This window comes from Plecotus auritus, assembly GCF_963455305.1.
Source record: "Plecotus auritus genome assembly, chromosome: 7".
Classification (NCBI taxonomy): domain Eukaryota; kingdom Metazoa; phylum Chordata; class Mammalia; order Chiroptera; family Vespertilionidae; genus Plecotus; species Plecotus auritus.
Genome location: NC_137774.1, coordinates 174,727,488 through 174,783,598, shown reverse-complemented (window position 1 = coordinate 174,783,598; position 56,111 = coordinate 174,727,488). Strand labels below are relative to the sequence as shown.

General features: G+C 53.6%; 1 protein-coding gene across 1 annotated transcript; it reads right to left on the bottom strand.

Moving 5' to 3' along the window:
• Positions 1-631: 631 nt before the first annotated feature.
• Positions 632-53,774, bottom strand: MTMR12 (myotubularin related protein 12). The gene is made up of 16 exons (XM_080682470.1): positions 53,519-53,774; positions 36,593-36,653; positions 32,570-32,712; positions 31,619-31,691; positions 30,509-30,639; positions 28,791-28,884; positions 24,545-24,674; positions 19,979-20,054; positions 13,654-13,760; positions 12,633-12,757; positions 11,685-11,763; positions 10,655-10,725; positions 8,560-8,732; positions 5,886-6,053; positions 4,976-5,137; positions 632-3,368 (listed from the first exon to the last, which is right to left on the bottom strand). Exons 1-16 carry the CDS (start codon positions 53,696-53,698, stop codon positions 2,799-2,801), a joined length of 2,343 nt encoding a protein of 780 aa, XP_080538596.1. The 5' UTR covers positions 53,699-53,774; the 3' UTR covers positions 632-2,798.
• Between the last annotated feature and the right edge of the window lie 2,337 nt (positions 53,775-56,111).

Sequence of the window (56,111 nt, the reverse complement as noted above, 5' to 3'; positions counted from 1 at the left end):
AGTTACTCCCACGTGGGAAACCGCCCAAGAGCCCGCTCATCAGCAGGCCCCAGCCCCTCCCGGGAATTCAATAAAACAACAGACGTGAAGGCGCGCGAGGATGTGGCGGCAGCCGGGGCGTCCCGGTCTGGCTTTGTGACCTAAGGAGAGGGGACTTCCTCTGGTCCTGATGAAGGGAAAGGGTGCAGGTAGGAAAGGCCAGAGGAATGGACCTTCTCCCCACACACAGGTGCCAGGCCTCTGTCCAGCGGTGGTAACAAGGCCTCCTGCGCCCGCGGCTGGGCAGCGCCTGCTCGGGTACCCCCTCGGGAAGGAAGCCCGAGGCCTCCCCCTGACGGTGTCCCTCACCCAGAGCCCTTCCAGCAGAAAACACAACCCGCATCCTAAGCAGCCCCAAAGCAGAGGCCGGTATTTCACTGCGAGATTTAAAACGGTTCCCTCGCCTCTCCAACAGCCTCCTCCCTGCTTGTTTTCCGTCACAGTATCTTGTCACCACGTGAAATTTAAATATTTGGTTACTGATTTTCCACCACCTCCAACCACACACACACACACACACACACACACACACACACACGCAGAATGTGTGAAAGGAACTGTCCCATGTTTTACCAACCACACTGAGCATGTATTGCTGGTAAACTGTGCTTTAATTTCTGCAATCAGACAGGGCGCAGTGAGATACAAGTAAACTCTCATTGTACGTTCAAAAAATAAAACGCACATTTATACAGATGTGGCCCAGAAGTTTTACGTGTAATTAAAGCTAATTTACGTTCAGTGTGAAACCTGGAGGTATAAACGAACGCGGGGTACATACACGGCGAGTTAACGTCCACTCCAACCGTGCACAGCGCAGCATTTAAAGCGAACGGTCTCCTTTCAGTCTGAACTGCTAAGCATGACCCACATTTCAACTGTGAATAAAAACGTCACAACATATAAACCCACTGAGAATTCTGTACACAAATACAAGTTTATAGAAATCTGATGTCAAATATAAATACATAAATTGTCATGACCTTCCATGTTATAACAGCTTATTTTTCTACTGAATTCTTTTAAAGTCATAGAAAAATATTTCAATGCACATTCAACTGCTATGACAAGGGCCATGACCTTGTGCCTTTAAACCATACTTTGTGAAGTGGAAAGCATCGCACCGGGCGTTTCTGGAATGAAAATTGCGAAGATCCTAAGATCTGAAGAGGCCACGGTATAAATATTCACGGTAAAATAAGGGTAACAAAAACAGCTCCGTCGTGTACTCGGGAGGCTGCCGGGGCAGAGAGGTGGAGGTTAGTGCTCGGGCGCGAAGGCCCAGAGCGTGGGAAGGTGGCCAGTGAACGAGGGCACTGGTGAAAGCTCCTGCAAGCCTGCACCGACCTCACTGGGGGGACTCTTCGGGCAACCGGGGCTGGCCGTGCGCTTGCCCCCCGATGCAGGGGGCCCGCCCTCCTCCCAGCCTCGGTCGTCTTAACAGACCAGCCTGGCTCCCGTGTCAACACGAGTGGGGAGCGCGCCAAGCAGTCACTGGTCCGGACAGAAGACGATTCCGTGCGCCCCGAGAAACTCCACACTTCTCACTGCCCGGGACCAACGGAGCTGTTTCTGAACCTGCACTACACTGGGGTCTGCCCCGGACAGCAAACGTCCTTCGAAGGCAAACATTCCAGCTGAAACACCCCAACCTCAGACGTTTCCCTCCCTCCCTTCCGTGGTTTAACGGGGTTCCGCTGAGAATGAAACTCTGGTCCCTGCGAAGGGTACTCTCCTGCACTGAAAATCCAGGCCGTTTAGACAGCAGGTGCGAGGAGGTTTCTCTATGGCTTTTTAAATCGCTGAGGCACCATCGGATAGCCATCACTTCTGATGTCTGTGCTTAATTCCTCCCGGGGAAAGCCACGGCCAGAGGGGATCCTCATCAGTCTGTCCGGGGACAGGGAAGGTGGGGAAGCCATCTGAGGGCTCCCCGTCACTAACGCTCTGAGGCCTGGGCATGCCGCCAGAAAAAGGCCAAGCACCCCCCGCACGTGCTGAGCCTCCAGAACGGAAGCGCCTCTGGGCAGACTACAGAGTCCCCCAGTGTCACCACCAGCTTTAGCAGCTCGGCCCCGGGACCACGTGCACCGCAGACGGGCAGCATGGAGGGACGGGGCGAGTGGCCGGAGCAGGCAGACCTGGAGGCATCAGCACGTGGAAAAGGGTGGCGTGGTTGGCGGGCCCAGCACCCCCACACAAAGTGACAGTCCCTGCAGGAGGGGGACGGCCTGCCACGCAGGATGGTGACCCGGGAGGGCTTGCTTCCGCTTCCCACGGGCAAGCGATGCAGGGAGGAATGATGCGGGGCATGTTTACGTGAGTGCCGTACATCGCAATGCCTCTACCTGAATCCTCCCAGTTGCCACTCGCATCACACGAAGCTGAACCTGCCCCAGACTGAGGTGCGTTAGGGAAACTGGACAAGTCATCTCGGCACCGAAAGGACCTGCACAAAGAACCGACCCAAGAACATCTGAGCAAAGCCCTTCTTAGTAGTAAACCAGCTACGGCCGATTCCGTATAATACTTCTGCGTCGGGAACAGTGACTAATACTAGGGAGACGGTTTTAATCGCATCGTCTCCCAGGACCGTGAGGAGAGAGCCAGCTCTCCTCCGGAGGCCCGGTTCCCCGGGGAGCTCTGGGCCACGGGCCCTCCTCCCGGATGGCTTCCGGGTGACACAGTCCAGATCAGCGTGTGGCCGTGCGGCCTCCTGTCCGTCCTGGGCTTCCTCTCCCGCCGCCGCCGACCGCAGGTCACACTTCGCCGAGGTCCACAAACTCATCTTCTCGCTTGGCCAGATCGTCCTCGTCCCCCAGGGCTTTCCAGCCGCTGGTGGGCAGCGCGGGCTTGGAGGAGTGCCGCTGCAGCAAGGCAAAGGGGAACAGCGAGGACAGGCGCCCCGAGCTGCGCGGCAGGGCCGGGGCCTCCGCCCGCAGGGCCCGCTGCTGGTGGTCCCTCTCGCTGACTTTCTCTTGTAAGCTCCGCACCTCCTCCAGCAGGCCCAGGAGTCTGCTGGTCATGGCCACGGTGCCACCGCCCAGGATTTGGGCTTCTGGGATCCAGCGCAGGTAGCGCTGGGCCCAGACCCTGATCTCGGGGCCCTCGATGTGAGGCAGCAGCAGGCCGTGGTAGTCGGCGGGCCTGCTGTGCCAGCTGTCATAGAACTCTCGGAAGTTGTCTTGCAGCTCGTCCGAGTAATTAATCAGTTTGCTAATTCTCTTGCCCAGAAGATTTTTAATTAAATGATCTGTTTCTTCCCTGAAAAATCCTCTTTTGGGAGATGACTTAGGTTGGGTAAGCGGCAAAGAGAGCTGTCGCTGATGCTGAGAAAACACAAATAAAGTCTGGTTAGCCCGACCGCACAGGGACCGCTGTCCCCACCCCAGAAAGGGGCCCAATCCTGGGCTAACGAGTCACGAGCCCTCACAACTGCCATGTGCGTGCCGACCCCTGAAAATGCTCTGAGGGCGGCTTCGCGGCTACCTGTTCCCCCGTCGGAGCCGGGCCGAAGGCAGCTGTGACGCCGAGGGAAGCCGCCCCCGCCCCACGGTCACAGGGCCGCCACGGGCACTCGGCACCTCGGAAGGGCAGGTGTCCCCTACGCCGGCTGAAGATCTGGGGAACCAGCGTTTCCTCTGACCCCCGTGAGGAAGCAGCGCCAACCACCTGAGGCCCCACCCTCGATGGAATAACTGTGGCTTCCAGGCGGCCAGTGGGAGCTTACGCTCAAGTCAGAAAGATTCTTCTGGCCCTGACCGGTGTGGCTCAGTGGATAGAGCGTCAGCCTGCGGACTGAAAGGTCCCAGGTTCGATTCCGGTCAAGGGCATGTACCTTGGTTGCGGGCACATCCCCAGGAGGGGGTGTGCAGGAGGCAGCTGATCGATGTTTCTCTCTCATCAATGTTTCTAACTCTCTCACCCTCTCCCTTCCTCTCTGTAAAAAATCAGTAAGATATATTTTTTTTTAAAAAGATTCTTCCGGACGAGTCAGGTGGGGGCCGAAGACATGTGAGGACCTGACTGACTGGCAGATGCTCTGCTCCGACAAGTGGCGGGAGGAGGAAAGGTGAGAGCGTTCACCTGTTTTCCTCCCGTCCTTCTCCCTGCAGCCCAGCAGGTGCTTGTTGGGGGGCTGAGACAGCGCTGGGAGAACAGGGCGTGTCTGACTTTACCAGTTAGGAACTCCGTTCTCTCGGGGACACGCCAGTTACATGGCATCGCCTGGCTCTGGCTCCTGGCCGGGACTGCTCCCCGCAGACCCCACAAAGGGGAGGGCAGTCAGGCCAATCCCCAGTCCCTGCTCGTCCCGTCTTCCCCGCCCCTAAAGGCGGGAGCCTGGCTGCTCCGTGTGGGCGGTGGCTCCATCCTCCAGTGGCCTGGGCCCAGGTGAGCCAGGCCAGGGCTCACAGAGGGACCAGCTGCCAACAACCCCAGCTGCTGCTGGGCCCCTGGAGGGGCCCCAGGCCCAGGCCTCAGCCCAGGGTGGCTGTCCCCTCACTGCTACCCTCTCTCCTGCCCGTGAGCCCAGAACTCCGAGCTCTGCACAGCATGGCCAGAGATTAGCTTCCGCTTGTGCGCTGCGCCCCCTGGTGGCGACACGCACACTTCTGGTGACAGCAGAGTTAGGGTCACAAACCTGCCCAGGCCAGGGGTAAGGGACCTCAGCGATGGCAGGGCCTAACCCTTATTTGGTTGGTTTGTCTGTCTCTTTGTTTATTTAATATATTTTTACTGATTTCGGAGAGGAAGAGGAAGGGAGAGAGAGATAGAAACAGCAGTGAGGAGAGAATCATTGAAGGCTGCCTCCTGCACGCCCCCTGCAGGGGATCCAGCCCCCTGCTCCCAGCTCTGCTGACAGTCCCAGCCCCAGCGTAACATCTGTCCCTCCACACACGCGCGGCGGGTGCAGGGCCGGGCACGGGGGCCTTACTTTGAGATGCGTTCCTTTCCGCTGGCCTTTGTCTGGTTTGGGTTTTTCCACGTACAGCGGGTTTTGGAGCAAGGTCTGGGCTCTGGATCCAAACTGTACAGACCAGTCCCACACAGTGAGCAGGTGCAGAGGCGTGCTGTGCGCATCCTGGCCTTCCCTGCCCTGCGAAACAAGCACAGGTCAGGCGGCTCCGGGCGGGGCGGACCCAGACGGCGGCCCGGAAAGGCTCCTGCGAGACCAGCACCCACGCGCCTCGCTTCTCGGGCTCCTGCCCCAGGCTGTGGGTGGGGCAGGGACGAGGGCACGTGCCAGTCGCTGTCCTGGCACTCTCACAGCCACCTGTGAAGTCCCTGCTATTTTTGCAATTTTCCCTTCGAGGGAACGGAGGCTCAGAGAACGAAGGGCCTGTCTGAGGTCACGAAGCCGGTGCGGCGGGGCTGTTTCCCACCTCACCGTGGGGTCTGGCAAAACCCTCGTGGCGGGCCAGCTCGAGGGAACGCCGAGGCCGCAGAGGCTGTCAGAGCCACACCCCCGGCAGCACGGCCTCAGGACGCGAGGGCAGCACAAGGTCTCCGTTCCCCGGAGGAGCGCCCCGCATCGGGGAGGGGAGAGAAGGCCTCGGTCCGGCCGTGTCCCGAAGGACGGCGTTTCCTTTGGCCCATCCCCCAGCTCCAGCGTGTGTTCCCGCTCCGTCCTTGACGGGGGCGAGCGACCGCTCCCCTCTGTGCCTCCCCTCGGGGACCACCGGGACACAGCTCCCAGGTGCCGGGGGCTCCATGCCAATCCCCAGGAGGCCCTCAGAGCAGGCTCGCACACTGCCGTGTGAAGTCCGTTTCATTTTTATCACCGACCTTCCTGCAGTCTCCTCGGAGACAGTTCCTTCCGCACGCGGTTCCTGAGAGGGACTCACCATGTTCGTTGCCTTCTGATGAGGCGAATTGAAGAAGAAGGTGCTGAAGATGGGTATGTACAGGCTGTCGGACAAGACGGTCAGGTACGTCTCCGTGAACTCGAATGCCGGGGGATGCTGGTGCACCAGCTGCCAGACACAGTCTAAGAAAAGCAGGAACACGGGAACCTACGTGCAAACAAGACACGGTTACTGAGCGGCACGAAGGGGCCAGTGCCAGCCGGCCGAGCTCAGGGGGCAGCCCGCCCGACGGCTGCGGAGAAACCGCTCTGAGCACCGGTCTCCAGGCAACAGGGGGCTCCGTGCCATCCGAGCGGTGGGCGCTCAGCTCAGTCGCAGGCCCCGACGGGCTCGCCCCCGGCAGTGCCCGGTGTGGCCTGCGGAGACGCACTATGTGGAACCGCACGTCGCTCAGCACTAGCGGAGGAGCGTGTGCCGTCATCCTGGGACAGGAAGCACTGACTGTGAGCCCTGATTAAGAGAAACGTTACTTCCCCTGAAAGCATCCCGTTCTTCTTCTTAGTCTTAGGTTTTACTTAAAAAACTATCCTTAGTTATCTTGAATTTTGTTAATACCCCCTTCTCCACCCCCACAATGAGAACCCAGAAGACAGAGAACAGGGGAGAAGGTAGATGCAGCAAGAAGAGTTTCTAATATTTTTCACAATTATTTTTTTAATATATTTTATCGATATTTTACAGAGAGGAAGGGAGAGGGATAGAGAGCTAGAAACATCGATGAGAGAGAAACATCGATCAGCTGCCTCCTGCACACCTCCCACTGGGGATGTGCCCGCAACCAAAGTACATGCCCTTGACCGGAATTGAACCCGGGACCCTTCAGTCCACAGGCCGACGCTCTATCCACTGAGCCAGACCAGTTTGGGCACAATTATATTTTTTTAACTGACGGCCTCCTTTATTAGCAACTGAGAGCCAGCCCACTATTAGCAGATGGTAGTGTCCAAGGGCCTCGTCACCCACCCACGCTCATCCTGAGCCTCAGTGCCCTGCAGGTGGGCAAGACGGGCCCCTGACAGCCTCTCCCTCCCAGGGGCTGGCCCAAGTCTCTCACACAGCGCACGGGAGACCTGAGCGTGGAACCACTCAGGTCACGGGAGACGTGAGCGTGGAACCGCTCAGCTCACGGGAGACGTGAGCGTGGAACCACTCAGCTCACGGGAGACGTGAGCGTGGAACCGCTCAGCTCACGGGAGACGTGAGCGTGGACTCGCTCAGCTCACGGGAGACGTGAGCGTGGAACCGCTCAGCACACGGGACACGCGAGCGTGGAACCGCTCAGCTCACGGGAGACGTGAGCGTGGAACCGCTCAGCTCACGGGAGACGTGAGCGTGGACTCGCTCAGCTCATGGGAGACGTGAGTGTGAAACCGCATAGCTCACAGGAGACGTGAGTATGGAATCGCTAAGCTCACGGGAGACATGAGTGTGGACTCACTAAGCTCACAAGAGACATGAATGTGGAATCCAACATCTGAATTGAAGTCCAGTGCTGTGCCATTTATATCACAAACAGACCACCCAGTTTTCCTTCAAAACTTGAATACGTCCACGTTGAGATGCTGAGGAACCATTATATTGCACTTCTATTTTACACCTCATTTTATGCTCCTGACATTAAACAGGTGCAGACTACCTGAGCTCGCGTGCGCTCAGGGACCCGGGTCAGAAAGCAAGGGGACTTCGCCAAGGGCTGCGTGAGCGGACCAGAATTCTCTGGGGCTTTCTCTCCAGTGGGCACGGTGCCTGTCGGTCCTCTTTTCTCAGACATGCACACTCTCCCCCACAGTCTCAGCTCTCTTGCGCATCCTATTATTTGAGTCCCATAAGCTTTCAAACTAACTTCCCAGGACGGCAAGCTCCACTCCAAGAACGAAGAGTGATTTCCATTCAGCTCAGTGACTCAGCCCAGGCCTGAAGGAAAGGAGCTCCAGGCCCAGTGAGGGGCCCGGGCCCCCGGGAACACGCCGCACGCAGACACGCTTGTTCTCTGGCGTGAGACAAACCACGAGGCATGCTACTAGCACAGGGTAGCTCTGCAGGCGATTTAATTCAAAAAAGGACCCGTTTCCGTGTTTCCTTCCATAGTCGTTAATCTTACCGCCACGGAGCCTGTACCGCTGCAGCGAGACAAGCAGAACCAAACTCTAATGCTGACCCCCTGCACTGCCCTGCGCTCGGAGCAATTCACAGGGCCAGAGGCAGAGGCCAAGTGTCACTCACGCACCACCAGGGCCCTGGCAGCAGGTGGCGCCAGCGTCACCCTCTGCTTTACTCTGGACAGTTTGTGTGCAAGGAAAATGGATCCTGTCATGTGTTTTCTGTAGGAAGCTGACACCCTGAGGATCCATCATTCTGCAGAAATGACAGGAGTCTCTCTTATGAGCCGACTTTTATTAAGTCTTACAAACCAGTATTCCTCCCACGGTGAAATACCTATCCTTGGTGTACACCCTTCAGAAGAGAGTGTGCTGAGCACCCTCGCTAACATTAGCATCGCTTTCCCCTGGGAAGGGCTTCAATGCTGTTTAAACCTTCACAGTCACCCCACGGCGGGCCACGCACACCTTCCTGCTGAGCGGCCCAGCGCACATCCGCACGCAGCAGCCCCGCCCCGAAGACAGGACTGAGGGACCGCCACCAGGGCACTCACCTCCTCCTTGTCACTCTGCCGCAGGTGGTTGCAGCGATCCAGGAAGCAGTGGCCGCCCGCGACCCACTCCTTCTGGACGAGGCTCTGGAAGCCGGCCCTGGTTCTGCAGTGCGGGTCCATCATCACTTGCACCAGGGAGGAGAGGAGGCAGCAGAGGTCGGAAGCGTTCTCCTCTAGGAGCCAGGGAGGGGGGAGACAGCGTTAAAGGCTCCGAGCACTCACACTCGCATGCAAGAGCAGGTCCCCCACGCCCAGGCCTGCTATGGCCAGCCCCGCTCGAATGCCCTCAGAACAAGGGCAACAGAAAAAGGCAATGCTCCGAGTGCCAGAGGGGGCTTCCGGCCAGCAGGGCCCCGCACACATGGCACTGAGCACGCTGTGCTCGCTGAAGGGGTGAACGCAGCGCTGCAGACCCTGAAGCACGTGGGCATCCCGTGTGCCGCTGGGAGGTTGTCCACACACGCGATGGTGACCCGCCGGGCTCTACAGACCAAGCTCACCACCCGGGGCTGCGTGTCCACTCACTGCTCCCAGGAGCTGCTCTCGGGCCCTCCTCAGAACTCCTTCCCGGCCCCCGGCCCTCCGCCCTCTGCTCGGAGAAAGTGAGTCGTTCTGGACTGCGCCCAGCGCTCCACGCTTGTGTGTCTAAGGCAGCCGTGGGCAAACTACGGCCCGTGGGCCGGATCCGGCCCGTTCGGCTGTTCTATCCGGCCCGCGGAGCCGAAAGAGCGGAGGGTTCTCTTGCTCTGCCCTCCGCTCCTTTACTTTGAATTTATATCAGTTCACACAAACACTCCATCCATGCTTTTGTTCCGGCCCTCCGGTCCAGTTTAAGAACCCATTGTGGCCCTCGAGTCAAAAAGTTTGCCCACCCCTGGTCTAAGGGGTGGAGGGCCTGCGCTCCCTGCCTGGCCCAGACAGCTCCCCGTGGCCGAGAGCCCGGCCCAGCCCTGGAGGGCACTGCACGAAGCTCACTCCATGACAACTCCACACGAACACCTGCTTACACTCAGGGCCCACAGCCAGTAAACACACCTGCATCTGTGCGCCTGTCTCGGAGTGTTCTAAATACTGAAAGTCAGGGTCTAACACCCGGGCTCTCCTCTCCATAGAAGAGAAGTGCAATCCCAGCTGCTATTTTAAAATGTCCCAGAGGGTGAGGGCGCTGGCCTTAGGGGTCAGAGACCGTAAGAAGGCACTGAGAGCAGGGAGAGCACCTCAGACCCGCCTTCGCCCCACCTCCTAGCACCGCCAGGACTGTTCTGTCGCCGTTGGCTAGGTCTTTTCCGGTAGCATGCTTAGGCCAACGCTCCCAGGTGGCTGTAAGCTCCTGGGAGGCAGAAGCAGGGAGCTCTGCACACGCTAAGTGCTCAGTAAAGGTATGAGGATCTAGGCCAGCGAGCCAGCAGCAGGTGGGGTAGAAGCCACGGGCAGACCCTTCTCCCAATCTGCCCTAGAAGCTAAAGCTCGGCCACCACGCAGCGTGGCAGAGAGATGGTAAGGGCCTGAGGGCAGGAAAGCACCAGGCGACCTACGTAATGTGAAATGTAGGGGCCATGAGAACCTACAGTATCCTCAGCAGCAGACGGTGCGTGGCTCGGACCTCGCCGGTCCCAGCGTGCGGCGCTCACACCTGCTCTCACACAGGGGAATGCCCATGCCTGTCCTACACCGGCAGGGTAAGCCCTGAGGAAGAGGAAATCACGCACCACCAAGTTCCTGTGGCAACTGCCCAGGGTTGTTGGACAGAAGCATAAAGACAATAATTAAACCATCCGTGGGTCTCTTTTTATCAAAGGGACTATCCAAAGATTGTGACTTTACCCAAGGTGAGTTAATATAAAACAAAACCCCAAACATCAGAAAGCGAGCTCTGGGAAAGACACGGAACAATTCCTTGTTGGGCCGCGAACGGCTCTGCCAAGTTCCGCGTGAAGGCGTGTTTGTCGGAGCTGAACACGGGAAGCCAACGCACGGGACTGCCGGGCCGGGCGGGAGAGCGGGCAGATGCCCGCGCTGGGTCGTTCCTTCCCGTCGCACCGGCTGTGCCCACAGAACCGAGCCTCAGGAAGGAACGCGGAGACCAGGCTCATACCTACAAGAAGGACGTTCGTGTTCTGTGCGTCCAGGCACTCTATGACCTCGATCGCCTTCTTCAGGCAGCGTCTGCATGGGAGAGACAAGGAAAGAGGCGTTCGTTCCGGGCTTGGTATCGAACAGTAAGAGGTTTAGGACAGTCCACGCTGATCTTCGGTTTTCTGTCTTCCTCACTTTTGCTAAAACCCTCCAAAAGAAACAGACACTGCAAGACACTCGCTTGCCTGTTAGAAACTTAAACTTTTCAGAAGGGAATCTCAAGACTGATGTAAAAATGCTCCCAGGTGATTTTAAACTAGAAATCCTCAGTGAGAACTCGGACAGAGGCTGCCGAGGGTCCCGGGAGACCGGCCAGGCCCCCCCCCCCCCGGGTGCTGCTTCATTCCAGGTCCCCGCCCGGGTCAGCGTGCGGAAAGCTCCACCACGCCCAGGGTCCTGCGTCTCTCCAGATGCACTATTCCCTTTGCCTTTACTCATCCCCAGGCTCTGCCCAGCGGCACCGCCCCACCCGACCCTTCACCTGCTTGCGGACACTCACCCTCCGCTGCCCCACAGAAAGAAAGGCCTTGCTGACCCTTAGCGCTGCTTGCAAGAACCTAGTCCAATTCTGAGACAGCAGCAAGCGCCTCGAAACATCTCTGTTAGGGAGCGTGGGAAGGGAGGCTCCGCCCACAATGCGCGTGGCCCGCGGAGAAAGGCGGCTCTTACCTCCCGCTAACCCCAGGATCAGAGCCAAGGTGTTCAGTCCACAGTCAGCACCCCTCCCCTGCCCCACCCCGCTTCCCCCCGGCAGATTCTGGCTGCCTCGCCCCTGTCGCTTCTCTCAAGGCCTAGTCCACAGTCGAGAGTACGTCTCCTGGGGAGCAGGCAGCATGTCTGTACCTTCTGATCCAATGTGCACAGATACAGTAAATAACCAATGTAAAACGTTTAACTGTGAAATATAAAACACGTAAACCATCTGTCAATTTGCTTTACGACAGTTAGAGAACTATAAAAGTCACGGGCAAAACAATGGCTTCAAATACCTGATTATGTCGAGCCAGCTGCTACTTTCCAACAAGGAAAACCATTTGATATCTGTGTCCCAGAACTCAGCGCTGTTATCTGGGGGGAGAGCAGAGAAGTCAGGGGGCTCGCTCCCGCGCCTGCCACAGAACCTACGCTGCTCGCGGCGCCCAGGCACGGGCCTCCGTTTCCTAACAGGTGCTTCCAGGCTTCAGCTGGGACGGCTCCGAGCCATGAGGCCCTGGAGCGTGTGGCAGTCAACCCAGGTGCCAGTGCTGAAGGAGAAGGTGCCCACCATACGCAGAGCCACGCCCGCCTGGAGCGCAGGAAGGGGAGCGGCTTGCCCTGGTGGACACGGTTGATGCCTTGGGAGGTGTCCTCCCACCTCACCCTCACCTACGACCGAGGGAAGTACCGCAGGCTGCTGCTCCTAGAACAGCCGTGGGCAAACTACGGCCCGCGGGCCGGATCCGGCTGTTCTATCCGGTTCTCTTGCTCTCCCCTCCGCTCCTTTACTTTGAATTTATATTAGTTCACACAAACACTCCATCCATGCTTTTGTTCCGGCCCTCTGGTCCAGTTTAAGAACCCATTGTGGCCCTCGAGTCAAAAAGTTTGCCCACCCCTGTCCTAGAAGCAGGAACATCCTGGTGCCATGAGGGCCCAAGGGGGAGGCCCAGCCTCCACTGGAACCTAAACGCACCCATACACTCACCTTGCACACCACGACCCCGTGCCCAGCCCCCCTGACTCAGAGCCCCGCATTCCACAGGCGTCTACTACTTCAAAGCTGCACATTCAAATCAAAGGCTGATGCCCTGCAGGCCCCGGACGGGCAAACTCTAGTGGAGACTCGCAGCCCTGCATCGGCGAGGGACAGGGCCCAGGGACAAGGCAGCACCTCCCACCTGACCCGCTGGGGGTCTTCTTCCTCCGTGACACAACCCCTTTCCCAGCATGCCTCTCACCTATCAGAAACAGCTGTTTAAACTTCGAGTACGCCGTCTGGATGTCCGGCAGGGACAGGAAGTTGCTTGACAGGTCTTCGGTTTTGACAATTTCATAGGGTGGCCTGTGGATGACCCTGTAAACTCTAGGTATCAAAAGAAATGTGTGATCAGAAAGGCAGACGTGGACTAGAAGGGGCTCATTTGTCCTGAGCACTGACGGCGGCCGAGACCTGTGTGAGAGCTTTGCGGGTGCCCTCTCATGTGACCCTCACCGCGAGCGAGGCAGGCACCGAGGCCCGGCAGTGCCAGGCCGTGCGCGTAGAAACAAGGTGCATGCGGGCAGCTCCTGGCCTGGGATTGTGCCGTTTAGACACTGATCGAGCCACGGTTTGCACTAAGGCCATTTCACTCCCAAGTCCATGGCTTTTCTGCGTCGTTTTTCAGCTTTATTGAGGTGTAACTGACACAGAGCACTGTCTGAGGAGAACCGAACCTGACCTACATCTACTATGAAATGACTACAGGGTAACTTAACGTCCAGTGTCTCAAAAACGTCTTTTTTCTTTCCATTTTGTTTTGTATTGGCTCCAGGTGGACAGCTTAGTGGTTAGACAAGCATACACTCTACATAATGTTCCTCCTGATATTTCCAATATTCACCTGGAACCATATAGATATACTGCACTATTATTGATTCTATTCCCTCTGCTTTACCTATGTCAACGTGACTATCCTGTAACTATCCATTTGTGCTTCTTAATCCATGTACTTTGGGTTTTAACTTTTCATTTTGAAAATTTCAAACATGCAGCACAGTGACGTGCGGTGTGACCTCAACTGGACAGCTGTGAAGAGCAGACACCCTGCCACTGCCCCCTAGTGCTCAGCGTGCGTCATTACAAACGGCCACTCGGGTCGCACCCGGCAGCGCCACGCTATGGGAGGAAAACAGACATGGAGACACGGCTAGGAACTGTCCCTTGCCTCTCGGAGAACAAGAACAGAGCTGAGCAATAACGAAACGCTGAGCAGCACTGACCCGTCCAAGAAGCTCTTGTGGGTTTGCAGAATGCCGTCGTCCTGTTCCTTGGGCAGCGCTGACATTTTCAAAAGGGCACATCCATTGTGGCAGGACCAACACCATATCTGCAGAGGCAAGTGAGGGTTTTCTAAAACAATACACACGACCAACAGGGAACAGGTAAAGTGAGCCTTTAAATTCCGTCAGAACAATTTGTAAGTTCAATACGAAATGGCTGGATATACTCAACTTTGCTAAGTTAAGGAAGAGCTACAACGAAAAAGACTGACTGGCTTAGAAAACAAGACAGGTCCGATGGACACGCACAGACCTGCTTGTGGTCTGACACACACCTTCTGACCGGGCCTTCGCGCTGGGAGCCAGAGGATGACGGCACCATCGCTGTGATCCCTGCGGCAGGGGCTCCCGCTGGAGTGAGCTGGCATGCCAGGACGTCACCTGAATCAGCGCACTCAACCCTCCCTCTGGGGCAGGTAGGACTCCACAGGAGTCAGCTCAACCCTCGCTCTGGGGCAGGTAGGACTCCACAGGAGTCAGCTCAACCCTCACTCTGGGGCAGGTAGGACTCCACAGGAGTCAGCTCAACCCTCGCACGGGGGCAGCTATGATTATCATCACCGTTAACAAGGAGAAACTGAGGCTGGCAGACCAAGGAACGTCCCCAAGTTACATGGACGGCCACAGCAGCCTGACCGCGAGGGGTGTGCTGTGGCAGGAAGGGGCAGCTGCTGTCGCAGAGAAAGCTCACACTAGAGAGAAGGGCAAGTTGGCCACTTAACACACATGGATACGAGACCGGCCTGTGCAAGACACTGACTGAGGTGCGAGAGGGTGCACGGGGCTGAGACACTGGCTGCCAGCACGCAGCTCACCCTCTGAAGGGGCAGGAGTTCACCAACGTAAGGTGGAATGCGGCCAGCCCAGGAGAGAACGCCAGGACCAACGAAGGGAGGGAGGGAAGCGAGGGAGAAGTCCTGGGAGCGCCCGGGACAGTCTCCGTGCTGTTCTGGACACGCGGCCTTTTCCTTGGCGGGGCGGTGTGCGGTTCTGCAGGAGCCAGAGCAGATGAGCCGTGCGCGGGGCTCTGATCGGCCAGGAGGCCTGGGGGGAGGCTCTGGCCGGCTGGGGCCACTGAGTCCAGGTGTGGGCTTTGTGCCTGGCACACGGCCTGGCTCAGGGTTCGAAGTGGCAAAGCCACCCTCTGCTCTGCTGCCCGGCACGGGCCCAGGCTCACAGGCGGGCCTAGAGGGTTTCAGCGGCCACTCCTCTGCGACACTCTGGCATGACCGGTGACAGGTTCTAAGGAACCGAGTGCTTTTCGCCCTTTTCATCTCCTTTCCTGCAGCAGAAAGGCTGGCTCCCGGCGAGGCAGCCATCACTCGTTTTCTGCTGGGGCCCAACCACACTCCAGCTCAGCTGAGGCGCAAGGACGCAATTCCCTGACTCCTCGGCTTGAAACAGTAAATGAAAACAAGCATATTCCTGGGCAGAGAGCGACTTCTCAGGAATTTAGCAGAAAAGCACGCCCTCCCCATTGTAATGTGTACCATTCCTGTCTGGGAAAGGGCTACAGGGCTCTTGGTGTGAATGACTTGTTAATCCCATTCACCTAAAAAGAGGAAGGGGAAATTCTTATTTCATACATCTTACAGGGTCTCTCTTAACAGGGCCAAACCAGTGTTTTAGAGGCACAGCGGAGGCCAGAAAGCAGGGTAATAAGGAAAGGAACATTAGGGAGGTCAGAGGACCAACACAGCACAGTGTTCCAAAGCCAAGACAGGAGTTTAAAAGGGAGACGTACGCAGTGCCAACGCTGTAGAGAGGGCGTGGGGCCCGGGGCGCGGGCTCGGTGCCTTCCAGGGGTGAGTGGCAGTGCGGGCAGCAGGGAGGCAGCAGAGAGTGAGCTCAGACTCACCCTCTGCCGGCAGCCGTGGAAGGAGAGTCGGACAGGAGCCTGGCTCTGCAGGAAGAGCCGCTGCGGGTGGGGAGGGCCGAGGAGGCCTCACTGAGAGTAGGCACCGCGGGAGGGTTACGGGGAACGGGAAGACTGGGGAACGGGTTCCAGCCAAGCAGGGGCGGGAGACCCAGAGCCCAGGCAGAGGCCTGGGTTCGAGAGAAAGGAAACGAGCACAGAGAAGCCGGAGTGGGAGAGGAGGAAGCTGAGGGAGGTCTGGTGATTGCTGTCCAAGACCCCACTGAAGGAGGGCAGCGTCTCCGAGGGCAGCGAGTTCAGGATGCATCAGACACTCAGGAGGAAACACGCTGAGCGCAGCCCAGGCAAGAGTGCAGGCACCGGAAGGAGCTAACCAACAGCCCAGGCAAGAGTGCAGGCACCGGAAGGAGCTAACCAACAGCCCAGGCAAGAGTGCCGGCACCAGAAGGAGCTAACCAACAGTCCAGACGGCCGGGCAGGACGAGGACCCATCTGAGGTAAGGCGAGTTCTCACGTATCCCATGAGTGTGCTGTGCTGTTTGCTGTGAACGCTCTACAGCCCACAGCAAAAAATGGAAATACTCTGGTTGGAGGCCAAAGACTCCAGAATGACGGCAAGAGAATGACTGAAATACAAACCATGGAGGCCTCCCTGAGAGGAAGTGAAGGCAGGGAAGACGACGGGGAAAGTCAGGGTGAACCAGCAGGACGGGATAGTGGTGATGGCTATAGAGATTGTGAATATACTCAGTGTCACCATGGTAAAGTTTCTGTTGGTGTACTGAGTGCTCTGTGTCCCCCGATTACATGTGTAAATGCCATCTGGGTCATATTTTTCCGCTGTCCATCCGCGCTCTCAGGACTGGCGACCTGATACAGCGAATACGCCTTCCAATTTCTATCTCAGTTGTGCTGCCGACCCCTCGCTCAGGTTTTAGCACGTTCTCTGCTGCTCGGACCCAGAACAACCAGCCCAGCCCAGGTTTTAGCACATTCTCTGCTGCTCGGACCCAGAACGCCCAGCCCAGGTTTTAGCACGTTCTCTGCTGCTCGGACCCAGAACACCCAGCCCAGGTTTTAGCACGTTCTCTGCTGCTCGGACCCAGAACACCCAGCCCAGCCCAGGTTTTAGCACGTTCTCTGCTGCTCGGACCCAGAACACCCAGCCCAGGTTTTAGCACGTTCTCTGCTGCTCGGACCCAGAACACCCAGCCCAGGTTTTAGCACGTTCTCTGCTGCTCGGACCCAGAACACCCAGCCCCGGACAACGCGGCGGGGAAGCAGCTGCCCCCGTGCGCAAGCGACTCCTGTTTCTTCCCACAGAGCACACCCTCTGCTCCTGGCTGCGTCTGGGAGAGGCTGATGGTGAGGACCCTCATCTCATCCCTCTAATAAGAGTGATTCACAAACTGCGGTCTACAGATCCAAGCTGAGCCCGAGACCCGTCAGGCGCTCCGAAGCGCCCTGTCCTTCCCACCGTGTGGCACTGGCACTGCTGGCGAGTGAAGCTGCCGGTGCCTCGGCACCAGTGGAGGCCTGGCCCCCAAGGCCCTGCCCCCTAAGCTCTTCACTGCCCCGTGCTCGCAGAGAACACTCTCGGTTTCCCCGGACAGTGTCCTTGATGAGGGACTGAGGTCATTAATATGTGATGGAATACGAGCCAAGCACCACAGCACAATGTCTGTCGCAAGAAAAAGTGCTTATGCAACTGAGCTGAGAACCCAGCGAGCTGCTTTTTCCGAGGAATTGAAAGAATGGCTGATTGACAAACTATGGGTGTTCAGACTTTGGCAACGGGCGGACAGCCATTCTTTTAAAACGAAATAGAGTTTACCCCTTCAAGGAAAATAACTGACAACTGGTCGCCAATGGTTAAAAATGGAACTTTCAAGTAAAAATTAGGATTCTGGAAAAACCAGTCTCCGCCTTTTTAGCGGGGCAGCTTCCAATAGTTAAAGATTTTGCTGATGAAATGAGGTGGTATTAACGAGTGTGGTTTGTACAATCTCTAAGAAAACGTCACTCTCTGGACAATCTCTATGACCCAGTGAACCAACATTTCCCAGGTTCACAAGACTCACTCAAAGTACAAGACAGACCAACGGGTTCTAATTTAGAGAATGAAAAGTTTGATTATGTTTTCGTCAGATTCCTTATTGCAATTAACCTTTGTGAAACTCCCACTGATCATTCTTTGGTGTACCAGCAAAGAACAATGTTCTCAATTATGAGGAAAGGCTACTGAATATGCCTCCCTCTTCCAAATACAGATGTGTTAGGCTGGATTTTCCTTCATGTCCTTCAACCACAGCCTAACATACACAGCAGACTAAATGAAAGGAGCATACGGAAGAATACGGCTGTCTTCTATTTTCTTCTTCTTTTTCTAATATGTTTTCATTGGTTTCAGACAGAGGAAGGGAGACGGATCTCCCTATTGGAGACCCAGCCCCAACCTGGGCATGTGCCCTGACTGGGAATCAAACCTTTACCTCCTGGTTCGTAGGTCGATGCTCAACTGCTGAGCCACGCTGGCCAGGCTTCTATTTTCAAAAATGTAAAAGTGCTTTTTTAAATTTTGGACAATATAGCTATTTTTTCATAGAAATGTGTTATTTCCATTAGCAGATAATGAGTTTATTACTAACATAACAATGTTATTGTGGTTTTTAAAAATATATTTTTATTGATTTCAGAGAGAGAGGGAGAGGGAGAGGGAGAGGGAGAGGGAGAGGGAGAGGGAGAGGGAGAGGGAGAGGGAGAGGGAGAGGGAGAGGGAGAGGGAGAGGGAGAGGGAGAGGGAGAGGGAGAGGGAGAGGGAGAGGGAGAGGGAGAGAAACATCGATAGGAGAGAGAAACATTAATCGGTTGCCTCCTGCATGCCCCCTACTGGGGATCGAGCCCGCAACCCGGTCATGTGCCCCTTGACTGGAATCGAATCCAGGACCCTTCAGTCTATCCAATGAGCCATACCAGCCAGGACAACAATGTTTTAATGTTTCAGTTTTATATTTTTAAAAATATGTTATTGATTTTAGAAAGAGAGGAAAGGAGAGGGAGAGAGAGAGAAGCATCAATGTGAGAGAGAAGCATCGACTGGTTGCCTCCCAGATGCACATCAAACAGGATCAAAACTGCAACCTGGGTGTGTTCCCTCTTTAATATGGCAAATATCAGTACACACAACCACAGAAACCAAGACTTGTTTGAGATCCTCAATAATTTTTAAGAGTGTAGTAAGTCCCAAGACCAGGAAGTTCGAGAACTGCTGCTCTAAATTGAAGGTTGCAAACTGGTGGGACATGAACCAACTTGGGCCCAAAGACATGTTTTGTGAACCTTCGAGTCAGACGCACACATTTAGAAATCGGGAAAACGCACACGGAAGTCCCTGTCTGTGCCTTCTCCTGAGGAGTCGGAGCACTGGCAACGCCAGGCCCGTAGTCCTCCAGCGCAGACCTGCTGGCCCACTGTCAGGGCCACGCTCATGATGCCCGGCCTGCACGTGCCTCTGGGCGGGGCACCCCCGCGTCCACACCCACCTCCTACACAGGAGGGAGTGGCCTTTCTGGTGAACCAGCCATGCACACAGCAGAGCGCTTATCTGCAATTCTCACTCCTCACTAAATTCCCGCAGGCGTGGCAACTCCCAACCGCCCATTAGAAACTAGAGTAACTGCCAGAGTCTTGCTTTCTTTGATCAGTGAGACATTAAATATGGCTCCCAGCCCAGTGGTTCTGTGAAAACTCAGTGAGCTCTTTACGCGGTCTCTGGGGAAAAGACGGCCACGCCCAGTCAGGAGGAGTGGTGGGAGCCCAGTAGGATCTCAGACGCTACCGCCCTTAGAGTGGTCGGCTCCGCCTCAAGTTATTTAGGGTCACATCAGGCCGTCTTTCATAGCGCTTCATTTATAGCCCTCTAAGACAGGGGTGGGCAAACTTTTTGACTCGAGGGCCACAGTGGGTTCTTAAACTGGACCGGAGGGCCGGAACAAAAGCATGGATGGAGTGTTTGTGTGAACTAATATAAATTCAAAGTAAAGGAGCGGAGGGGAGAGCAAGAGAACCCTCCGCTCTTTCGGCTCCGCGGGCCGGATAGAACAGCCGAATGGGCCGGATCCGGCCCGCGGGCCGTCGTTTGCCCACGGCTGCTCTAAGAGCTTCCGAAGACATCTGCTGAGCACGCCGGGCATCTGTGAGGACTGTAGAACCCCGTCCCGGGGAGCCTCAAGCCTAAGACTCTCCCCTGGGGAGTCGCTAAGCTATTTTTGGATCCCTCTTGGACTGAAGACAAACTATTAAGTACTAAAGCCAAAGGCTTCAGTAGAACCATTTGCCAAGACGGACCGCTGAGCAACCCACGGCTGTCAGGGTTCCAGATGCACTTACTGGGATGCCGTGGCCCTGGAAGCGTGACACACTCTCTTCAGGAAGAGGGGCGGGGACAACAAAGTACGCTGGCAACCTGGAGGAGAGAGACGGCATCAGTTTTAGTACCGGAGCTAAGTCACTAAATCGGAAAGCTCGACGTTAGTGAACACAGGGAGCTCAGCTGAGTGGCAGGAAATGGGTCCTATTTCCCTGTGAAGGACCAGCGCAGATGAACTCTCTCCAGTCAGATCAGGCAGGAACCTAAGTTCAAAGCCGAGCTCTGCCCGAGTCTGTGTCACCGCAGGTAAATGACCCACCTTCTGGGCCTGAGTCTGTCACCGCAGGTAAATGACCCACCTTCTGGGCCTGAGTCTGTGTCACCGCAGGTAAATGACCCACCTTCTGGGCCTGAGTCTGTCACCCCAGGTAAATGACCCACCTCTGGGCCTGAGTCTGTCACTGCAGGTAAATGACCCACCTTCTGGGCCTGAGTCTGTCACCGCAGGTAAATGACCCACCTTCTGGGCCTGAGTCTGTGTCACCCCAGGTAAATGACCCACCTTCTGGGCCTGAGTCTGTGTCACCGCAGGTAAATGACCCACCTTCTGGGCCTGAGTCTGTCACCGCAGGTAAATGACCCACCTTCTGGGCCTGAGTCTGTCACCGCAGATAAATGACCCACCTTCTGGGCCTGAGTCTGTCACCGCAGGTAAATGACCCACCTCTGGGCCTGAGTCTGTCACCGCAGGTAAATGACCCACCTTCTGGGCCTGAGTCTGTCACCGCAGGTAAATGACCCACCTTCTGGGCCTGAGTCTGTGTCACCCCAGGTAAATGACCCACCTTCTGGGCCTGAGTCTGTGTCACCGCAGGTAAATGACCCACCTTCTGGGCCTGAGTCTGTCACCGCAGATAAATGACCCACCTTCTGGGCCTGAGTCTGTCACCGCAGGTAAATGACCCACCTCTGGGCCTGAGTCTGTCACCGCAGGTAAATGACCCACCTTCTGGGCCTGAGTCTGTGTCACCGCAGGTAAATGACCCACCTTCTGGGCCTGAGTCTGTCACCGCAGGTAAAAGACCTACCTCTGGGCCTGAGTCTGTCACCGCAGGTAAATGACCCACCTTCTGGGCCATTTCTCACCCACAGAATGAGGGACTGGAATCTGTGATCTCTACAAGTGCACAAATGCCAGAACTGGGGAGTGATCTTTGTCATCGCATTCTGACAATATAAGCAATTATGTTGCTTTCAGTCAGCTTAACATGAAACCAGCAATGACGATGACTACTGCCCGTTTCACCAAGGGCCCTCACAACACCTAAGTGCCTCCTTTATGCCAGACTCTGTTCCAATTACCTCACATGAATTATTTACTTCATCTTCCCAACAGCACGATGAGGCATGTACTACGGTTATTTCCACTTGGCGGATAAAGAAACAGACAGCACGGCTAAGGCCTTCCAGGCTACACAGCAGTGAGCATCCGTGGAGCTAGGACCCGACCTCCAGCACTATGACTCCAGTTTCCACGGGAGAAAGTCTACAACTAACACGCCTGCTAGGAAGGGACGTGGGAAAGAGGGTTCAGAGGGGCAGAGCACAGAGCTCCGCGGGCTCCAGGCCTCCCATCAGCAGGAGCAGCTTCTTCTAAGGAGGCTGCCCTCGGGCTATGACCCCCAGGCTACGACCCACGGGCTATGACCCACGGGCTACGACCCTCGGGCTACGACCCTCGGGCTACGACCCTCTGGCTATGACCCTCGGGCTACGACCCACGGGCTATGACCCACGGGCTATGACCCAGGCTATGACCCTCGGGCTATGACCCAGGCTATGACCCACGGGTTATGACCCACAGGCTATGACCCAGGCTACGACCCACGGGCTACGACCCACGGGCTACGACCCACGGGCTATGACCCAGGGGCTATGACCCACGGGCTATGACCCAGGCTACGACCCACGGGCTACGACCCACGGGCTACGACCCACGGGCTACGACCCAGGGGCTACGACCCACGGGCTATGACCCACGGGCTACGACCCACGGGCTACGACCCACGGGCTATGACCCACGGGCTATGACCCACGGGCTATGACCCTCGGGCTATGACCCACGGGCTATGACCCACGGGCTATGACCCTCGGGCTATGACCCACAGGCTATGACCCACGGGCTATGACCCTCGGGCTATGACCCACGGGCTATGACCCTCGGGCTATGACCCACGGGCTATGACCCACGGGCTATGACCCACGGGCTACGACCCACGGGCTATGACCCACGGGCTACGACCCACGGGCTATGACCCACGGGCTATGACCCACGGGCTACGACCCTCGGGCTATGGCCCTGGAGCTGGAAGCTCTTTCACTCAGAGCTTGAGAGGAAGCCTGGGGGGTGGGCAGGCAGGCGGGCAGCGGGGAGGGACCCAGGGCGACACCCCAGAGCAGCAATGTTGCCCTGGGCCGTCTGTTCACAGGCCCTGCTCTAGTGTCCTACAGGGCCAAGGCCTGCCGACACCTTCCCGGGAGCGGGGACAACAAAGCATCGATTGGTTGCCTCCCATATGCACATCATTCCTTGAGGGGAAGCAGCAGACTGTGGCGCTGGAACAGCCAGCTCTGACCTGGGGCAAGGTGACGAGAACAGTCTCTCACTCTTCTCCAGACTGACAGGAGTCCCTCTCCCTACCGGGGGCCTTCATTAACGTACTCCCTCTGTCTCCTACTTCCGCAGCCCCCCTTCAAGCCAGGCCCTGCACGTGGCTCCGAGGGCATGCGGGGTGGGGCAGAGGCAGGCTACGTGGTTCTCTCGCGGAGATCTTCCCGCACTGCCACTCCTTCTCACTGAAGGAAGCCTTTACCGCTTCTCTGCATTTACTGACTGGCGGCATCACCGCTCCGCACTTTAAGGCCATGTTTGAGGAGAAGGAGGGTCACTGTGACACCACGACAGTCAGCTGAGAACCAGGTGGCTGTGAGGGGCAGGAGCGTCTGCAGCACGGGCACGGGGGACAGGGGCGGCATGAGTCACATCCTGGGTGGGACGCGATCGAACAGCGTGAGGCTCCTTCATGCTGCTCAGAACAGCACCCGACTTCACCCTTATGAATTGTTTATTTCTGGAATTTTCCATGTAATATTTTGGCCTGCCGTTGACCACAGGTAACTAAAACCATGGAAAGCAGAACTGTGGGTGAGGGGGGACTGCTGTACCAATTTTATGCAACTGTCAGCAGAGTGCTGGGCGTTACGTTCCAAAGTGATAAGATTTGAGTTTCTACAAGAGAATTATGCAGCGTCATCCTTTAAATGTAGGTCAGAGCACATCCTGCCTCTGCTCAGCCGCCTCCTCACTGAACTACCGATCCCTCTGAAAGCCTCCCAGGCAGTCACCTCCAGCCGCTCCCTCCTCCCGACCCCATCTCCCACCACTCTGGCCCTTGCTCACTCCGCTCCAGCCCCGCCCTCGCTGTTCCTCACACAGCCGGACCAGAGTCTACCGCAGGCCTTGGTCCTGCCGACCCTAGCTCCCTGCCCACCTCCAGCGCTCCCCCACCCCGCCCTCATCTCCCTTTCCCCTCGCACGCACTGCCTTTCAGCACACTACAGATGCCATGCACTCCGTCACCTCTCCGCCCACTGCAGTGACAGCTCCCGAGAGGGGGATCTTCAGACTGCTCCCTGCCGTATCTTCAGTGACCAGGACACTGCCTGGCACGGAGTAGGCACCAACGGTTTTTATTGAATGAATAAGCAAATTGAAATGTTTGATAAGAGGAAAGCAAATACACAATATAAATTTAGAGATGCCTCTAAAAAATTTACACTTCGATTACAGATACAATAATGGGGGGAAAGACACAAATTTGCGTTTGAATGTTTTGAGGGACCCTTCAAGGGTATTAGTGTGGAGAAAGGGGAACCTTTCGATGGGAACGTAAAATGGAGTAGTTGCTCTGGGAAACAGAGTGGCAGTTCCTCAAAAAGGTAAACTTAGCGTCGCCACCTGGCCTAGCAATTCCACTCCCAGGGATTTACCCAAGAGAAATGGAAATACACATCCACACAAAACCTTGGACTCAAATGTTCACCGCAGCGTTACTCATAATAGCCAAAGAGTGAAAATAACCCAAATGCCCATCCACTAATGAATGGGTAAGTAAAACGTGGTTTACACATCCATTCCATGAAACACTATTCAGCAATAAAAAAGTATGACGTTCTAATACATGCTACCACATGGATGAGCCGTAATAACATTATGCCAAGTGAAAGAAGCCAGGCATAAAGACCACATGTGACATGATTCCATCATATGGAATGTCCAGAGCAGGCAAGTGTATAGGGACAGCGAGCAGATGAGTGGCTGCCCGGGGCTGGAGGTGATGTGAGGATGTGGGGAGAGACGCCTAATGAGGATGAAGTTTCTTGGGGCCGGGAAAACTGACTGGAGTCAGGGATGCACAACTTGTGGATATCTGTGAGAACACTGTCTGTTTCGAACAGGGGACTGTGTGGCATGTGAACTCGATCTCAAGAAGCTGTTCCTCAAAAGCACGGCGCTGAATGCTTACCTCTCACAGACTCTGTACCCTTCGTTGACACTCACTGCTTTGTACTTCGTGTTGCCTTTGGTCCGCTCCAGTTCCCAGCACCAGTCCTCCAGTGCGTCAAACATCACAGTGTGGTTTTGGGGAGTGGTGGCTAACAAAGTAAATTTGAAAGACAATACACCCTTAGCATGAAGCACTAGTATGTTAATGATGTGACAGTGAATCCTCCGGCCCCCATTTCCTCTGCTACGCCCATTATTATCCAAGCAGAATGATGCACCGCTTAGTCCTAACCTTGTCCCTCCTTTCTGTCATTATTCCAAAATGATGACTGAGGCTCTTTATTTTTTAATCCTCAACTGAGGATATGCTTAGGGAGATGAAGGGAGAGAAAGGGGGGAGAGGGGGAGAGAAAGGGAGAGAGAGAGAGAGAGAGAGAGAGAGAGAGAGAGAGAGAGAGAGAAACACTGACGTGAGAAACACAGATTGGTTGCCTCCCACACTTGCGCCCCAACTGAGGATCAAACCTGCAACCCAGGCATGTGCTCTGACCGGAAATCGAACTGGCAACCCTTCAGTGCATGGGTCAATCAACTGAGCCATTCCAGCCGGGTGAGGCTCTCCGTCTTTTTATTCTGTAACAAAGGACTTGTTCTCACCCCTTCCCTTGCAAAAGTCATTACAGCTCCTTTTTCAGTCATCTGACCGTGAGATAATTTATATGACGTAAAAAGATCCTGAGAGGCACTAAGAGACGGGCGTAGCACGAATGCTAAAACAGTGTCTTTAGCCCTACCAATAGGTGCACAGGATGCAAACTCATCTGACAGCATGCCGGATTCCTGAGTGTAAATCCTCCTTCCCTTTGAAGACACCTCGCTCCTGAAGGCCACAAACACCTCAGAGCCATGGCGGGCCTGCCAGCAACGGCTGCGTCCCGGGGACGACACCTCTGCCCCTGCCTGCCCTGCCCTGCCCTGCGACCACCTGCGGGAAGGGCACACCCAGGGGCACCCCGTCTGTAGCTCAGCCCCGTGTCCCTGGCCCCGCCCCCGCCCAGGCCACAGCACTGCTGGCTGGGGTGAAGTGCACTACAATAGTTTGGGGTATTTACACAAATCGGTTAGTTTAAGCCTTTACACATCGAAAAAAACAGGCATTCTGGGGAAAATAAAGTGTCTGCTAAAACTCCCGCCTGCTCTTTTAATAAAACCAGATCATTGTGCAAAGGATGGTAACAAGAAAATGATTTTAAAAACACAGTAGTTAAGTATATAGCACTTGTATGTGCTAGGTAGGCACTGTCCTGAGCATACTACATGAATGAACTAAATCCTAATAACCCTACAAGTTAGGTGGTATTATTTCCTCCAGTTTACAGATGCAGCACAGAAAGGTCAAGTAACTTGCCCAAGGTCACAGAGCTAGGCAATGGCAGAACTGGAACTGAAACCTAGGCAAATAGTAAAAAAAAGTCCATAAAATAATAAATGCAAAAAAATTTCCCCATGGACATAAATAATAACACTCCAATTCAAGCATAACAGATTGTTTTCTCCGCAATATAGCCAGGTCCTCCCCCAAAATGCCGCCATAGGAATCTAGGAGTGCCTTTCAGCCAAGCACACTGATGAATTATTCAGCCTGAGAATAGCTAACCGTGTTCAGATTGCAAGGCAGCCAGCTCGCCCCACCCCTACTCAGTGAAAAGGCTAACTGGTCAAGTCACAATTATCTGTTATAATCTTTACTTATCAAAAATGTGGGGTTAGAAGGAGGAGAAAAGAAGCTGGAATTAAAATAGAATAAAAGATGCTTCGTACCCTGGGCCTCTGCACAAGTCACCACAAGGTAACGAAACTGCCAGGGGCTTCAGCACACAGCTGGCATATGCTCGCCAGCTGAGAAAATGTCCTGCGCCAGGTCCAGACCAAGAGTCAGGTATAAGGAAGAAGCAAAACTCCTAAAAACAGAGGAGGATTTTGCACGTGTAAACCCAATACAGGTTTATTTAAATTATAGTAATCAACAATACCTTATATTGCAACAAGCAGTTGTAAGCCAGCACCTAATCAGCACTTGTACATACATCTAAAGGGAAAAGATGGCCCCAGCTGGTTGGCTCAGTGGATAGAGCGTCAGCCTGAGGACTGAAGGGTCCTGCGCTCAATTTCTCGTCAGGGCACATGTCCACGTTGCGGGCTCCATCCCCAGTAGGGGGCGCGCATGAGGCAGCCGTTCAATGATTCTCCCTCATCACTGATGTTTCTCTCGCTCTCTCCCTTCCTCTCTAAAATCAATTTTAAAAATATTTTTAAAAAATGAGAAGATGAACTTATTGAATGAAGAAACAAACGTTATGTTCAGGCTAACAGTCATGCTAACTACATTTTATGTCAACGCAGTTCTCTGAACATAATCCGTCCTGTGTGATGTGCAGTTATACTCTCACGAACCCTCATTTAATCCCCGTCCCCTGCGTCGCACATTTAATAATTTATAATCTGCACAACACTTCAAAGGAAGCTTTAACACTACTGGTTTTTAAAATGAGAAAACAGAGGCCCCAGGCCCCACAGCTACTACGCAGCTGAGCAAGGATGTGAACTCGAGTGGGACAGACCCCGAAAGTCATACCTTTTCTACTACCTCACCAGTTCCCTAAACGCCACCTGCTCTCTCAGCTATCTCTAGCTCTGCTGTCCCCTCTGTGGACCAGACATTCCACGTCCTCCCTGGCAGCTCAGGCACAGCCTGCGCCCTCTGGCAGCCTCCCCTCCGCCCTCCCCAGGTGGTCAGGCGTCCTCCTGCTCCTCAGCCCCTTCCAACAGAGGCCACACCCTCAGCTGCTTCCGACGCGATGCTCTTGGGGGCAGGAGCTTAGTCCTGTTCACCCCCAGAGCCCCATGCCTGCCCCTCAGCAAGCATTGCACAAGTGCTGGCTGAACGAGCAGCAGGTGACAAGCACTCTGCATTCCAGAAAGCCTGATACGGGCGTTAAACTAACATGCCACTTCCCTGACGAGAAGCACACAGCCCGGAGACCACCAAACATGGATTTCCTGTTAGGAGCAATGGGCAGAGCAAGGGGACAGACGGAGGGAGAGCCCTAGAGCAGGAAGACAGACATCTGTGGAAACACTACAACGCGAGGCCTTATTAATAGCTAATTCAGATGACCAAACTTTCTTAGTTAAACGACCGCTCTCTTTTCCAGTGAGCTGAGTGGAAAATATTTGGAATCTTACGTTTTCTAACCAAGCTAGTTTTCTGATGTGTTCTTTTAATGTTGGCTGCAAACCTTCTGAGTACTTCACCTATATTCCCTAACTTAATCTTCCAAACATCTCAGGGAGGTAGATACTATTACTATCTCCATTTTACAGATGAAGAAACTGAGACACAGAAAATGAAAGTACTTTGCTCAGGATCACACAGCTAGCAACTGGTGGACCTGGGATTCAAACCCAGGCATTCTGGCACCTATGTCGATACTGCCTCTCAAGCTATTCCATGACCTTCTGGTTGTCGCCTGAGGTGTCCTTTTATGTAAAGCTGTCCACTCCCCCCCAGTATCTGCTATCAAGCATGTTCCGGTTGTTTAAAAACTTCTTAGCTCTGGCTAGTGTGGCTCAGGTGGTGTGCCTACCAGACAGTCCCACATCAAACAAAAGGTGGTGGGTTCGGTTCCCGGCCACAGTGTGTACCCAGGTTGCACGTTCAATCCCTGGCTGGGGCACTTTTAGGAGGCAACCAATCAATGTTTCTTTCTCTTTCTCTCTCCCTTCCTCCCTAAAGTCAATAAAGACATATCCTCAGATAAGGATTAAAAATATAAATATTAAAAAAAACTTTCTAGAATGCAAGGCATCCTCTAGAGTCTTATGAAATGAAACCAAGTATATTAAAGTGGAAAAAAGAATCCAGGGACAAACAGGACAATTTTAAACTTGTCTCAATTTTCTTTCTCTATAGTCTCACATCCCCAGTTATAATACATTGATTTTATCTTTCATAAGAAACAATCAAACCAATAATCCCTCACAAAAAGACAACAAACCTAAAAGATGAGTTAAAGCAACAAAGATCACAGGAAAAGAAACAGAAACTTTTTTTATTTAAAGAATCCTGCAAGTGTCATCCCAGCAAAGGTGACCAATTGCTAGAGAAGAGGAGAAAAAGCCCCATGGATGGGTCTGCTCCCACCGGTTTCCGGCTGAAACCAGAAGCTCCGCCCCCTACAAACGACAGCCCACAAGACACTCACGTGTGCTGCTGTGCACAGCGGCTGCATAGGAGAAGAGAAACAATCGCTTCAGCCGTTTGGGAGCCAGGGTGTGATGGATGATGCCACTGACAATCTGGAAAAGAAGCAAGCAGTGGAGGCAGTCATGTCTTTGGCAGAAAGCACTGAGTTTCTAAGTTTTCAGTCCTGCTAACAGGCACCTCGGGCAGCATGCAATAACGTGCTGAGGTCTGCTTCTAGGATGCCATCCTATCTAATAAGGAGGGAATATGCTAATTGACTACCACGCCCTCACAAGATGGCGGCGCCCACAGCATAAAGATGGCAGCGCCCAGTTCCCTCAGCCCTGCCTCATCCAGCCAGAGTCCCCCAGTCCTCTCAGCCCCACAGTGGAAGGCAGTTGGGGGCGATCGGACCAGCAGGGGAGGGCAGTTGGAGACGATCATGCTGGCAGGGGAGCAGTTAGGCGTCAATCAGGCCAGCAGGGGAGCGGTTAGGGGGTAATCAGGCAGGCAGGTGAGTGAGGAGCCAGCAGTCCCGGGATCAGGCCTAAACCAGCAGTCAGACATCCCCCAAGGGGTCCCGGATTGGAGAGGGTGCAGGCTGGGCTGAGGGACACCCCCCGCCCCCGTGCATGAATTTCATGCACTGGGCCTCTAGGCTCTTATAATAACACCCAACAAACAAAGGCTAACCATCCTTTCGGGTTTTCTAAGAGCTTTGAATTTCTAGGGAAATTTTTTAAGCACAGTCAAATTTCTCAAAAACTAAGTGCTAAGAAACCTCAAGGGCCATATTTAGATACTCTAAAAATCTGACATTAACAACATACGGCTGATATCAGATAATAACCAACACACGGAGTTATCCTGACCCATATCTGGCCTTTAGGACTTCCTTCTAGAAGATCAGAAGAAGACATCAGCCAATTGTGCTTTTTTGTTCAAGGTTCCCAGCCAAAGTAAGTTTGGGTAGATGACTAAATCATCATTCCGAGCGAGTTTCGACTTCTCAGGGAACTTTCCGTGTCTACACCACTCTTCTCCTCGGAGAGATCCTGGGCCTGTTCTCTAGTCTGACCGAGAGAATATCAAGGACTTGCCTGTCAGTGTGCGTAACTCAGGGGCCAGAGACAAAGATGAACTGGGTCTCGCCTGGCTGCCCTGGTGCACACGGTCAGGAGAGGCAAGTCTGACCCCTTCAATATCTCAGTGAGAGAGAGCTTAGAAGTCACAATGCCCACTGTAACCCGTTGACCCCGTTACTCATCTTATTTTGCTGTGGCAACTAGATGGAGTCTACTACAGTGTCCCAAAGCACAGGGTCACCCGGTGACTCGGCTTTGCTCATCTGACCTGTGGTCTCCTCCTCCTTCCACATTCCTCCTCTCTTCCCAGATAGACGCTCATCTACCCAGGAGCTGGGGTCCCTGCTACTGCCTCCCGGAAGGCTGTCGGGGGCCAGGTAAGAGGGCTGCTTTAGCTGTTCCCCTTCCCTTCCCCTGCAGAGGCTCTAGGAATAAAAACATTATGGACTAAAGAACTGAAGGTGGCATGTGCCAGGATAATACACAGGCACGCTTTACCAAATGCCTCTCAATTCTGATCAAAGCCTATGGGATTATAACCAGGTTCAACTTTGCAGAGTAAAAGGCGCCCCTCAACCTTCATGCAACGTAAGCAAACAGTAGTGGGAAAACCTGGTGGGAAATACAGCCTGGAACACAGGCAGCTAGTTACCCTTTTGACTTCCTCTTCCTTTGTGTACCTCAGACAGAAGTGGAATACCCGGAGGTCTTTGCAGTGGATGATGAGCTTCTCAGGGTATTTCTTCAGTTGTCCAAAGAGATTTTTTTTTTTCTCATCAAACACTGCACATATGATAAGTCAGGAAGGGAAATGATGTTATAAGGCAACAAGTTAATGCCAAAGAAACAAGATGTACTACTGACTTCTTGAGTAGCAGCCAGCAGGGCTCCCCACCCCCACCCCCGCAGGGCCTGGCTCTGAGACGCTCAGGGTCCCTCATTCCTCTGGAGGGAGGACTGGCCACTGTCGGGAGAGCGGCCTCCACCGACCAGCAGAAAACCCAGCCCCGAAAGCTGAGATTACAAACGACGGACGGGAGGCCCTAGCAACACGGTTTCAGGATAGTCAACTCCTGGTTTGTAGCTGGGCCCTTCTGCCACCGCCCTCCGTCCCAGAGTTTGACTGCGCAGCTCCTACAGGTGTTAGAAGCGTCATAAATGACTGCTGCGTGGCTTCTGGAAAAGCCCTGCTCACAAAAATAGAGGAGTGGAGCCGAGAGGCTCGACAGCCACATGCAGGACACGGCCCTTCCCCAGATCCCCCTTTACAGTAAAACCTACGCTAACGGTGACAGCCAAAACCTACACAGTGGCACTGTGGGTACTGGAAAGATCGGGTTCTAAGGTCAAGTCCGAGCTCCTCCAGCTAAGTGACCCCAAACAACCACTTCTTATCTCAATTTTATCAACCATCGCACTGATTTAAACAAGATAAACATGTGAAGAAATTTTAGTGAACTATAGAAGACCATAAAAACATTATCAGCTCCAGGCGTCCTCAAACTACGGCCCGCGGGCCACATCCGGCCCGCCGAGGACATGGATCCGGCCCGCCGGGTGCCGCTGCCTGTCCTGCTTAGCAGCCGACTCGTCCCGGGCCCGCAGTGCGCATAGGAATTTGTTCATAGTTTTTTTTTTAAACTATAGTCCGGCCCTCCAACGGTCTGAGGGACAGTGAACTGGCTCCCTGTTTAAAAAGTTTGAGGACCCCTGAGCTACACTTTCAGAAGCCGGCAGCCCCCCGGGGAAAAGAGATACTTACCTCCGTAAATCTGATCAACACAGTGGAGTGTAATGTCATTTTCTCCTACGATCTTATTCTTAAACTGCGTTTCCTAAAGGATTCAAAGGGAACAACTGTGACTCCTTCCTATGCACTGCTAGACATTCACATGGAGCAGCTCGCTCTTCTCCATGCGCATGTTAAGAAACACGGAAACGCAGCCACATGCCTGGGAAGGGGACAATAAACGTGGGAGAAGAGCTGTGATCCCCGGTTTGTCAGACCCTAGGCCGAACGTGCTGCTCCTGGGCCGCTCCTGGGCCAGCACACAGGAGCACCGTGAAGGTGCCGGGAAGTGGCCCCATCGGTCCACACAAATGCAAGCAGGTGAGGGAGAGAGCTGCCGGGGACGAAAACATCGCAGGCTCACTTCCGTAAACGCCGTCTTTCACAGGACTGGGAACCAGCCGCCAGCGGATGGCACCAGACCACACCGCCATGGCCACGGAGGTGGCGGGACGGTGTGGCGCTCTCCGAGCGGCGTGGCCAGTCCTCTCACTGCGCTGCTCATTCAAGACACCACCGCTCGGTGCAGAGTAAACCCTAATCCGGTGCTGCCTCGGGCATGTTTCATAACGAGCTTAGTTCCCGAATTTAAGGAAGAGCTTAGTACAGAGAACACGGGGGGACCGTATATTTGGGGAGATGGACTCCAATGAGTTATCCGCTGCGATGAAATATAGAAGAAAATGAGAGAAAGTGTCAACCTCTGAAGGCAAATGCAAGCCCGCGTGCAGGAGGCCCGAGCAGGAAGTTCCAGAAGGCCCTCCCCCAGGGAGGACACCTGAAGGACAGAGAGCAGAGTGGTGAGCAGGACCCGGTCCCTGTGTTTGTACGTGCTGGGGGTGGAGGGGCTGGGGAGCCGGGAACAAAGACACTGGGGCCACGACCGCACTGCCCCCGACTCAGCCGAAGGCGGCTCGGACATACATCGCTTTCCAGCGCAGCCTTGTCGTCGCCCAAGAACGCGATCTTGAAGTCCGTGCAGACAAGTCTCCCATAGGTGCCTCGCTGGCAGGAGTCCTCCTGGACATACTTCAGGACTGTGCTGGCCTCACAGAGCAGCTGCTCCCCTGGGGACACCAGAACCAGCCCTCGTTAGTCCCCGGGGACACCCAGCTTGCCGGCAGCGAACCTTCCCCGGCCTGCCCACCCTTGTGGAGACCGGCACTCAGCACCCGCAGCCCTCACGCTTACCCACCAACAGAAGCTGCCAAACGGGAAGCAGACGAGGCCGAGTGGGGGCCCCTGAGGAGTGAGCTAAACGGCTCAGCTAGCCCTTCACACAGGGCGCCTCTCTATCTTCTCACTAAGAACACTGGACGTCTCCCCAGGGGGAATGACCTCAGCTACACTCGCAAGCTAAGGTCTCGGTGTTGTATTGCTTGGCCTGAGCCGGGGTTCCCAGGAGCAACACCCTCCTGAGCGATGGCGGCAAGGCTTGCCCCCTGCGGCCCCGCTCCACTCGGACCTCCCAGACCTCCGGCCAGGCGGCTGCTCCTCATTCGGGAGCTGCGACAGGAGTGGGCGCCCCCCTGGCCGCAGGGCTTGCCGGCAGCTTCCTTTGCTGCAGCGGCGGCAGCATGACCACACTCATCCTGGCCCCGCAGTCCAGGACGGGAGGAAAAGGGAGGTCAGGGGTTTGTGGGAAAGAACCGTTTCCTCTCTTTCTTCGCTGAGATTATTTCCTCCCAGGGTGTCCCCTTTCCTGCTCTATCTCAGGCACCGCCCGCAGGGAAAGCTGCTCTTCCTGGAGCCAGCGCAGCTCTCCTGACCGTCAGAAAGGTGAGGGTGTAGGGGTAACAGTCTCTGCGCCCACAGAGAAGCCCATCAGGGCTGGGTGTCTGGCTAAGGGCAGGAAGAGCGAAGGTTATGGGGGAACGAAATGTAAATACTTGGCAACAAAAAGGAGAAGGAAATTCTTCTCCCCAATCAGGAACCCCCAGAATCTCCCTCTGGCTACTTGCTTCAATGCCTTGAAATGTACTGTTTGACTCGACATTCGTTTAGCCCACCTTCAGTATGTGAACAGAAAAGTTACAGACAGAGACTATCAGGGACACACCGCGGTATGGTTTTCGCCTTCCAGGGTTAATCACTAAGGACACACTGGAAGATGGCTCCGTCACCGGTCCGACCAGAGCTTGAAGAAAACAATGAAGTCGGGCCTCGTTAGGGTTTAAAACAGTCCCAGGAAAAAGGGCCTCCGCTACGTCCGAGGGGGAAGACCTGTGAGCAAGGCTTCCTGTGCTTTCGGCTCCTCGAGGGGCGTCCCCCGACCAGGGCGCTCCCGCCTGCGGGCTGCACCGGAGACGGAAACGGGGCGAGTAAGTGGCTGCAGCACCGGCCAGGCTGAGCAAGCCTGGCACGCAGCGCGGCGCCACCGTCATCAGCCTGTGTGCGCAGAGGAGTCTCGGGTCGCGGGAGCTGGACAGGATGTTAGTCTGGTCTCAGAAACGGGGCTCAGCGGAGCCAGCTGCACACCCAGAGACCAGCAAAGAACCAGGGGATGGGAGCATGCATGGAACGCTAAGCCTAAAATAAAGTGTTTTCCAGAACCTACAATCCAAGGAAAGACAATAGGGTGGATGGATTAAGATTTAGGCCATTATTATGGGGAAAAGCCTTTGAAACTTAAAAGCATTTTTTTAAAAAGTTATAAAATTCCAACGCATTTACCAAATAAGGCGGACCAGCCAGAAACCTGTGCGTACTCACATACTCCCAATAAAATGGAATATAATAAAAAGTACCAGAACAAGCCCCTATTGTTTCGGGAAAATGCGCCTTTAAACACTTATTTTAAAAAGCTATTTGGGGTTAGAAAAAAGAAAGCGGCAGAACTGAATGCACAGCTTACTGGACAGCCCCACGTATGAGGAGGACACGCCATCAAGTAGTTTCTGGTTCTGAATTCAGAACTGACGGAAGCTTGACGCAAGTTACAGAGTCACGCTCCCTGTCTCAAAAATACCCACCAGCCCCGGCACTCTGGCTCAGTGGTTGGAGCACTGGCCCAAGCACTGAAGGGTCCCAGGTTCGATTCACATATCTCAGTTTCGGCCTCGATCCCTGGCCCTGGTCGGGGCACATGCAGGAGGCAACCAATCGATGTCTCTCTCTCACACCAATTTTTCTCTCTGTGTGTCTCTCCCCCTCCCTTCCACTCTCTCTGAAAATCGATGGGAAAAATATCCTTGGGTGAGGATTAGCAACAACAGAAAACACCCAACCAACCCACGCTCCTTGGTGATGACCATAGAGCCAAGTCCTGGTGGCCCTGGGATGGCGCTGGTAAGCCCCAGCACACCTGGCACTGGGGCTCAGATGACCAAGCAGAGACAACAGGTGGGGCCACCCACCAACGCCTGCCTGGGAAGCCCCAGCAGCTACACTAGGTCAGGGCAGCTACACTAGGTCAGGGCAGTTACACTAGGTCAGGGCAGTTACACTAGGTCAGGGCAGTTACACTAGGTCAGGGCAGCTCCACTAGGTCAGGGCAGCTCCACTAGGTCAGGGCAGCTACACTAGGTCAGGGCAGCTACACTAGGTCAGGGCAGCTACACTAGGTCAGGGCAGTTACACTAGGTCAGGGCAGCTACACTAGGTCAGGGCAGCTACACTAGGTCAGGGCAGCTACACTAGGTCAGGGCAGCTACACTAGGTCAGGGCAGCTACACTAGGTCAGGGCAGTTACACTAGGTCAGGGCAGTTACACTAGGTCAGGGCAGTTACACTAGGTCAGGGCAGTTACACTAGGTCAGGGCAGCTACACTAGGTCAGGGCAGCTCCACTAGGTCAGGGCAGTTACACTAGGTCAGGGCAGCTACACTAGGTCAGGGCAGCTCCACTAGGTCAGGGCAGTTACACTAGGTCAGGGCAGCTACACTAGGTCAGGGCAGCTACACTAGGTCAGGGCAGTTACACTAGGTCAGGGCAGCTACACTAGGTCAGGGCAGCTACACTAGGTCAGGGCAGCTACACTAGGTCAGGGCAGCTACACTAGGTCAGGGCAGCTACACTAGGTCAGGGCAGCTACACTAGGTCAGGGCAGCTACACTAGGTCAGGGCAGCTACACTAGGTCAGGGCAGCTACACTAGGTCAGGGCAGCTACACTAGGTCAGGGCAGCTACACTAGGTCAGGGCAGCTACACTAGGTCAGGGCAGTTACACTAGGTCAGGGCAGCTACACTAGGTCAGGGCAGCTCCACTTGGGCAGCAGGCAGAGAGTGTGGGCAGTAGGGCTTTGTGGGGGACCAGGGTTGTCCTGACTGAGGACCAGAATACTGGATGGGCCAAGTGAGGCGACCTGAAAAAGGCCTCCTTTGCCTGTGGAAGAGATGAGAACTCCCAGGTTTACTTTATCTGCATGGGGGAGGAGGAGGAGAAAATCTTCATCTGCATGGGGGGAGGAGGAGGAGAAAATCTTCATCTGCATGGGGGGAGGAGGAGGAGAAAATCTTCATCTGCATGGGGTGGGGGGGGAGGAGAAAATCTTCATCTGCATGGGGGGAGGAGGAGGAGAAAATCTTCATCTGCATGGGGGGAGGAGGAGGAGAAAATCTTCATCTGCATGGGGTGGGGGGGGAGGAGAAAATCTTCATCTGCATGGGGGGAGGAGGAGGAGAAAATCTTCATCTGCATGGGGGGGGGGAGGAGAAAATCTTCATCTGCATGGGGGGAGGAGGAGGAGAAAATCTTCATCTGCATGGGGGGAGGAGGAGGAGAAAATCTTCATCTGCATGGGGGGGGGGGGGGGAGGAGAAAATCTTTCCACTGCTGTAATACTCTCACCCAGGTGTGTAACTACTGAACTAAAGACCTTGGTATTTTGTCCAGCTCACGGCTGTTCCATTTTGTCTGGATGGAAACAAAGGTACAAATAGTGACAGTAGGAATGACATGATTTATCACTGGCTTTGAGTTGTACATGATGCTAACACGACTGTTACCTGGCAACAAGTGAAGGGTTACTTCCTTCTCTGCTACTTCCTTTTCGTTTGTGTGAATTTCCTAAAAGACAAGAGCAAAGGGGAATATTTTTATTTGTTCAGGGCTCAAAATGAGTAACTTAAAGCCATGCTTTCAGAATATTCATGAAAACACATACCCGCAGGAGTTTTTTGTTTATTTGAGAAGCTAATTACTTTTTTTAAAGTATTTTATAACTAAAGGATGACAGAAAATTCCAACAAATTAGTTCAATGCATTAAAATAATTATTTACGACTGACAACTATTCGTTGCCCCGAACGGAGTGGCGGGCCGGGGCGGGGCACTCCCTACCTAAGGATCCCACTGAATGGTCCCCTCCCTCCAGGGAGAAGCGAGGGTGAAAGCGAACCATCGCTGTCCTGGAGAGAAAACGGGCTTCTGTAAAGAGCTTAACGGTAAGACAGGAAAACAGGAATGTATCAAGTCAGTACTCTGATTGTAAAAAAATAAGATAGTAAGAAATCAAACAAGCCAATGTTAACGCAGCTGCTCTGTGGCACCGCAGGACCAGGAAAGACAGCTGGGAGCGCCAATGGCCCTTTGTAATTACCCAAGACCCCAAGCAAGACAGTGCCACGGAGTTAGGGAATTAAGGCCAGGCTCTGTCACTGTTTCTCAATGAAAACTTCTTCAAATGCCTCCCTGTCGGGCTCAGTGTTATTGAAAATTCCAAGGTAATCAGCAATCCTTAGTGAATTAATGGACCAAAGCAACAGTCATACATGGCTGTTAGCCTAACGAGAGGCATGGTGGGCCTCCTCATGCAACCTCCCACACCGCCCAGGCAGCAGTCTTGCCAAAACAGCTCATCTCTGTCTGCGTGAGCATCTGTGACCCCACCCACTTGTCAGAAACACCGGGCAGAGGAACGTGTTCAATGACAGCACGCGGACGCCGTCAGTCAAACCCTGACTGAGAAGTTCCGCAAGACACAACCAGTTTGCCAGCAAATACAACTGGAATTGGCTTCGTTTGTTTTGTGTTTTGACAGAAGGCTCTGCTAGTTTTCTGAAGTGTTAATCCCGATTGAATCAGAAGAAACTTGGTACAGCTGAGACGGGAGAGGCGGGACAGCCCACCGAGGCTGAAGTAGAAAATCACGGCTGTCTCAGAGAAGCCATTCTGAGCAAGCGGATTACTTCTGTTTGTTTGATGTTTAAATAGAGGTTAAGCCCTGGCCCGTGTGACTCGGTTGGCTGGGCAACGTCCTGTGCACCGAAAGGCTGCCCGTTTGATTCCGGTCAAGGCCCATGCCCGGGGTGTGGGCTCGATCCCCACTGGGGGCCTTGCAAGGTTCCACTCTCACATCATGTTTCTCTCTCTTCCTCCATGTCCGTTCCTCTCTCTCTAAAAATCCATTTTAAAATCCTTTTAAAAGCCCTAGCCAGTTTGGCTCAGTGGATAGAGCGTCAGCCTACGGACTAAAGGGTCCCAGGTTTGATTCCCATCAAAGGCATGTACCTTGGTTGCGGGCACATCCCCAGTAGGAGGTATGCAAGAGGCAGCTGATCGATGTTTCTCTCTCATCAATGTTTCTAACTCTCTATCCCTCTCCCTTCCTCTCTGTAATCAATAAAATATATTTTAAAAAATCCTTTAAAAAAAAAAAAAAAAAGAGGACAAGCTCTGGCTGGTAGTTCAGTTGGTTGGAGCACTGTCCTGATATGCCAGGGCTGTGGGTTCAATCCCTGGTCAGGGTACATACAAGACTCAACCAGTGAATCCTATCTAATAAAAGAGTAATATGCAAATTGACTGTCACTCCAACACACAAGATGGCTGCCCCCATGTGGTCAAAGATGGCTACCCCCATGTGGACACAAGATGGCCACCACAAGATGGCCAGCAGGGGAGGGCAGTTGGGAGGGACCAGGCCTGCAAGGGAGGGCAGTTGTGGGTGATCAGGCCAGCAGGGGAGAGCAGTTGGGGGTGACCAGGCCTGCAAGGGAGGGCAGTTGGGGGTGATCAAGCCTGCAGGGGTGGGCAGTTAGGGGTGATCAGACCAGCAGGGGAGAGCAGTTGGGAGGGACCAGGCTTGCAAAGGAGGGCAGTTGGGGGCGATGAAGCCTGCAGGGGAGGGCAGTTAGGGGTGACCAGGCCGGCAGAGGAGGGAAGTTGGGGGCAACCAGGCCTGCAGGGAAGGGCAGTTAAGGGCAATCAGGCTGGCAGGGGAGCAGTTAGGCATCAATCAGGCTGGCAGGGGAGTGGTTAAGGGGTGATCAGGCTGGCAGGCAGAAGCAGTTAGGGGCAATCAGGAAGGCATGCAGGCGAGCAGTTGGGAGCCAGCAGTCCTGGATTGTGAGAGGGATCCCAGATTGGAGAGGGTGCAGGCTGGGTTGAGGGACACACCTCCCCCCGTGCACTAATTTCGTGCACCGGGCCTCTAGTACATAAATAAGTGGAACAGCAAAGCAATGTGTCTCTCTTTCTCTGTCTCTCTCGCTCTACCTCTCTCTCTCAACTTGATAAGTAAAAAAACTTAAAGGATAAGGGCATGAGAAACGAGTCCTCCAGTTTCCATGTTTTACCTCACAGATCAAAAGGAGCAACATCTCTTCCTGCTCCCATTGCTAATACCAACAATCCCCAGGGCCCCACAGCTGCCACTGCCACCCATTATCTAAGCATCTCACCCAAAGGCTACGAGGTGAGACTGTCACACGTTCCTCAGCAAGCTTCTGGCCAGAGGAGACCACTCCTGGGACCCCCTCCCCCAGCTGGCCCAGCCTGACAAAGCTGCTGATCTGCTGGCTCCTCAGAAACAGGGCTCTGAGAAAGAGTTTGCCCAAAGCACAGGGCTCCTATGAACCCGAGGAGCGAAACCAGTGAGTCAACACTCAAGTTGTATGTTTGGTTACTCAGAGCTGACCCATCGCTAATATAGACCAATTCATTTCAGCAAACAGCTCCCGACTCCCCTAAATATCAAATGCTGAGGATGAAAAGACGAATAAGAACTGACTTCTGCCCTCAAGAAGTGCAGACATACAAAAAATAATTGGAACACCGGGTGATCAGGCAATAACTACTAGAGCCTGCAAAAGATGATTTCTCGACTCATCATCTCATTTAGTCGTCAAAACTTTAACTGCCATCACTGTCCTCCTTCCAGAGACGAGGAGATGAAGCTGGCCCTGGTTAAGGGAAGTGGGACCCGAGCCTCAGTTTACCTGGCCGGTCATACTCCTGACTGCAACACAACCTGCCTGTCCCTGCTGGCCACATCCTCCCCCTGGCTGTCTCCTCCTCCTTGGCTTTCACACTTCATCTACTGAACTGTCACTGCACACGCCCGCTCTGATCCAGCACTGCAAGCCCAGGAGGGAACCAAGCACAGAGCTGCGCCTTCCCAGAGCGCCGGGGAGGAGGGGGGGGAGGCCCACACAGGGCGAGCGCTGATGAAGACAGAGCAATGCGCTCTGCGTGAGGAAGGCCAGGCTCTGATGGGAACACGGCAGCATCATCGCGGAGCTGCAGTCAAAGAGGGCAGGGAAGGCTGCCCCCGCAGGAGGGTCGTTTATCCTGAGACTTGAAAATCAGCAGAAATGAGCGACAGGCCAAGCGACCAACACTCTCCAGCTGCTCTTCTCAAGTCTCTTTCTGGCGGGGTCTGTGCTCCCTGGGGTGAGCTCTCCCACTCACAACATTGCCAGCAATAGACGCTGATGACCCCAAACGGCTCTTCCCTCCAGATCGCTCTTCAGAGCTGAGACCTGGACAACAGCCTCCGGGCCACCTGCACCGGAATGTCCCTCAGACCCTCCCAATGCACATTCACAGCCAGTTGTCACTTCCCCCTGTACCTCACCAAACCAGTTCATCCTCCCTGGACTCTGGCTCAGTCGATGGCCCCGCCATCCACCCAGTTAGCCACACAAACACCCCAGAGTCATCCTCACTACTAGTACTTTCTGCCCTTCACATTCTGTTTGCTCTGCTTTCTTAACAGCTCAGAACCCACCCACATCTGCCCATCCCTCCTGCTGCTCTCTTACTTCAGGTAACTGTTTGCTCTACCTTGCATGCTTCCTGATTACGGTTGCACTGCGCCCATCTAGCCCCCAGTGCACCCCTGGGGCCACCAATCCGCTGTCCCCCATCCAATGCGGATGGAGAAGCAGCCTGGCCCGACAGATAGTAAGTTGTCAATAAAAGTCTACTGAAAGAATGAATGAATGAAAGCATGCAAAGAGACAAGTAATTTTTGATCCTGGTACTGTTCTTTAATCCTAAACAGTTAAGAGAGAAACAACCGTATTCCCTCAGTATATGATGAGTGCCAGGTATTAGGGAACTTCTGTAGACCCCCTTAGTTGGCTTTCTGAAATACACTCTAGCCCAGCGGTCGCCAGCCTCTCGGACCTCACGGACCCCCGGTTGGTGACCGCTGCTCTAGTCTCACCAAGAGGGTAGGGGCATTCTCAAAGCCAGACCCCAAACCTGAAGCCTTAGCACTGAGGACAGAGACCAGAGACTCAATGACTCTATCCCTGTCCGGGTCCAGGAAGCCAGAAATCAGAACAGGATCTGTTTCCTGGAACTGACTCCGGGGCTGCTGGCTCCCTGCTCCTGGCCCGGGGGCTTCGCTCCCTTCCCAGCCGGCATGACGAGCAGGTTCCCTCCCCTCTGAGAGCATGACCAGCTCGCCTCCACTCGACCCACTGGACACTGGCTTCGGCAGCTAAGGCAGCAGTCTGAAGCCAGGGAAGCGGACATGCAGTACGAGGCGAGCTGAAACCTGTCGCACTCCAGGGGCCAGGCCTCAGCCTGCGCTTTAAGGACTCTGCTATTTGCCCAGCACGCAAACCAGTTCTCAGCCACTGCAGGTGCTCATTTCACAGGGAACTCGCACGAGCATTTGGGACTAAGCATTTATTATCCACAACAACAAGTGTCTAACTTAAACACGCAAATATGTAATTTGCTGGAGGCTTTACTATGTCCACCTTCACAGGCCCTATGTCTTTACCTTGACAGCAATCCTGTACGGTATTTCCACCCCCACTTTCCAGATAAGGCCAACGAAGCTCCATGAGGGCAAGCGCTGTGCCTGGGCTCACACAGCTAAACCCGTGGTGACCAAGTTCAGTGCTCTTGATTCCAACCTCGTCTTTGTACACGTTTATTAAGACATATTAGTAATTCACATAAGATACAATTCACCTGAAGTGTACAATTCAATGGTGTTTAGTATATTCCCAGAGTTGTAAAACCATTACCGCAATCAATTTTAGAACATTTCATCAGGCCTAAAAGAAACCCTAACCAGCCCTGGGTGGCTCAGCTGGTTGGAGCATTGTCCGGTACACCAAAAGGTTGCAGGTTCGACAGGAGACAACCTGATCAGTGTTTCTTTCTCTCTTTCTCTCTCTCTCTCTCTCTCTCTCTCTCTCTCTCTCTCTCTCTCTCTAAAACAACAACAAAAGCCAAAACCGGTTTGGCTCAGTGGATAGAGCGTCGGCCTGTGGACTGAAAGGTCCCAGGTTCGATTCCGGTCAAGGGCACGTAACTTGGTTGCGGGCACATCCCCAGTGGGAGGTGTGCAGGAGGCAGCTGATCGATGTTTCTCTCTCATCGATGTTTCTAACTCTCTATCCCTCTTCCTTCCTCTCTGTAAAAAAGCAATAAAATATATTTAAAAAAAATAATAATAAAGAAAATAAAACAACAACAAAAGAAACACTGTACCCATTAGCATTCATCCCCTCATTCTCCTTATCCACCCCACCCCACCCCTAGGCAACTACCAATCATAAACTAGCCCTAGGCAACTACCAATCAGACACTTGGTTCTGATTATAAAACCAGACCACGGAGTGTCCTTTCAGCGGTCACCAGGCTTCAGCAGAGGAGCCGGCAGCACCCTTTGGTGGTGCGCTACCCTAGCAGCGGAGCAATACTTACTTGCGTGTCCGTTTTTCACGTTTAGACTGCTCTTCCCCTTATCCCAGATTCTGTCTTTTTTTAAGGAAGGAAGGCACTGCTCACTAAGACCCAAACAGAGCCCTCACTCTGTTTGACAGCTCAGCACTTACTGAAGGGCAGTGAAAGTATTACTCATTCAAGCTTCTCAGCAAGGATCGCTCTTACCAGACATTCGCCGGCCTTTAACGATCCAAACGCTTTCTCAAACGCTCCCTAGTAAAACGCTCAGCTACAGAAGAAATGTGAAGATCCAAATACCAGGGGGAGCCTCCGAACCGTAGATCTGACCTCACCGAACAGTTAGCTGGCTCGATTCCAACTAAGAGGGCTGCTCCCGCGATGGCCTAGGAAGCTGCCTGAGGAAGCAAACAGAAGCAGGACACCACAGAGAACAACTGGGCTTCAGGCGTCCACGCCAAGTCCCCGGTTTAACCATCTACAAGCCATGCTGACAGCTAAAAGGAGTATCGGAGGGCGAAGCACCTCTTGCCAAAGCCGACTCCTGGGGCATAAAGACAGAGAGAAGTCAGCGATCACCGGAAGGCCTGATACAGTTCTGAACCCCAGCCTCGGCATCACGGTGGAGGAGACATTTAAGAAGACCTCCGAAGGATGCTCTCATCAGCCACCTCCTGACCTGACCCCTCCTGGGATGGCCCAGGATCCAGTTCCCTCTGCCGCCACCTGAGCCCCACAAAGCCACACTGAATGGCGCCCCGGCCCTGCCCTCACGGAGCTCACAGCTCTGCTGGGGAAACAAGACCACAGGCACAGAGCAGTTACTCACCAAGGGCTAGAGAACGCTCAGCGGCATCACCAAGAACCCAGAGCCACAGGCGGCCTGAAACACCGGCACGGCAGCAAGCCGGGAATGTCAGGGAGTTACGATGAGAATGCACAGCGGCTGTGAAAAGGGCTTTCAAGACTGCCTGGCCAGTGCTTTCCAAACTAAACCTGCACCCTTTCTCTCCTTTCCTTTCTCTCTGTTCTTGGGCTTCCGCTATGATTCCCCGTGAAATAGCCGCCTCAACAAGGACGGGAGATCACAGTGCCTGGAAGAAGGCAGAGCCCTCCTGCAGGTGCCCCCCTGCCCGCCCTAAGGCACCCGCGAATCTCTAAAGCAGGACTGGGAACAGTGCGTTTTTAAAAGGTCCCCCACAGGACCATGTTGTTTACAAAAAATAAAAAATAAAAGTTCCTTGCCCAAAGCAGGTTTAAAAACACTCCCCTGATCCAACTCTAGAATTCAGGAAGTGAGAGCCACACAGAAAAGAAATGGCCACAGCCCAGGCCTCCCAACGCCAAACGGACGCTCTTTCAACAAACCAGGAGGCAGAGTCTGCGGTGAGCCGGGGAGTCGGTTAAGACGGAGACCGGTGGAAGGGGCCCGGGAGCGGAGAACTCCAAATGGAAGTGACGCCTGAAGGCTGCACCCAGGCCTGGCGTGGTGCACGGGCTGACTCGGGCGCTGCAGAAGGGAGCTGTGGTGTGTGGTCCCAGGCATGAGAGGAGATGCTAGAAGAGGAGGGCGATGGAAATGAAGACAGACCACCCTCCCAAAGGGCACCCTGGGGACCACGCCTGGTTTGGAGTACAGCGCCTGGGAGAAAGGGGCCGCTGACAGGTCCTGCTGAGGCCCTTCAGACACGAGACAATGTTGTTTCGGAGGGCAGAGAAGGGACCCAGGGAACAGCTGAGAAGGAAAAGTGCAGGAAGGCAGGCCCTCCAGGTAGCTGGGACGGGTGCCTCTGTGACATGGCAGAGTCCCACAAGACGGACAGCACCCCAGCTCCAGACACAGCCTCTGCGAGCACCGGGGAGAACAGTGCTGGAAGGGAATTCAGAATTTAGGTCAAGTCTTGCCTCTATCGGGACCTGCACGGGTGGCCCAAAGAACATGTGAACATAGACACACACACACACTCACACACACACATACACACACACACACACACAGCTGCAGCTTCTGGGAGAAGAGGAACAGCCACTACAGTTCACATTTAATAAGTGTTTACTGCCTGCCAGGTACAGTGGTAACAACTTGCCAAGGATTGCCTTACTGAACTAACCACCATCTTATGGGCTAGATACCATTATTTTAATTCCCACTTCACAGGTCAGCAAACTGAGGCTCAGAGAGTTAAACACCCAGCCCGAACCCACAGTTGGCCAGTAGCAGAGCTCTAACGCCAAAGCCCGCTCTTAGCCACGTTAGTTTAAGGAGGCAGCACGGGGATGTGAACACGTGCTCAGAGCAAGGTGTCAGGTGGCAGCGATGGGGCTGTCAGGGTCTTGTCACCGCAGCTAACTGATGGACGAACAGCAGCTGCGGAAACACATGGGCTCGCCTTCTGTGCCTCCGCCCTTCCCCTCCAGGACCGCTCCGCAAGTACTAGGTCAGCTGAATAGCTGTGAGGAGCTGAAAGCCTTGCAGCGGGAGCTTGTCCAAGGGCTTGGTGCGAGGAACCAGGGCCAAAGAGGTGCCTCGGCTCCGGAGGGGCCAGGCCGACCTAATGCAAAGCGGCCTCCAGAGAGGAAGAGACAGTCCTGCCCGTCCTCGCGGCAGCGCCCGGGATTCCACGCTTCAGGACTTCTCCCACTTGCGCCCCACGCACATGCCTTACGTAAGGGATGAGGACAGACGCTCCAGCCACCTGGTCCCCACGCGCCGATGAGCCTTCTGAGTTGTCCCTCCGGCCTGCCAGCTCCAGCAGCCCCCTCTCGCCACCAGAGCCCCCTCGAACGCCACCCTCTCCAAGCCCTTCCTACACAGCCTTCGGGTGAGGCTGTGCTGCAGCAGGCCCTCCTCTGTGCTCCGTGGCACCCTCCTCCCCCATCAGCAGGCAGCGCCCACCTCCCGTGGCAGAGCCACTGACAGAGCCATCTGCTGACCTGCCGTCTCTTCAACAGAATGTGAACAGCCTGCGTGCCCAGGCTGGTTTTCTGCCTTCGTAATTCTAACTCGGTGCTTAGCAAATGGTAGGCATGCAATCAAGAATTCTTCCGGCCGAAACCGGTTTGGCTCAGTGGATAGAGCGTCGGCCTGCGGACTGAAGGGTCCCGGGTTCGATTCCGGTCAAGGGCATGTACCTTGGTTGCGGGCACATCCCAGTGGGAGGTGTGCAGGAGGCAGCTGATCGATGTTTCTCTCCCATCGATGTTTCTGGCTCTCTAGCCCTCTCCCTTCCTCTCTGTAAAATATCAATAAAATATATTTTTAAAAAAAAAGAATTCTTCTGGCTCGTCATTATGAATAATCACAGCATCTAGCCCAGGGGTGGGCAAACTTTTTGACTCGAGGGCCACCATGGGTTCTTAAACTGGACCGGAGGGCCGGAACAAAAGCATGGATGGAGTGTTTATGTGAACTACTATAAATTCAAAGTAAAGGAGCGGAGGGGAGAGCAAGAGAACCAGATAGAACAGCCGGATCCGGCCCGCGAGCCGTAGTTTGCCCACGGCTGATCTAGCCTGTGTTGAGTGTCCACCGTATGTCAGGTCCTGAGCTGGGGAGACATGGTATTTCTTCTCATGCTCCAAATAAGCCTGCAGGGCAGATGGCCATCCAAGGTTACAGGTGAGGAAAGGAAGTCAGAAAGCCGAAGTCACAATGGGAAATGGACCTCATGGCTTTGAAGCAAAACAGGAATTCAATTTTATGTCTAGAGCAGCCTTGGGCAAACTACGGCCCGCAGGCTGGATCCGGTTGTTCTATCCGGTTCTCTTGTTCTCCCCTCCGCTCCTTTACTTTGAATTTATATTAGTTCACACAAACACTCCATCCATGCTTTTGTTCCAGCCCTCCGGTCCAGTTTAAGAACTCATTGTGGCCCTCGAGTCAAAAAGTTTGCCCACCCCTGGAGAGAAAAGGTAGGAACAGTGGACTTTTCACCTAACACGCTGGGCTCATTTCCTCCGAGGTTCTCTCAGGAATTTTAAAACTCTCCTAGCAAAAACAACAGCCTCAGCAGTGCAGGGCCATTGTCTGGAGCAGGGCCGGCATTCTGTCACAGGGGAAAGGCAGGCTCAACACATCTGACCACAGACGCGTCTGGCTTTTCTTGTGGCTGAAACCTCTCCCTTCCCCAAAAGCGCAGACGTGAGAGGCCGCGATGCCGCCTCGGAAAGGCTGCCCACCAGCCGGGTCTGCAAGCAGCGAGGACAGGACGGGAGTGACGGTATTATTTTAGGAAAAGCATTTACATATGAAATCAAAACAGCACGGTCTTGCAACTGCCTGTGAAATCGTTATTAGTCCCAGAGGTCATTTGATTTTACTTACTCGGAGCTTATGTGAACCACTGAACGGACATGACAAATGGACAGAATCTGCCCTATGACAGACAGACTTAGAAGTGAGGAGAGAGAGAAATAAGCACACAGACTGAAACTAGCAAAATGTCAAAGGCCAAATGTGAACAATGAAAAAAGTCAACTACTGCGTGTTCCCATTCGGTTGGAATTTTCGATGTAATCACACCATTCTCACATATGAAGGAACAAAGAAAAGAGGAAAAGGAACTCTTAGAGATAGTGAAAAGCACTGCACGAGTTACCACACAGTAGAATTTCCTGGCAGGATGCCATGGCAACCACCACCACAACTAAAACTCCACTTTCATTAATACCTTAGCTGGGGAAGATTTCTGTGTTCTAAGATTAATGGTCAAGCACTTTCTGAAACCACCCAGGTGGCCCTGACCCACAGCTCCTGAACAGCAACTATGACAGCCCACAGCTACTGAAGGCTGACCATGTGCCTGGACCCTGTGAAGGGCTCTCCCTGCATAATCACATTTACTATTCATAAACACTCACATACACTTCAGGTGAAAGAGGGGTTATTATTATTCCCGTGTCTCATGTAGCAATACAACTGAGACAGATAGCGAGCACGGGAGAGCGACTGGCTGCTGGCTCCCTGGAGCTGCGACACGCCAGGCAGGCAGGCAGGCAGGCAGAGGGGACTCGAGGGCCGGCCGACCCTGCAGCTTCACTCCCTCCTCCTGTCCCCCCCGCCCCACCTCCTCCCTTCCTCCCCCAAAGCAACAGAAGATTAGAGGTTACCTAAGAATTATTCCAGTTCGATCCTACTTCCCAACCTATCTTACGAAGTTTATTTTACGTGATTCATTAAACTGCAAACCCACTGTCCTTACGGTCTTAAAAAACAGCACATCAGAAGTCAGAAGCGGAATGTGAAGAGAAACTGAGGGCATTTTCCTGCTGGAAAAACAACTCCCAGTATACACTCTCCTGACACAGACCAGCAGTACCATGGTCAGCCCTGACAACCACACACAGGTGACAGTTTGTACACATATGATTGCAACCATGTAAGACAGACATACACACACACACACACAGCCTGGGCATGCTAAAAACAGTAAGAGCTTTTGTTAGGGTGCATAACTAAGGGTGACTTTATTTTTCTAACTTGTCAAGTCTGCAACTTTATTACACAGTCTTTATCATAAAAGTAGGGTGTACATCTTTTGTAGTGATAAAAAAAATGGTGGCCCCCAAAAATCTAGGTTTCTCTAAAGTACGCTACCATACAGGATGGTTTAATGTGCAAGTAGTCCAAGAACATTAAACGTCCTGTTGAGGATATTCAGAGAAAAACCTAGACCTTTAGATTTCTAAGTCCGGGTTCCCCAGAGCCCAACATTTTGACGGCAGTCAGAGCCGGAAGTCGGCCCAGAGGCGTGCCTGGCTCCAGCGCGGGCTGTCCGGATGGCAGCTGGGCGATCAGGAAGTGCTGCTTGGCACAGCCTCATGACACGTTCTGGCGCTGCCTCTGCAGAAGCCGTGCGGTGCTGGACCCGACCCAGGCAGATTCCGCAGGAAGCACATGCAGGAGAAAAAGCGGAAGCCTGGGACAGATCATCAGGCTAAAGCCACAGTTAAGAAAGTGATCATTTCAGGAAGAACCTGTAATGTCCTTTAGTGGCCTGTTAAATCACTAGCAATGACCTCTATAAAAGGGAAAAATTCTGCCATTAACGAAGTAGTTTGGAATAAAGAAAAAGTTATAATCTTTAAAAATAAAAAAGGTAATGGATCTAGATTTTGCTTTTAACGGTAATTTTATTGCTAGGACTGGGGAAGTAGGGCTATTTTAGGATAAAACAATCTCTTCTTGTCATCGATCCATCAAAGTCATCAATATGAGTGGTCCAATACAGTAGTATTTTATTTACCACAAAATAATCTCAAATACTTCATCTGTTAGCACTCCTAAAGCCTTCCCTGCGCTCCTGTGGCCCTGGCCTGGCCGCTGCCACTGCCGCTGCCGGCTCTGCGGAGACAGTTCCTAACGCTGTTCTGCGGAGACAGTTCCTAACGCTGTTCTGCAATGGTGCTGCAGCTGAAGGGAGCACAGCGAACCCCTCGGGCCTCACTTCCACATCTGGGTAACAGAGGAACACAGGCATCAACCAGATGATCTTCAAACTCTCTTCAAAATCTGAATCTCCACAAAGAAGACGTTGAAAACTATTATTATTGGTGCATTCAAGTCAAACACTGACCCAAATTCTACTGGAAAATACGTTCTGACTGTATCTGGAACACTGCACAAATATGGGCACAAGTACAGCAAACGCTAAACACACAAGTTCCCCGAAGTTTCTATTCAACTTCCTTATCACAATGGAACAAACTATTATTAAGTCACAACTTTCTCTTAGGACCTCTTAATGGTCCTTTACTTATAATGGTTACAGACACTAAGATTTCTTTTTTTTTTAATTACATATATATTTTTAAATATATTTTTATTAATTTCAGAGAGGAAGGGAGAGGGAGAGAGAAATAGAAACATCAATGATAAGAACCACTGACCAGCTGCCTCCTGCACGCCCCCCACTGGGGATTCAGCCTGCAACCTGGGCATGTGCCCTGACGGGGAACTGAACTGTGACCTCCTGGTTCATAGGTCGAAGCTCAACCACTGAGCTACCCCGGCCGGGCAAGCATTTCTAATCACTAGAAATTACCAAACCAGTGTTTACAATTTCAAGGTAACTGAGCAGAAAGCTGACAGTTTCGAAGAATCAGAATTGTCACTCAGCACCAGAGAAGGTGACTAAGTAGAAAAACACTTAACAATCATATTACGTTGTTGGTTCTTTGTGCTACCTAACAGCTCCCCAAGACACTGTCTGTCTCTGTTGAGGAAAAGGGGTCAAATTAAAACGAGGTTAACAAATGACATGTAAAGACATTTACAATATACATGGTGAAAAAGGCAGATTACAAAGTGATATTATCAACAATATCAATCCCATTTTGGTAAAAAAATATATATATATGCATACACCTACATACATCCAATAGGATACACTCCAAGTTGTTAATAAGCTTATAACTTTTCTGTAAAATGTTTGCATATCTATATTTTCTTATTATTTAATACATTTTTATTGATTTCCGAGAGGAAAGGAGAGGGAGAGAGAGAAACATCAATGATGAGAGAGAATAATGGATCAGCTGCCTCCTGCACGCCCCACACTGGATATCAAGCCTGCAAACCCCGGCACGTGCCCTGACCAGGAATCGAACCGTGACCTCCTAGTTCATAGGTCGATGTTCAATCACTGAGCCGCGCCGGCCGAGCAATTTTCTTATTTTTCTACAATGAACACTTATACCTCCTGAAATAATTCAAACGTTTTATGTAACAAGAAAAATGGATCTGGCACCCCATCAACAGATGCCTCCCTGAAGCACAGCTCAGGGATTCCCCGTACAGGGAGAGGCCCAGCAGCCTTTGCACGTTGTACCTGGGGCAAAGCTGGGGTGGGGGCGCTGAGGTATTTTAGGTACCAGCCGTCAAGTACCACTAAGACAGGCCCAGATCTCTCCTTCCTGTTCACCTCGATGCCAGAGCCATCGGCTTCCCCTCGCAAGCTTTACTGATTGTAACCCTCTGGGCAGAGTTCACCAACCGGACCAAAGGTCCTAAAGGACAGTTCAGGATGTTAACTGTCACATCATCGGTTTAAGAGGATCAGTGACAGAAGAACACAAGTTACTCTGGCAGAGATCCAGTTTTAAAAGTTGGAGCTCATCTCTACCCCCCATGTTAAGCTGGCCAATGCCAAGCCTTTCTTTTTTTTCTTAAAATATGTTTTTATTATTTCAGAGAAGGGAAGGGAGAGAGAGAGGTAGAAACATCAATGATGAGAATTATTGATCGGCTGCCTCCTGCACGCACCACACTGGGGATGGGATCGAGCCTTAGCCTGGAATCGAACCGTGACCTCCTGGTTCATAGATCAACCATGAGCCAGGCCGGCTGGGCCAATCCTTTCTGATAAGAATAAAAAATAAGCCATGATGCCGAAACCGGTTTGGCTCAGTGGATAGAGCGTCGGCCTGCGGACGGAAGGGTCTCGGGTTCGATTCCGGTCAGGGGCATGTACCTTGGTTGCGGGCACATCCCCAGTGGGAGGTGTGCAGGAGGCAGCTGATCGATGTTTCTCTCTCATCGATGTTTCTAGCTTTCTATCCCTCTCCCTTCCTCTCTGTAAAATACCAATAAAATATATTTAAAAAAATAAATAAAAATAAGCCATGATGTTGAAAAGCATCATCGTCAAACACATTATCCAGTTAAACACTTGTGCTTTTAACAGGAAGTGCTGACTCCTAATAGATTGCTTGGCATATCAAAAGCAGCCACCGCTGGATCTCCCAAGCTCTGATCGGCCAGGAACAAGTTCATCACCAGGCACAGGTATCACTGTATCAGGAGGCGTGCAGGCTGTCCTGGCAGCGCAGAGACCTACCAGCAAACGGGTGTCGAGACACACATCTCCCAGCTAACAAAAGGAACGTGCATACAAAGAAGGGCTACGAAGACAGACATCACAGGCAGCAAAGATGAAGGCAACCTCAGGGAAAGGAGTAGAAACAGCAGGATGACCATCTTCAGAGGAGGGTTCTGAGGACCTCCTCCCACTGAGTGAGCAAGAGAATGCCACCAGACCCAGTGCTCTCCGAGGCAGGCAAGCTGGGCCTCAAAGCTGCTCTCATGCATCTCCAACGCGTTATCTGGCAGAAGCTACACACATACTTCAAAACCAACTGTCTTCTCACCCCCTCACTCGCGTATCTCCTAAAAGCCATCCACAATTTACATCAGAGCCTTACCCTCTGTCACAGAACATTTTTGGAGACTGCTTACAACAAAAAAAGGGTAGTCTACACAGCACTATTTTCTTGCAAGAAAACAAAACTGCCAACTATAAGGATCTGAAAAAAACTGCCAACTATAGGGATCTGATCACTTGAGGCTCCTTTTGGTTCTGAACCACTCCCCTTCCCTAGCCATCCCGCAAAAGAAACAGAACCGGCGCTGCGGGCAAGGAGGGAAAACAAGCCTCATTACAACATGTGCACTTGGCGGGTGAAAAAATCTGAGCATTCTTGAACTCTGGCCACATTTCAGAAGAGTTTCCACTTGCAGTTTAACCTCACGCCCAAGGAAAGGTTAAAGATCAGTTGTACTTCAACCAGGGCGCGATAAAAAAAAATCGAAAGACGCGGAGAGAAACAACGGACCCCAGAATTGCCCAGGACACGACAAGGGAAGCCGGCTGGAAATTCAAAGTGACCCTGACTCCTTATCAAGCATTTACAGAGGAAGAGGAAGTGGTTTTCACTTTATTTTTAAAATTAGGTCTAACAATAAGACCCAGGGCAAGAGCGTGCTCCACGGGAGACACCACACGTTTTGCAAGTGAAGATAGCGACGGCCAAGGCTTCAGGCCCGGGGTGGGGTCTCACAGCCCACCTGCCCTTGCCCTGCTGCAGAGATGGAAGCGGGCTGCAGACAGCTGGGCAGTGCCCCTGCAGGTTGCCGAGGACAGTGCTGAGAGGACTTCTGGAATCCAAAAGGAGGGATGGCGAGCTGCTGCTCAACAGGCCCTCAGCACCTCCAAGCTGTCACCTCGCCAAGCCCCGCTCTAGGACCGTGCCCCTCAGACACCAGGCTGGCTACCTGGGTGCCCCCCACACCCACACACACCCAGGCCCTGTCCTCCCACCCCAAGCACCCTTCAGGCCTCTGCTCAAAGGCTATGGCTGCAAGGAGGAAAACGGGGGCGCTTTCCCCCAGACCCTGGCCGCCTGCTGACACCCCACGTGACCCACTGCTGTCTTACCCACCGCTCACTCCTCTCTCTGATACCTTCAGGAGAACCCAGCTGCTCGTTCTGTCCACGGATGGAGGTCCCACTCGCTTAGGACAGTGCCTGGCACAGGGTAGGAGCTCAAGAAACATGTTCTGAATGAATGAATGAACTTGACAGGAACACTCCAGGAGGAAAGCACGCGGGGGTGGAAAGGGTGCCGGGGAGTGGGTGAAGTTGGGGGGTGGGGGGAGCAGCGATGGGTGAAGTTGGAGGGGGGGGGGCGGGCAGCGACAGAGGGGAATTCCCCAGGGAGAGGAAGGCTGGCGGCGCCAGGCCGGCAGAGTTCCGCCCGCAGAGCTAATGGGAGGCGGGAGGCGCGCACCGGGTCCGCCAGCGGCATCGAGTGGCGCTTGGAAGCGGCGGCGGCGGCGGCGATGGAGCGCTGGGGACGCAGGAAAAACCCCAGGGCAGGGCGGGCCCCGCGGGGCCGGGACCACCCGCCCTGGCCCTCCCTCGGAGCCCAGAAGCCAGCTCCTCCACAACGTGCCCAGGGGCGCCCCCGGCCGCAGGACCTCTGGGCTCCGGCCCTTCACCTGGTCGACAGCGAGCCGGGCCCTGCGCTCGGGCACCTGCCTGCCCGCTCCGGAGGTCCCCGCCCCGGGCCCCGGAGACCCCAGCGCGCCCTTGCGGGCGTCACCCCGCCCGGCTCCCCTCCGTACACGCCAGCCGCCCTCTCGGCAGCGGGGAAGGGGCTGCCGGCGCCCCTCGCAGCCGCGGCCGCTCCAGCCCGACGCCCGCCCGCGCGGCGCCCGCTCACCTCGGGGCGCACGTACGACACGAAGGAGGGTTTCGGCGCCCTGGTGCCGCCGCCACCGCCGACTACCCCTTTGCCCAGCATACCCCCGCCCTGGGAAGCAGCGACGCGCGGGAAGAGGCGGCTGCTCGGGCTCCCGGAGCGGTGGCGGCCACCAGCACAGGCGGCTGGGGCTCCGCCCATCCCCAGGGCCGCGAGGGCCGCAGCGCCGCCCGCATCCGGCTCCGCCGCTCACTCCACCCGCCCCGCCCAGGCTCGCGGGCCCCGCCCACACCCCGCCGGCGGGGAGACCTCGCCCAATGGCCACGCCCCCTCCACTCGCGGCCGGCGTGTCTAACTGGCGGAGATTCGCAGTCTGAGATTGGCTCTGTTTCACCCTCCAGCGGAAAAGCCCGCCCTCCTGCTTCGCTGATTGGCCAGAGGCGCTCTCGGCCCACCCCCTGCGCCATGCCCCTTTTTGAATGCACCTGGAGAGATGTTTCCTCTGACCAATCCAGAGAGCGTTCTCTCTGGACTCCTCGGCGATTGGGTAGCAAGAATGTCGCCGTCGTCCAATGAGCCTGCGGTCACTAAGTTAGGAGCAGCGGTTCCCAGCAGTGGTCTCGTTGCTTTGAAATAAAACTTCCAGAAGTATATGTCGGATCTCCGCGTGAGTTCCAAATCCACATTAGTGGCTTCAGATTTATTTTAAATGTTGAAAAAAAAATGAGCTAAACCAAGAGTTAACAGGCACTTGGGAATAGGTTTAATGTTTGATTATAAAAGGCCTTGTGGATCTCATTTTCCAAAATTTTTTGTTTCTTTGTGTTTCTGACAATATCAAAAGACAGTAAGAGACTTCTCTTAAGCACTCTCCCAAGTTACCGATAAAACCCTCATTTTCAGCGAAGATTGCAAAGAAAATTCATTTAAATAACACATGTGGCGCCACGCACTGTTAGGCACAGATGAATAATACAGGGCACAGCTTTCAAGAAATTCAGTCTCGCCCTAGCCGGTTTGGCTCAGTGGATAGAGCGTCGGCCTGTGGACTGAAAGGTCCCGGGTTCGATTCCGGTCAAGGGCATGTACCTTGGTTGCGGACACATCCCCAATAGGGGGTGTGCAGGAGGCAGCTGATGGATGCTTCTCTCTCATTGATGTTTCTAACTCTCTATCCCTCTCCCTTCCTCTCTGTAAAATATATTAATTTAAAAAAAAAGAAATTCAGTCTCGCCCTAGCCGGTTTGGCTCAGTGGATAGACCCTGGGCCCAGCGACGGAGTGGTCCCCGGTTCGATTCCGGACAAGGGCAGGTGCCTGATCCCATTCTGGTCAAGGGCACACACCTCGGAGGCAGACTCAATCCACATGCGGGAGGCAACCAATGGATGTGAGATGGATGTTTCTCTGCCTTTCCCCCTCACTTCCACTCTCTAAAAAGTAATGGAAAAATCTCCTTGGGTGAGGATTAACAACAACCAAGAAATCCAGTCTAGTGGAAAACACTAATAAATATTTGCAGTTAATTTTTTCTATGTCAAGAACTAATGCTCTTGCCTTCTTCATTACCATGAGTGCTCCCCACCCACACTCTTCCAAGCAACTCTGAATAAACACAAAATCTCACGGATAATGAATGTACTTTTGCAAACAGAGTTTTAGGACAAGTCCTGTAGCCTTGTTCCCAGACCTTGAATGCCAGGTCTTGAGTCTCAATCTCAGAGAAATGAGCACTGAATTCAGTACAAGATCAAGCAGCTGGAGTTTATTCGTTTATGGAAAAGAGCTTGTGGCCCTAACTGGGTAGCTCAGTTGATGAGAGAGTTCTCCTGATATGTAAAGATTGCAAGTTCAATCCCCTGTCAGAGCTGATACAAGAATCAAGTCATCTATAATAATAAAAGTGTAATATGCTAATTAGACCGGACATCCTTCTGGACGACCTTCCGGATGAAGCCAGGCCTGCAAGGGAAGCCAGGGTCCCGGGTGCCAGAGGGAAGCCGGTGCTGACAGCCGGGGAAAGGAAGGCCTACTCTTGCACGAATTTCATGCATCGGGCCTCTAGTGAATACATAAATAAGTAGAAAACAAATCTGTGTGTGTGTGTGTGTGTGTGTGTGTGTGTGTGTGTGTGTGTCCCTCTCCCTCCCGCTCTTTGAGCTCCCTGGGGGGTCTTGTGGATGGCTTATTAGGAGCCTTGGGGTGGGTGCAGGGCTTGGGAATGAGGAGGAGGTCATTTGTCCCTAAATCATCCTCTGGTGGAGGTGATCCCCTGGGGAGTCACAAGATGTTTTCCATGGTCACTGGGCCACGCAAAGGGCCTGTAAAATAATGCTTGTGCAAATATTCTCCTTACCATTTAATTGACAAGACAACTATTTTTGCAGAAGATGATGTTATCATCATAAATTCTTTAAGGATGTGGTTGGGTAATTTTAACTACAGAATTTTATTGAGGGGAAGTTGCCTTAGTCAGGCCTCTAAGATGGAGTCCCGTGTTACCCCTATACTGTCTCAGCCCCATTTCCAACTAGATTGCCATTGGTAAGCCTACCCAGTTTTCAGCGCTGTCGCCACCACTGAGCTGCATTATCCCCGTTTTCAGGTGAGAAAAC

Excerpts from the sequence above, each read along its gene's own strand:
- MTMR12 (XM_080682470.1), bottom strand. The coding sequence starts at position 53,698 with ATGGGCGGAGCCCCAGCCGCCTGTGCTGGTGGCCGCCACCGCTCCGGG. Across the intron at positions 12,758-13,653 it reads CACAAGAGCTTCTTGGACGG|AGTTTACAGGGTCATCCACA; the intron begins GTCAGTGCTGCT and ends TTTGATACCTAG. Across the intron at positions 3,369-4,975 it reads GGAAAGGAACGCATCTCAAA|CATCAGCGACAGCTCTCTTT; the intron begins GTAAGGCCCCCG and ends GTGTTTTCTCAG.